Here is a 72,089-nt window from a genome sequence, read left to right on the forward strand (position 1 = left end):
GAAAGACGAAAGGATATCTATCCAAGATGCTCATCGAACCCCATTTAAGATTGATCCAAAAAGAAAAACACCAAGACATATTATCATCAAACTCACCAAAACCAAAGATAAACAGAAAATTTTAAAAGCAGCCAGGGAGAAAAGAAAGGTTTCCTTCAAGGGAGAATCAATAAGAATATGTTCTGACTACTCAGCAGAAACCATGCAGGCAAGAAGGGAATGGGACGACATATACAGAACACTGAAGGAGAAAAACTGCCAGCCAAGGATCATATATCCAGCAAAACTCTCTCTGAAATATGAAGGCGAAATTAAGATATTTACAGACAAACACAAGTTTAGAGAATTTGCAAAAACCAAACCAAAGCTACAAGAAATACTAAAGGATATTGTTTGGTCAGAGAACCAATAATATCAGATATCAGCACAACACAAGGTCACAAAACAGAACGTCCTGATATCAACTCAAATAGGGAAATCACAAAAACAAACAAATTAAGATTAATTAAAAAAAAAAAAATACACATAACAGGGAATCATGGAAGTCAATAGGTAAAAGATCACAATAATCAAAAAGAGGGACTAAATACAGGAGGCATTGAACTGCCATATGGAGAGTGATACAAGGCGATATAGAACAATACAAGTTAGGTTTTTACTTAGAAAAATAGGGGTATATAATGAGGTAACCACAAAAAGGTATAACAACTCTATAACTCAAGACAAAAACCAAGAAAAACGTAACGACTCAACTAACATAAAGTCAAACACTATGAAAATGAGGATCTCACAATTTACTAAGAAAAACGCCTCAGCACAAAAAAGTATGTGGAAAAATGAAATTGTCAACAACACACATAAAAAGGCATCAAAATGACAGCACTAAAAACTTATTTATCTATAATTACCCTGAATGTAAATGGACTAAATGCACCAATAAAGAGACAGAGAGTCACAGACTGGATAAAGAAACACGATCCATCTATATGCTGCCTACAAGAGACACACCTTAGACTTAGAGACTCAAACAAACTAAAACTCAAAGGATGGAAAAAAGTATATCAAGCAAACAATAAGCAAAAAAGAAGAGGAGTAGCAATATTAATTTCTGACAAAATAGACTTTAGACTTAAATCCACCACAAAGGATAAAGAAGGACACTATATAATGATAAAAGGGACAATTGATCAGGAAGACATAACCATATTAAATATTTACGCACCCAATGACAGGGCTGCAAGATACATAAATCAAATTTTAACAGAACTGAAAAGCGAGATAGATACCTCCACAATTATAGTAGGAGACTTCAACACACCACTTTCGGAGAAGGACAGGACATCCAGCAAGAAGCTCAACAGAGACACGGAAGATCTAATTACAACAATCAACCAACTTGACCTCATTGACTTATACAGAACTCTCCACCCAACTGCTGCAAAATATACTTTTTTTTCCAGCGCACATGGAACATTCTCTAGAATAGACCACATATTAGGACATAAAACAAACCTTTGCAGAGTCCAAAACATCGAAATATTACAAAGCATCTTCTCAGATCACAAGGCAATAAAACTAGAGATCAATAACAGAAAAACTAGGGAAAAGAAATCAAATACTTGGAAAATGAACAATACCCTCCTGAAAAAAGACTGGGTTATAGAAGACATCAAGGAGGGAATAAGGAAATTCATAGAAAGCAACGAGAATGAAAATACTTCCTATCAAAACCTCTGGGACACAGCAAAAGCAGTGCTCAGAGGCCAATTTATATCAATAAATGCACACATACAAAAAGAAGAAAGAGCCAAAATCAGAGAACTGTCCCTACAACTTGAACAAATAGAAAGTGAGCAACAAAAGAATCCATCAGGCACCAGAAGAAAACAAATAATAAAAATTAGAGCTGAACTAAATGAATTAGAGAACAGAAAAACAATTGAAAGAATTAACAAAGCCAAAAGCTGGTTCTTTGAAAAAATTAACAAAATTGATAAACCATTGGCTAGACTGACTAAAGAAATACAGGAAAGGAAACAAATAACCCGAATAAGAAATGAGAAGGACCACATCACAACAGAACCAAATGAAATTAAAAGAATCATTTCAGATTATTATGAAAAATTGTACTCTAACAAATTTGAAAACCTAGAAGAAATGGATGAATTCCTGGAAAAACACTACCTACCTAAACTAACACATTCAGAAGTAGAACAACTAAATAGACCCATAACAAAAAAAGAGATTGAAACGGTAATCAAAAAACTCCCAACAAAAAAAAGTCCCGGCCCGGACGGCTTCACTGCAGAGTTCTACCAAATTTTCAGAGAAGAGTTAACACCACTACTACTAAAGGTATTCCAAAGCATAGAAAATGACGGAATACTACCCAACTCATTCTATGAAGCCACCATCTCCCTGATACCAAAACCAGGTAAAGACATTACAAAAAAAGAAAATTATAGACCTATATCCCTCATGAACATTGATGCAAAAATCCTCAACAAAATTCTAGCCAATAGAATCCAAAAACACATCAAAAAAATAATTCACCCTGATCAAGTGGGATTTATACCAGGTATGCAAGGCTGGTTTAATATCAGAAAAACCATTAATGTAATCCATCACATAAATAAAACAAAAGACAAAAACCACATGATCTTATCAATTGATGCAGAAAAGGCATTTGACAAAGTCCAACACCCATTCATGATAAAAACTCTTACCAAAATAGGAATTGAAGGAAAATTCCTCAACATAATAAAGGGCATCTATGCAAAGCCAACAGCCAATGTCACTCTAAATGGAGAGAACCTGAAAGCATTTCCCTTGAGAACGGGAACCAGACAAGGATGTCCTTTATCACCGCTCTTATTCAACATCGTGTTGGAAGTCTTAGCCAGGGCAATCAGGCTAGACAAAGAAATAAAAGGTATCCGGATTGGCAAGGAAGAAGTAAAGTTATCACTATTTGCAGATGACATGATTATATACACAGAAAACCCTAAGGAATCCTCCAGAAAACTACTGAAACTAATAGAAGAGTTTGGCAGAGTCTCAGGTTATAAAATAAACATACAAAAATCACTTGGATTCCTCTACATCAACAAAAAGAACACCGAAGAGGAAATAACCAAATCAATACCATTCACAATAGCCTCCAAGAAGATAAGATACTTAGGAATAAATCTTACCAAGGATGTAAAAGACCTATACAAAGAAAACTACAAAGCTCTACTACAAGAAATTCAAAAGGACATACTTAAGTGGAAAAACATACCTTGCTCATGGATAGGAAGACTTAACATAGTAAAAATGTCTATTCTACCAAAAGCCATCTATACATTTAACGCACTTCCGATCCAAATTCCAATGTCATATTTTAAGGGGATAGAGAAACAAATCACCAATTTCATATGGAACGGAAAGAAGCCCCGGATAAGCAAAGCACTACTGAAAAAGAAGAAGAAAGTGGGAGGCCTCACCTTACCTGACTTCAGAAACTATTATACAGCCACAGTAGTCAAAACAGCCTGGTATTGGTACAACAACAGACACATAGACCAATGGAACAGAATTGAGAACCCAGACATAGATCCATCCACGTATGAGCAGCTGATATTTGACAAAGGACCAGTGTCAATTAACTGGGGAAAAGATAGCCTTTTTAACAAATGGTGCTGGCATAACTGGATATCCATTTGCAAAAAAATGAAACAGGACCCATACCTCACACCATGCACAAAAACTAACTCCAAGTGGATCAAAGACCTAAACATAAAGACTAAAACGATAAAGATCATGGAAGAAAAAATTGGGACAACCCTAGGAGCCCTAATACAAGGTATAAACAGAATACAAAACATTACCAAAAATGATGAAGAGAAACCCGATAACTGGGAGCTCCTAAAAATCAAACACCTATGCTCATCTAAAGACTTCACCAAAAGAGTAAAAAGACCACCTACAGATTGGGAAAGAATTTTCAGCTATGACATCTCCGACCAGCGCCTGATCTCTAAAATCTACATGATTCTGTCAAAACTCAACCACAAAAAGACAAACAACCCAATCAAGAAGTGGGCAAAGGATATGAACACACATTTCACTAAAGAAGATATTCAGGCAGCCAACAGATACATGAGAAAATGCTCTCGATCATTAGCCATTAGAGAAATGCAAATTAAAACTACGATGAGATTCCATCTCACACCAGCAAGGCTGGCATTAATCCAAAAAACACAAAATAATAAATGTTGGAGAGGCTGCGGAGAGATTGGAACTCTCATACACTGCTGGTGGGAATGTAAAATGGTACAACCACTTTGGAAATCTATCTGGCGTTATCTTAAACAGTTAGAAATAGAACTACCATACAACCCAGAAATCCCACTCCTAGGAATATACCCTAGAGATACAAGAGCCTTCATACAAACAGATATATGCACACCCATGTTTATTGCAGCTCTGTTTACAATAGCAAAAAGTTGGAAGCAACCAAGGTGTCCATCAACGGATGAATGGGTAAATAAATTGTGGTATATTCACACAATGGAATACTACGCATCGATAAAGAACAGTGACGAATCTCTGAAACATTTCATAACATGGAGGAACCTGGAAGGCATTATGCTGAGCGAAATTAGTCAGAGGCAAAAGGACAAATATTGTATAAGACCACTATTATAAGATCTTGAGAAATAGTAAACCTGAGAAGAACACATACTTTTGTGGTTACGAGGGGGGGAGGGAGGGAGGGTGGGAGAGGGTTTTTTATTGATTAATCAGTAGATAAGAACTGCTTTAGGTGAAGGGAAAGACAACACTCAATACATGGAAGGTCAGCTCAATTGGACTGGACCAAAAGCAAAGAAGTTTCCGGGATAAAATGAATGCTTCAAAGGTCAGCGGAGCAAGCGCGGGGGTCTGGGGAACATGGTTTGCGGGGACTTCTAAGTCAATTGGCAAAATAATTCTATTATGAAATCATTCTGCATCCCACTTCGAAATGTGGCGTCTGGGGTCTTAAATGCTAACAAGCAGCCATCTAAGATGCAGCAATTGGTCTCAACCCACCTGGAGCAAAGGAAAATGAAGAACACCAAGCCCACATGACAACTAAGAGCCCAAGAGACAGAAAGGGCCACATGAACCAGAGACCTACATCATCCTGAGACCAGAAGAACTAGTTGGTGCCCGGCCACAATCGATGACTGCCCTGACAGGGAGCTCAGCAGAGGACCCCTGAGGGAGCAGGAGATCAGTGGGATGCAGACCCCAAATTCTCATAACAAGACCTAACTTAATGGTCTGACTGAGACTGGAGGAATCCCGGCGGCCATGCTCCCCAGACCTTCAGCTGACACAGGACAGGAACCATCCCCGAAGACAACTCATCAGAAATGAAAGGGACTGGTCAGCGGGTGGGAGAGAGATGCTGATGAAGAGTGAGCTAATTATATCAGGTGGACACTTGAGATTGTGTTGGCAACTCTTGCCTGGAGGGGGGATGGGAGGATAGAGAGAGAGGGAAGCCGGCAAAATTGTCAAGAAAGGAGAGACTGAAAGGGCTGACTCAAGACGGGGAGAGTAAGTGGGAGTAGGGAGTGAGATGTATGTAAACTTATATGTGACAGACTGATTGGATTTGTAAACGTTCACTTGAAGCTTAATAAAAGTTATTATAAAAAAAAAATGTTAAATGTTTTAATTTTGCCTTTTCTCTTTTACATGGTATTTTGGTCCAATATTTTAGTACTACAAAAATGTACATTTTTATTGTTTTTACTAAGATACTTTTTTTAAATTTACACATATATTTAACAATATTTTTGCTCATATTTTTTTCTTTTCTGTTCCGAGTTTTATGTTTTATTTTCTCTTTCTGTAGTATAGTCTAGAATGTTTTGACTGAGTAATGGTGGTTAACTCTATTTGTGTGTATATGTGTGTGTGTGAAAATAATTTTATCTTCCCTTCCATTCTTGAATATAAATTAATCGAACATGAAATTCTGAAATAATAATTTTTTTCATCTTCTTAAAAGCATATATTTGTTATCTCCTCATTTCCATTACCATTATTGAGAAGTCGCCTGTAAGTCTTATTTATAAACAGTTTTTCTTTGGTTGATTTTAAAGATACTCTCTTTGTTTTTATCATTCTGTGTTTTCACTAAGACTGGCATTTGTAGACACATTTTTAGTATTCCACTTCAGGGTGGTTTAGATACATAAATTTAAACATTCCTTTTTCATCAATTATGTAAATTATCAGCCATTATTTATTTACAAACTAACTCTTCCTTATTCTTTATATTTTATTCTGATCTCTATTAGATTTCTATATTTTTCCCAAATAATACACCCACACATATAATGTGCAGCCTAGCATACTTACAAAAAGGTAAAAAATTGTATAACTTGTGTATTTACATTTTCTTCTTTACCTCTGCTTCCATTTTCCACCTCTTTGTTGCCCTGTTCTTCATCTTGTGAAATTTCTTCAAGTCTGTCTCTGTAATCAGTAACCTTTATTTAGCTATTCTAATCTGCCATTTAATTTGTCTAATAAATTTGATGTTTTGAAATTATCATTTTCTAATTTCTCTATATTTTGATTCTTATTAAATTGGTTTACCTTTTTGATAGAATTTTCTCCATTTATAATCTTTTTATTTAATCATTTTGTTCTTTAAGGATTTTAAATATCTTTTTTTCTGTATCTGATAATTCCATTTTGATCTACTTATTCAGGTTCTTTTTTGTTTATTTGGATGTTTATGTTGAATTTTGTTCATGGTGGCTTTTCTTTCTGTTCCATCTTATGTTAGGCAGGGTTTATCTGTGTGATTCTCTGGGAAACGAGGCTGCATTCCATTAGGAATGAACAAACAATGCTTTCTGCCAAGTGTACCTGAGTGCTACCAATCTAGGGAAATTTAAAATTTTTCATTTTGAGATTTTTTTTGAAGTACGTAAAATGAAAATTTAGCAGAAATAAAGGAAAGCAATGATTTCAAGTGCTCCAGGTAATTTTCTTTTTCAACAGTGCCCAAGTCTAGGTAGGTCAGTTCCTTTAATGTTTGTCATTGAAGGCAGGTGCATTTCATAATGGTCCAACTATCCAAGGAGTTTTTTGAGGGTCTCTCTTCCAACTGTCTTCCATACGTAGGCTTATGTCCTTGTGTTTGATCCCCTATGCAGTTTTTAAAATCCAAGATTCTTGGACATACAGATTCACAAGTGTTTTTTTTTAAGCAGCCATATTTTAGTATCAGTTCATTTGTAGTCTATTTTGGGGGCTTGAGGATTTTGCTATATTTTATTATCATTTTTAGTGAGTTTTAGTTTACATTCTCTTTTTTTATGATAACTAGTACATCTATGTATTTTTCTCAATAACTACCTGAAACCCATTTAACTTTTTATAAAAAAACATTAAGTATAATTTTGAGCAGATTTACTCATCTGAATTTTTCTCAAGTACTTGTCAGATATGCAAGAGAAACAGTAGACAAGCCAAAGCATTGACTGTCTTCATTTTCCCATTTCCTGCTTTGCCTAACCAAATTGTAAGGAATTTAGGAAAAATAAAGACATGCACAGGCCAAAGTCTTTTTTTTTTTTTAGTAATTGAAGTAGATAAAACCTTGGTTCTATTTGTGTTGACAAATCTGTATTCTTGTGAATTAGTTATGCTTGGGAAGCTAACTGTGGGTGGCTGGTGCAAATTTCATGTAACATCTAAATCTTTGATTGCTTGGTCTACTTAAATACTAGAAAGCATTTAATAAGTCATTAACTTTGAAGTCAGCTGTGGTCTTTCATTCCTTGAATTTATAGATAAATTCAAATCAAAACCCTAATTCCATGGCCTTAAGAATTCTACACTTTTTCCTAAGATGTCTGCGAATTACTATTGTTATTGTCAGGCATCATCTGTGAATTACTGTGGGGCTCATTTTCTCATCCACCTCTATGACTCTCATTGTTTACACCCACATATTCAGTTTCTTCTTACTTCATGTCGTTCTGCATATGTAATGAGCTGCCTACAGTTTTCTATGCACACCGAGTACATTAACACCAATTCTGGCATAGCAGGTTAAAGTTTATGAACATCGTCATGGATTGAATTTTATCCTTCAAAAAATATGCATATCAATTTGATTAGGACATGATTCCCAGTATTGTGTGGTTGTCCTCCATTTTGTGATTGTAATTTTATGTTAAAAAGGATTAGGATGGGATTGTAACACCCTTACTAAGGTCACTTCATTAATCCAATGTAAAGGGAGTTTCCCTGGGGCGTAGTCTGCACCTCCTTTTATCTTACAAGAGATAAAAGGAAATGGAAGCAAGCGGAGAGTTGGGGACCTCTTACCACCAAGAAAGCAGTGCCAGGAGCAGAGCACGTCCTTTGGACCTTGGGTCCCTGTGCCTGAGAAGCTCCTCGACCAGGGGAAGATTGAGGACAAGGAATCTTCCTTCAGAGCTGACAGAGAGAAAGCTGTCCCCTGGGGCTGACACCCTGAATTTGGGCTTGTAACCTACTAAACTGTGAGAGAATAAATTTCTCTTTGTTAAAGCCATCCACTTGTGGTATTTCTTTTATAGCAGCCTAGAAAACTAAGAAAAACATATGACTCTCTGGCGTTTCTCTTACCCCTTACTATTATCTCATCTTTTGATGCACTATTTTTCTCTTTTACTTTTCTTTTGAGAACAAAATTAATTTTTCTTCTTTCATTCATAGCAGGATCTTGATCCCCTTTGGTAATCCGAGAATACTCCTCTTAATTAGCTTCTCAAAGTAACATTTTTTTTTTATCACTTAATATTCTTTCAAAAAGCATTTTGGAAAAACATACTTTTCTTCACTCTGTTGCAGGAAGATCTGAGGTAAAAGAGAAGGTAGACTGTATATTTACGTGTGTGTAAATAAATGCATTTATCTGGAATTTTCCCGATTGATGTTTCTTTGTTTAGGTCATTTATTTCAAATATATTTAAAACATTCTCAGGATACTTACATTTGTCAGAGAAGTCAAATGGTAGTAAAATTACCATTATTATCATACCCATTCAATTGTTACCTTAAAACTGACAAGATGTCAGAACCATACTTAATTGATTTCAGAGATCACTAACTACAGCCAAAAATACCTCGCTCCATTCAGAATGGACAACACCGGCAAAATATTGCTATTGAACTGCGTGTCTTGAAATACTTCAAAGAGAGTTTAAAATTTACCAGGGTCTGTCCACAATGGTATGTTGATTATTCGGAAGTACAAACTTAACCTAGGAAGTGGGTTTACAGTGGCTGCCCTTTGTATCATTTTACCACAGAACTCTGCAAATTTCAGTTGATTTTTTCATTCATGTTTGCATGTTTGTAATTGATAATGTTTAATGATGCCACAATTGACAGAGGGTAATTAAATCAGTAGTGTTTATTTTTTTTATTCACAGACTAGTGATTGCTGCTTTCTACTTATACTATTTTTTCTCATTTCTATCTTGTTAATTTAGTTTGCATTAAATTATTCTAATAGTCTCAATCCATCCTGGCTTCCAAAATAAAATTTTTACTGAAGAAGAATTTGTTACAAAGGATTAAAAAATGTTATGAAAGTGATGAACATGATTTAAGCCCCTATTTATGTAGATTTCTTAATATAAGTTCTATATTAATCCTTTCCTCTGATCTGCTGGTTTTCAAGTAATCGGATCTTTCCTCATTAGCTAGATGGATAATCCATGCTCCAAGATCTTTCTAGAGTTCACAACTTTGAGCCCTCTGCTACCTAATATTTACCAAAATTGTAGTTTGCTTAATTAATTAACAAGAATTTAGTTTCTACTGCATTCCAGCTGCTTTTTCAGGTGTAGTGGATCCAGATATGAACAAATCATGTTCCTTGATAAGGATGGACTTTACATTAGAGGTAGAAGCCAAATGAATAAATAAATAAAATAAATTTTTATGTCTGCTTTTATAAAAGTCACAGCACGGGATCAAAATAAGAAAAAGTCAATGTTAGTATGTGAAGAGGACTGTTAGTAAAAACTGTATGAGTATATTGTGCTTCAGAAAGAATATATTGGCCTTAGTCAAGAATTTAGGGAGCTGGAAAGGGTGCTGCTGCCAATCTTAAGTAGTAGAACTAGAAATAATGTGGTGAGTCCAAAGGAGAGCTGTCTTAGTTCAATACATGGCCATATTATATGTTGTTGTTAAGTACCCTCGAGTCAGTTCTGACTCATAGGAACCCTATGTACAAGAGAACAAAACACTGTCTATGGCTGCACCATCCAGACAATCGTGGGTATGTTTGAGCCCATGGTTGCAGCCACTGTGTCAATACATCTCATTTGAAGGTCCTCCACTTTTTTGTTGATCCTCCACTTTACCAAGCATGATCTCCTTTTTTGGGGACTAGTCCCTTCTGATAACATGTTCAAAGAACCTGAGATGAAGTCTCCCCGTCCTCACTTCTAAGAAGCATTCTGGCTGTACTTTGAAAACAGATTTGTTTGTTTTTCTGGCAGTCTGTGATATAGTCAATATTCTTTGCCAACACCATAATTCAAAGGCATCAATTCTTCTTTGGTCTTTCTTATTCATTCTCCAGCTTTTGCATACATATAAGGGGATTGAGAGTATCATGGCCAGGGTCAGGTGCACCTTAGCCCTCAAGGAGACATCTTGGCTTTTTAACACTTTAAAGAGGTCTTTTGCAGCAGATTTGCCAAATGCAATACATCACTTGATTTTTTGACTCCTGCTTCCAAGGGCATTGATTGTGGATCCAAGTAAAATGAAATCCTTCACAACTTCAATATTTTCTCTGTTTACTATAACGTTGTTTATTGGTCCAGTTGTGAGGATTTTAGTGTTCTTTATGTTGAACTGTAATCCATACTGAAGATTGTACTGTAGCGTTTGATCTTCATCAATAAGTGCTCCAAGTCCTTTTCACTTCCAGTAAGCAAGGTTGTGTCATCTTCATATCACATGTTGTTAATGAATCTTCCTCCAATTTTGATACTGTATTCTTTGTACAGCCCAGTTTCTTGGATTATTTGCTAAGCATACAGATTGAGTAAGTATGGTGAAAGGATACAGCTCTGAATCACACTTTTTTTGATTTTATACAATGTAGTATCCCTTGTTCTGCTTGAACAATTTCCTCTTGTTTTATGTACAAGTCACACATGAGCACAGTTGAGTGTTCTGGAATTCTCAACCTTTGCAAAGTTATCCATAATTTGTTATGATCCACACAGTCGAATGCCTTTATATAGTCAATAAAATGCGGTAAACATCTTTCTGGTATTCTCTGCTTTCAGCCATGACCCATCTGACTCAGCAGTGATATCACTTGTTCCACGTCTTCTTCCGAATCCAGCTTCATTTTGTGGCAGCTCCCTGCTGCAACCATTTTTGCATTATCTTCAACATAATTTTACTTTCATGTGATATTAATATTGTTTCATAATTTCTGAATTTGGTTGGATCATCTTTCTTTGGGGTGGACAAGTATATGGATCTCTTCCGCTTGGTTAACTAGGTAGCTGTCTTCCAAATTCTTGGCATAGATGAGTGAGCACTTCCAGCGTTGCATATATTTGGTGAAATATCGCAATTGGTATCCTGTCAATTCCTGGAGCCTTGTTTTTCACCAATGCCTTCAATGCAGCCTGGACTTCTTCCTTCAATATCATCAGTTCTTGGTCATATCCTACCTCTTGAAATGTTTGAATGTTGACAAATTCTTTTTGGTACAGTGTGTCTGTATATTCCTTCCATCTTCTTTTGATGCTTCCTGTGTTGATCAACATTTTTCCCATAGAATCCTTCAATATTGCAACTTGAGGTTTGAGTTTTTTCTTCAGTTTTTCCAGCTGGAGAAATGTCGAGTGTGTTCTTCCTTTTTGGTTTTCTTACTCTAGTTCTTTGCACATCTCATTATAATACTTTACTTTGTCTTCTCGAGCTGTCTTTTGAAATCTTCTATTGAGCTCTTTTACTTCATCATTTCTTTCATTTGCTTTAACTACTCTACATTCTAGGGCAAGTTTCAGAGTCTCTACTGACACCATTTTGATCTTTTTCTTTCTTGCATTTTTAATTACCTTTTGATTTCTTCATGTAAGATGTCCTTGATATCATCCTGCATCTCGTATGGTTTTCAGTCATTAGTGTTCAATGCATCAAATTTATTCTTGAGATGGTCTCTAAATTCACATGGAATAACCTCAAGGTTGTACTTTGGGTCTTGTAGACTTGTTTTAATTTTCTTCAGCTTCAACTTGAACTTGCATATATAAGAACAATTCATGATCTGTTCTACAATTGGCCACTGGCCTTGTTCTGACTGATGATGTAAAGCTTCTCTTAGTCTCTTTCCACAAATGTAGTTGATTTGATTCCTGTATATTCTATCTGGTGAGGTCCACATGTATAGTTGCAGTTTTTATTGTTGGAAAAAGGTATTCCCAAAGAATGAGTCACTGGTCTTGCAAAATTCTATCGTGTGTTTACACACAGTTAAAAAAAAAAAAAACTTTGATGGTTATGGGGGAGGGAAAGATTGGGAAGCAGATATCATTAACTAGATAATAGGCAAAGGTTAACTTTGGTGAAAAGGAAGACAACATACAATAGAGGGGAAGCCAGCACAACTTGATCGAGGCAAAGCCATAGAAGCTTCCTAGACACATCTGAACGCCTTGAGGGGCTGAGTTACTGGTAATGAGGGCTGGAGAACATGGCCTTGTGGAACATCTAGGTCAATTGACATAACATAGTTCTTAAATAAAATGTTCTACATCCTACTTTGGTGAGTAACATCTGGGGTCTTAAAAGTTTACGAGCGACCATCTAAAATACATCTATTGGTCCCATCATGTTTGGAGAAAATAAGAATGAAGAAAACCAAAGATGCAAGGAAAATATCAGTTCAAAGGACTAATGGACCACATGAATGACAGCTCCACCAGCCTCAGCCCAGAAGAACTAGATGGCACCCAGCTACTACCATCAACTGCTCTGAAAGGATCACAGTAGTGGGTTTCAGGCTGAGCAGGAGAAAAATGTAGAATAAAATTCAAATTCACACAAAAATACCAGACTTATTGATCTGACAGAGACTGGAGAAACCCCTGAGACTATGGTTCCTAGACACTCTGCTAACTCATAATTGAAGCCACTCCCAAAGTCTACCTTTCAGCCAAAGATTAGACGGGCCTATAAAACAAATAATAGCACATGTGAGGAATGTCCTTCTTAGTTCAATCAAGCACATGAAACCAAATAGGCAACATCTACTCGAAAGCAAACATGAGAAGGCAGGAAGGGACAGGAAGCCTGGAGGAATGGACATGGAGAACCCCTGGTGTAAAGGGAAAGGGGGAGAATGCTGACACATTGTGGGGATTGCAGTCAATGTTCTGAAACAATTTGTGTATAAATTTTTGAATGAGAAACTAATTTGGACTGTAAACTTTCACCTAACACGCAATGAAATTTTAAAAAATGCAAGCATGTTGAAGATATTAATCAGTCAGTGAAATTGAACCCTTGCTCAGGGGTTCATTGAAAGAAACAAATGCCTATTTTACTCCATTGTTAACATTTAAATTGTCTTCTTTATATCCCAGAGATTATTAACTGCTTGGTGTCCTGGGATTAGGAAGCTGATTTCCTGGTTTCTCTAATACGGCACAATAACTTATACGTGTTCAACTCTGCAGTTGGGGCGGGGGGGTGTGGGGAGGGTGGGATGTGATCTTTCTAATATTTTTCCAAAAAGAGCTAGAGAAATAAGTAATCTTGTGTCACACATTCAGTATCCAAAAAAAAAAAAAAAAAAACAAAATCAATGCACGCCTCAAATCTGTCCCATCCCCATGATAATAGCCCCACCTCGCTCTAGAAGACTTTCAGTGCAAAGATGTTCAGTATGTGCTACAGAATTATGAATCCTTCCATTAGAAAGTCAGTAGGTTGTAAAATCTTGTACTTACGAGAACAGAGCTATAGGGAATAGTTTCTCAAGGGGCCAGTTAAATTCATTCTGTCTGATGAATACTGAGCATATTTCTTACTCTAATAAATCATCTTGTAAACCTTTGTTTCTTGTCACGGGGCAATTGTATAAGAAAAAACATTATCATCTATCTGTCTATCTATCTATCTACCTACTTACCTACCTAACTATCTATTTATCTTTCCACAAACACAGAAGATGTGCACTGAAAAATTTAAAAATACAGCAGAGTATTATGATATATATATATATATATTTCTTATCGTGTCAGGCAACTGAACACTGGAGCTCTGTCCTAGGCAAAAAGAGGGTAGATTGAGGAGAAAACATTCTCTCATAAGAAGGAATGCTTTTATTGGCCACGGTGGCTGCTTTTGTCACTTGTCCCCAGGAGAGTTAGAAGCTGGAAGCAGGGTAATCAATACCTTTTGAAAAGCTGAACAGAATATTATAGATAAAACAAACAAAACACAAACCTTATAAAGATATTTCATAAAGAACTAGTTCGTAGTCCTGTAACTGTCACTCTCAACTCTAACTTCATGTTAGAATCAACTAAGAAACATGGAAAAAGTTTACCAGTGCCTCTTGGCCCTTCCTAAAGGTTTTGATTTAAATGCTCTGTGTGTGGTCCAGCAGTGGGTTGGGTGTTGGGTGTGTGGTCTACATTTATTATGAAACCATAAAAAGATTGGGTGATATTTTCCTCACAGTAGGAGAATGAAGTATGGTAATAACAATATTAGAAGCATCCAGGCATTACAACAATACCTTTCTTCTAAACAAACAGATATTCCTGCTTTAGACAAGACAAATTCAGTTTTTAAAACAGAAGGGGAAGATAAAATGAAAGAAACTGAATGTCTTCCTGTTTCGAAATGAAATATGAGAGGGAAATTTAAAAATGAGCAAATATTTGCTTCTGTTACCATGGTTCTGCCATCAATCACACAGATTTCATTGTTTGATTTTATGCAGATTTTTCTTTTGCTTGTGTTTTTAAATTTTGGAAACTAAATGATAAACTTGGGTTATGTCCTGACTTGCATGTATTGATTCAAGTTCTGCCTACTGAAAAAAAGAAAATAAATGAAGAAGTTAGGCCATAGCAAAACTAAGGGAAAAACTTAATTACAAATTTAGTTGTTGAGTAACAAATAATTTGTAGGACAGAAATGCAAGTTGACCTCAATTCAGATTTTACTGTGCACCTGGGTTTGAAAATGCAGTCAGGTTTGAATCACTGCCCTTTAACATCCAACTTAAAAAAAAAAAAAAAAAGCTACAAATAAAAATAGAAATAATTATGTATTAAAAATAAACTCAACAATAATGTGCAAGATTACTAGGAAAAAAAAAAAGCTGCAAGAAATCCATGAGGACGCTTGATAAGAATGAATAACTGGAGGGAGATACTATATTTCTGAATGGTAAGAGCCAATATTTTAAAGACGTCGATTTCTCCCCAAATCAATTAAGAAGTTTAATTTCATTCCAATAAAAACCCAATGAATATATTTTTAGAAGGGTGAGAGATGTCATAAAAGCATTCTATTTTTTTTTTTTTGCTTTTCTATTAACTCAACATATTTAGGGTTTTGCTGAGCACATAATAGAATCTTAATAAATACCTGCTAATTGATATCTTGGAGCCCTGGTGATGAAGTGGTTAAGAGTTCTGGCTGCTAACCACAAGGGTGGCAGTTTGAATCTCCCAGCTGCTCCTTAGAAACCCTATGGGGCAGCTCTGCTCTGTTCTATAGGGTCTTCATGAGTAGGAATTGACTTGACGGCACACAACAACAACTGTACCTTGGTACTTTGGCAAGTAGTCAAGGCCTTTTACTTGGTTTTAAAAGGGATGTGTATTTAAAGGGCAGGGGTGGTTCATTGGTAGAATTGTCACCTTCCATGTGAGAGACTCAGATTCGACCCCTGGTCGATGCACCCCATGCACAGCCACCATCCATCCATCAGTGGAGGCTTGTGTGTTGGCTATGATGCTCAATGAGTTGTAGTGAAGCTTCCAGGCTAGGAAGAAAAGTCTGGCAATCTACTTATGCAAATCAACTGAGGAATGCCCTATGGATCACAACGATCTGATCCCCAAACCATCATGGGGATGGTGTAGGGTTGGGCAGCATATCATTCCATTGTGCATGGGGTCATTATGTATCAGAGGCAGACTTGATGACAGCTAATAACAACAATATGTTTGAATGGAATTCTTAAGTTTAGCATCAAGTACTAAGTTTGGTATCAAATAGTTATAACAGAAAAGTTATACTTGTGTTCCTTTAAGTCCCTTGAAGTGTTTCTTTTTGGGAAAATTCCTCTGAGATTTATCAATTGAAAATTAAACAGATCTTCAGTCTTCCTGTGGTCTTCATCAGACTCAATATTTTACCTTAATAATGCTTAATGTACAAGCAGAATTTTCACCTCACAGGAGTGGAAGAGTCAGTTGTGAAGGGTGCTGTATGGATCACTTATGAGAACCATATCACTCAGTCACTTGGGGATGCAGCTCAACTCTAATTTAGATCCACTGGGAGCCAGTCCTCAATGGAGTCAAACTTACCTGTCAATCAATCCTAGCCCTTGGCCAAAAGCCCCATTTGAGTGTAGCCAGCTGTCAGAAGCTATCGAAAAAGTCAAAAGGGCAAAATATGGCACTTTTTTTTTCATTTTTTTTAACCTTACTTTTTCCAGATTCCTGTTTCTGCTTTTTTTTTCCCCCTTGACTCCATATATTTCCATCCCATGGTTTACTGACTTGTGAAATGTGGCTACATAATGATATTGAGAATAATTTCCGTATATTTACATGGGATAAATCAGTTATTTCCTTCTTATAATCAAAGCTTACACAAGCATTCCCCGATGGGAAAATGAGAGACTGATATCTTCATTTTTTTTTTATGTTCAAAAGGCTTGTTATCTATTAATATGGGTTATGATGTTTTCCTAAATTGTATGAGAAAACTTAAACACACACACACAGAAGATGGAAACACTATAATTTTTAAAAATCATGTGAAACTATGTAAGTATTCACAACTTGATGTCATGCAGAAAAAGAGCCCATTTTCCTTTTTTTTTTTTGTAGATGAAGACGTTGACTAAATAATTACTAAATGCCACTTAATTTTTTACTATCTATGACAATTTTATTATTCATTTGGTTTCTAAATAACAGGAATAACTTTTTGTTAAATATTAAGAATTAATTAAGACAGGGAAATATGTTATATATATATACTTCACTTTAATTATGTATTTACATGGGCCAAAAGAACGTAAAATTTTCTGGTTGACATACATGCAAGTAACTAATTAAGTGCCTGTCTGGACAAGAATTCCAAATCTCCAAATCAACTTTTTAAACCTGTGTTCTGGGTAACACTAGGTGAATGAGGACCCACCATTCTCTTCCCCTTTCTTCCTCCCCAAAGGAAAGAAAAAACAACAAAAGCTGCTTGGCCCATTCCACACAAGCTTGGGCTGGTTTAGGCAAAGTTAATTCTGTCTCTTCATTTCAAGAGGTTTCTTAGTGCTTTTAATTTGACACAGTACATTGCAAATGTACAAGCAACAGAATAGAATATGTAGCATTTCCCAGACTTACTTGTTCACAAAAACTTTTTTGTTTCTAAATACTTGCAGATCTTCTGTAGGGTTCATTTAGGAAATATTCCCCTGAAAGATTAGAGGTTCTTCTTAGAGCCATTAAGATAACATTACTCTTTCAATCATTTCAATTCTATGATGCCATGTTTCTTTTCAAATATTAAGCTAGGTCATTCCTAAATTGCTTCTGGTAATGAGACAGAGGAAATAGACTTTTTCATTCTTAGATGATTATGTAGTATTCTTTCATTGAGAACTAAAACTGCAGTCCTGGGCCTAAGAATTATTATGTGTCTCAAGACCAAAGAGTTATCTAATTTACCCCACAGGTGCATCATAATGTTTTGATTATGTTTCAAACATTCATCCTTTTTGTTAATATAGATCCTCATTACATTTTCAATGGAAGCTTAAAATGATGTTTTGTGAGGAATTAACTATAAAATTCGTAGCTGGATACATGCTACTTTCATTTCTTAATGCTGTTCTAACAAAATGGAACAGAGCTGTCACTGGCTAATTTATTGCCATGTCAAACCACTTAAACTCTCTAGAGAAACTACCGTTTAAGTAAGGCATGTTTGACCAAGAAAGGTTGTCATGTATTAACTGTCACTGTGGGGAGTTGATGTTAAAAGTATAATTGGTTCAGTGGAGGGAGCAGAAAATAAGCTCTACGACTCAGTCAGAAAAGCCGCTCCCAGTCATCTCTGCATGTAAGCATGTTGTCACTTCTAACTAAAAAAGTGCCACCATACACAATTAGCAGAGGGGAGATTCCTACTTTGCAAAACTTCAGGTTTTTTTTTTTTTTTTTCCTACCCTGAGGATAAAAATTCTCCTACTATGCATTCTCTGATTGCCATTTACCTGTTAGAGTGTGAAGATGCACACTCAAAGAGCCTTTTTCTTTTTCTTATCAAAGACAGAATCGGATTTCTTCCTATTGTTTTCTTATTTCTTTTCTCAATTTTTCATGATACAGTATTCCTTCTGGCATTTCATACTTTCTTCTAATGTGGAGAGAGAATGTATGCCATGGGATTTCAAGGTTATTCCTCTACTATATAAGCTTTTTTTTTTTTTTTTTTACTATATAAGCATAAGTATTCTCTAATATTACAGAAGCGAAACCATTTTTAAAGGGAAAGAAAAAAAAGATAAAAAGACAACCTAAATTGCAAGAATAAGAATCCTTCTAGAATTTTTAATCCACAGTTCAAACAAGGTTCTAATTTCTTAATCATGGTTTAGAAAGACTAATGCAACCAACAGTGAAAATTGTTTATCCCCTCCCTCTTTAAATATCTTTTGGGTTTTGTACTCAGCAATTGTTTCAACCAGGGGATAAAATACTTTGTATGATTCTTCACTATGATTACCCAGTGTAGATACTACAAATCACATAGACATTTGCAACCTAAATCTTAGTTCTTTTTAGAAAATGTTTGATTTTTTCCTTGGCAGCACAATTTATTGTTTCTATTGCCTTTCCAACAGTATTGGGTCAGACTATTTCAGCTTTCAGAATAATGACTTAATACCATCTTTAGTCTCTCTCACACACAAAAAATATATAGTGTCTGATGGTTGATTTCTAATTTTGTGCTAGCATGTGTGTGTGTGTAATCATAGAACACAGACTGTATGAAATCAATTCCTTTGAAATATGTTGAGGCTTAACAGTGATGTAGCACACATAAAGCCAATTTTTATAATGATTTAATATCTACTTGTTAATAATGTATAATATCTACTTGGTTGCAGCACACAGCATGCAGTAAGATTATTAGTCTTGTTTTTCAAACATTCTATATTACTAAAAATTCTGATCTACTTTGTATCCGTATTCTGCTAGAGTTGTATACAGATTTTCCACTATGATTTGTGGGTTTGTTAATTTCTCCATCTAACTTCCACAGGTTTTGCTTCATGTATTTCTTTGGCTACGTAGTTAGAAATGAATATAAATTTATTATTTTAATATGTCCCTGTCAGTTTGTTTCCTTTATATTGTTTGCAATCAATGTTTATTTTTATTAATGTCTTCTCCCTAAATTCTGTTTTGTCTAATGTCAATATTGGTAATAACTTTTCATTGTTTAGTGTTTATTATATAAATCTTTAAATACATTTATTATTTAAAGATTCTGTGGCACAGCTGCCATTATATAATTTACAGTTATGTGTCTGTGGCTGACCTTTGTATAATATTCATCTGCATTCTTCTTTTCCTGTAAGACTTGGACTCAGTGGTTTAGCAAATGGAATCACCTTTGGTTATTCATACCTTTCCTTCTTGGTTCGAAAGGGCACCTGCAATATGTCTTAATAACCTCAGAGAAGTCCTTGGGCAGTGTAAATAGTTAAAAGCACTTGACTACTATCTGAAAGGTTGGTAGTTCGTACACACCCAGATATGCCTGGAGATCTACTCCCAAACGTCACAGCCTTGAAAACCCCATGGACTAGTTCTGCTATGCACACGTGGGGTTACTATGAGTTGGAAGTGACTTGACAACAACTAACGACAACAACAACCATGTAGAAGAAAGAATGATTTTTTACCCTTGCCATCCCCCGTCTGATTTTTGTTCCTTACCTGGGACAAGGGAAAACAGCTTTAAAACTGAGGGCTATATACAAAATCATGATGTTATAAATTGTGATATTTGACTTAAAAGTTGATTTACAAAATATTTGTTTAGTAGCTTGATGATTACAATTGAGTGAAAGTGAACTATTTGTTTACACATAGGTGGCATCTCTAACCTGGACTTCCTCATCATTTAAGGCTGCAAATGAAGAGAGTGTTTCAGATACAACTGCTTTATTAACAAACAAGAGATAAACTTCCATTATTACTTATGAGAACTCCTTTCACACATTTTTCCTGTGGAGGTGCAATAAGAAAAATAAATTTAGGGATTGAGATTTGTGTTCCTGTAATATAAGAATTTGACCATTTGATTAACCTTCACGGATTTATAGCTTCATTATAGGTGCATACGTGACACTCTCAAAAGTGGCAACTTTTTTTTTTTTTTGAAATAGTTTCCTTTATTTTTGTAAAGTAAGCACTTCCCAGAGTAGGTGTAAAGTAAGTATGATCCTGGCTAGGTCAGTCATGATACTTCAGTTACTTGGCTGTATTGACTAGAGTATAATTTCAAAAAGTTGGAATAAGTTTCCTTAACCAGAATATTTTAATAAGAAGAGGAGAAGAGGTGTTACTTTTTTCTCAGTAGGTTTGAAGATCTTGGATTTGAAATATCTATGAGGTCAGACTTGTCTTCATAGAAGATAACGGGCTAGAAAGGGACAGGGTGAAACTGTCCAGCATTGGAAAATGGAGAGGAACAGTGTAAAGATTGCTGACGTGGTTAAGTCCTTGATTCCAGTTATTCCAAGCTACAAACCAGCCCATCCTGGAAAAATCAATAAATTCCTTTGGGTAAAAGTAATTTCAGTTATAAATTTTTCATTGGAAGCCAGGAAAGTGCTATATAGCACACTTTCTAATTAGTCACTAGTTTTCCATGCTATAAGATATATATACAATTGACTAAAGTGTAAAACACTATACTGGAGAGTGTTGTCATTTTTTTCCTGTTTATTCTCCCTTCCTTAAAAAAACATGCCGCGTTCACAGCTGGCGGGTCCTGTTCTGTAGCCTAGAACACTGATGCCATGGTCACATGATGCTGTTAGACCCATGTGGATGTCACACCAAAGCTGGTGCCTCTATCAAAAATCAGGGTTTGGAACACAGGGTCTGAATTATGCAGATATAAAAAGAGAAGTAGCTCACTGGAAACCCTATGGGGCAGTTCTACTCTGTCTGATTGGGTCAGTATGAGTCATAATCGACTCAACTGCAATGGATTTGGTTTGGTTTTGGTTTTGAATAAGAGAAGAACTCAGACACCAGCTGAAAGGATAACTGTGACCATAAGAATTAGCACCAAGCTGGTTCCTATGAGGTGGAGGTCAACTATAGCCCGTTGTTCTCCAGGTTCTCCACCATTCCCCCCATGGCACTCTTTGTCTATTGGCTTCAATAATTCATTGGACTAGTCACAGAAAACTCATGCAAACAACATAACTGCAGTAACAACTTTAATCATAGAGGATATAAACAAAGGATATGACCAGAAAGGAAGATATGCAAAGGGCAAGGTTGGGGAGGGGTCCCAGCATGGGGCCTCAGTATCTAAAAGAAGACCTGCTTACATCTGAAAAGGGACCTGTTGGACCCTTCCCCAAACCAATATTTATTCTCATCCATCAGGAAACTTTCAAATAGGAAACTTAATGATGTCACTTTTTAAGTTTTGCTATTGGTCGCTCCTCTCAGCTCTTGGCTGGGGTTCAGTCTTTACGCTCTGCTGCCACCTCTGGGTCTGCTTTCTGTCTCTGCTTCTGATACTGCTGCCACTGCTGCCTCGTCTCCACTGCCACCACATGTCTACTTGGTCTGGAAGAGTTGCAGGGCAGGGCCTTTTGCCCAAAGAGATGTGCTTCCCCCCACGCCCCCCCCCGCCCCGCCACCCCCGGCCCCGCTCCGGCCAATCGGGAAGCCCCATCTGAACCTCTGTGTTCTAGGGCTTTTACAGGCTAGCCCACCCACTCCTAGTTAATTACAAGGTGTACTCCCTAACCAATTATGGTAAAGGTTAGATTGGGCAGGGCCCCCCAGCCAATCCCAGCAAAGGTCAACTCTACCGTGGGTCATAAACCAACCAATCACTTACAAACACTTACGGGGATAGTAAACCAACCAATCGCTTGCAAGATTGCTACTCAACCAATCTTTTTCTTCTTTTTTTTAACATACACTGTTCGGGCTCGTGATTAGGAACTCAGATATGAACTCTCACACGTGGGCACTGTGTCTGTGGATAAAAACACATACAGTAATGCTCACACACATGCCTATGAGTGGAATGGGATGGGGTGGGGTGGCCTTTGTTTACTTATAGGAATAGCTCTCATCGTGGTATTCCAGGTCATCTTCATCATCACCATCCAGCAGCCCGTATTTAAATTTCCGGTAGAGGATGCTATCTTGGCCCATCTGGGCGATGTCATCCCTGCCATCGTCATCGTAGTCCCGGTTCCTGTACTCAATCACCTGATTTCTCTTCACAGCTGGTGCTTTGACGATGGTGGCCCTCATAGGAAGAGAAGCGTCGTTCGGGTCAGCCACCCATTCATACCCAGCCTTTTTTTGTTGGCTGGGCTCGGCTCGGCGATTTCCTCCAGACAAGCACCGCTGCCCTGAGCAGAAGCACCAGCATGATGAAGGAGATGAAAAGCAGAGCTGTGCTGGGGCGCTCAGCTATAGGCTCGATCTCACTTGTTCGAAGAATGCGCTGCTGGATGGTGTCCTGGCAGTCACAGTACTCTTGAATGTTGATGGGATTAGAGGCAGTACAGCAGTGGAGGCAGTGGCGGCAGTGGCTGTCATCCATGTGTAGTAACAGGTTGGCGGGGCACATGGTGCAGTTCTTAGCTCCAGGGCCCCTGCATTCCACACAACTATCGTGGCAGTTTTCACAGTTAAATTTACCTCCCTCTCCCACCCTGTACTTCCCTGTAAAACAGTCCAAAGTGCAGATTCCTTTCACGAGGTGGTAACTCCACACACAGGACAAGCAAATCTATGCTCCTTTTCCTCTGCATTTATTGCACGTCGTATGGCATCTCTCGCAGGCCTGTGTGCTCTGGTCTGCATGGTAACGCTCTGGGCAGGTGCAGTAACAGTCTCCTTTGGAGCGGAGCAGAAAGAAAAATGTATAGCAGGACAGTCTACAGGCTGCGGGCCCCAGTATGCCTTGCAGCTCTTATTGCATCTCTCACACTGGCCAGTGGAGTTTCCCGCATAATACCCTTCCCTGGACTGGGGCAGGCATTCCTTCCCCAGCTGGAACCAGCCGGGTGGGCAGGACTGGCACTGCATGCTGTGCCTTCCCTCACATGTCCTGCAAGAGCTGTGGCAGGGGCACACCGGTGGCTCTCCTCATCAGCACAGTAGCCCTCAGCACGGTCCTCCACACAGGTCATGTTGAGAGGAAGGCTGTCCCTTGGGCAGGTGTAACACTGGCCCTCGGTGGGCACCAGCTGAGACACTTGGTGTGACAGGGCTTGTACCCGTAAGCCTCCTCATCCCACTACTCCACGTGGGTGCACTCCTTGTAAGCCACAGAGCACCCATGGCTGTTCTTCCTCAGCCTTCTTGGCAGGTTGTGCAGGTCCCCAGTGATGTGCAGGACTGGCCTGTCTTATGGCTATCTTTGCAATGGTTAGTTTCTCTTTCAAAGTAAGTCCCTGCTGGACACTTGTCCAAACATTGCCCATCATGCATAACCAAGGATGTGTTGGTGCAGAGGTCACAGTCATCCTCATCAGGGCCACGGCACTACAGGCAGTCTTCATGGCAGGGGACACACTGGCTGGAGTCTTCATAGAAGCCTCGGGGACAGGACTGGTAGCACATGTCACTGTACAGGAAGAAGCCTGTCATGCACTCTTTGCACGTCTCCTTGTGGATGTAGTCCTGGCACATCTCTGGGCACCGCCTGCACACGCCCTTCACAGGCACGTGTCTCTGAGAGCAGGCTTCACACCCATCTGCTCCAGCATGAAATCTTCACAAGAAAAGCAGTGGGTGACTTTTCCTTCACACAGACTGAGCTGCAGCATTCACAGAGACCTGCTTCTGCATAAAAGCCCTCGGGGCACTTGGAGTAGCACCGGCCATCATGGAGGAAGAGAGGATGCTCAGGCTAAGTCCCGAACTCTTTGCAAAGATTGGCTTCGGAGCAAGAGACACAGAGCTCTGTACGGTTCTCACAGCTGCCACTCCTTGCTGAGAGCCATGTGCCTTGGGGGCAGAAGGAGTCAGAGGCCTGAGCCAACAGGTACACACCTTTTGGACACAAAGTACACAGAGCTGCAGACCCATTACAGGTTTTACAAGAAGAATGACAAGTCTGGTGTTTTCTCAAGATGTCTCTTTTGATTTGAACTTTCCACCTTTGTCGTTCTTGCAGCAGGTTCTTCACCAAAGATGGGCTTGCTGTGGGACAGGTTCATTCCAGAATTTGCCTTCTACTTGGGTCTGGGCAGGATGGACACATTTCCCGTGCAGCAGCTGCAGTCTTTCTTGGCAACTCCTGCATTCGTCCTAGCCAAGGCACATGCAGGTTTTGCGGGCTCTGAAGCAGGGCTCACATTCTCCCATTTCTGGATCGCTACAGAAGCCAGGGCCACAATTCTTCACACAATGGCCGCCCAAGAGGAAGAAGGCCTCTTCACACCAGAAGCACTCATTTTGGTCATAGTTGCCACAATTGGGACTGCTCTCTTTGCATTCAAATTCTTCACTGTAAGTTTTTTTTTTTTTTTTTTTTCAGGACAGGTTCTATAACAACGGTGTTTAAACTGAGTGCCGTCTCCTTCTGGGTACTTCCTGAAGTGGTTTCCTGTACTCTGTGTTTACTGATCAGCAATGGGGGTGGGGCAAATCCAAGCGGCGCAGGTGTTGCAGTTCCCAGCAGGCCCAACCACCTCAGCCAGCCAGGAAGCTTGGAGGTGGAGCAGCAGGAAGAGGATAGGGGGTGGGAAAGCGTGTGTGTATCTCTGGTTACTGGGTGCTCCGTCTCCTGCTGAGAGCTCCGTGAACCTGCTTTCCCCTGTTCCCCTCAACCAGTCTCCGACTGGAATCCAAGATGGTGGATCCGTGCTGTGTTAGCTGAAAAGGAACCTCGGCAAATATCTCTTTTCTATCCCAGTCCTCTGTCAGTTTCTTATTCCATTCGGTGTTTAGCTGAGTTCTTAATCTCCTCATTTGACACTTTGGGTTCCAGGAATGATGTTTGTCTCTGTTTTGGTTAGTTTTTCAGGTCTTTGCTATGGAGGCATGATGTGGTGCTTCTGTCTATGGCGCCATGTTGGCTGTAAGTTCGACCAATTATTTTTGAAGAATTACAAACCCAGGGCTAGAAAGGCCGCATAAAGAAACCCGTTGCTCCGCAGAAGGTATTAGAATTTGAAACTGTAGGTTTATGCAGAGTTGGGGTTGTAATGGACACCATCGAAACCCAAAGCCGTCATATCCAAGTCACGAAGGGAAACAAATTAAAAGGCTTGTAATAGATTTTACTTTGCAGAGAAGCCAATGGAGACTAGATGAGAAGCCATGCAGACACAGAAAGTCCTGAGCAACATAAAGAGAAATACAAGATTCTTTAGATCTATGAGACTAGCTGAATTTCTAGCCATCACTACCATTATATTTTTCTGTAAATATCTAATAACCTTTTATCTTGAGGTAAAATGATACTTAACCAAATATGCCCTAAGAAGAAGCTAAGGTTTTAACTATTAACATACTTAGCCATTTGTGGAATGGGTTATTTTGTCCCACCACCTTTCAACACTTGTTATAACCGCTTGGTCTCTCTCTATTCCATGAAACCACCCTCTCCTCATCAGCAAACAATGGCATCTGTACTTGGATAGTTGAATTCTCTCTCTGTCTCACTGTTATTTCTCAATCAAAATTTTCTTATGATGTGCCTGCATCTTACCTGTACTACTGCTATTGTAAAGTGGATTTATGCTGATATGGAGGTAACTTGTACAAAGTTTAAAGTTTTTGTTTCAGAATTTGTGCAATCATGTAACATCCATGACTTTTGCTATACATAATTAGAATATTGCATTAAGATTATTTTCCCCTGCAAGTAACAAAAAGGGTATAAAGTGTGAGTTAAAAAAGTAGAACATTAATTTGTCTTGTCCAAAAGTAAGGAGGAAATTGAGCCAGGGAATGTGGGTGGCTTCTGGAAGCTGAGAATGGTTTCTGGTCAATAGCCAGCAATTGAAAGTGGAGCTCACTTCTACAGCTGCATGGAAATGAATTCTGCTGACAGCTTGAATGAATCTGGAAGCAGATTCTCTCCAAGAACCTTTAGGTAAGAAGTCATACCAGCCAATACCTTGGTTGTGGCCTTATGAGATGCAGAACAGAGAAATTACAGTTCTTCCAAGTTCTTACTCACAGAATTGTGAGGTAATAAAGGGGCATTGTTTTAATCTTCTACGTTTATAATATTTGTTACACAGAAATAGGTAACTAATCCAGAAAGCAAGAGAAAATGGGGGGGTGTGGATGTCTTTGCAGAGCCCTGATGGCACAGTGGTTAAGAGCTTAGCTGCTAACCAAAAGGCAGGCAGTTCGAATCCACTAGCCGCTCCTTGGAAACCCTATGGGGCAGTTCTACTCTGTCCTATATAGGGTCTCTATGAGTCTGAATCAACTTGATGGCAATGGCTTTGTTTGTTTATTTTGGATGTCTTTGGAGTACTCAGTTTATAGTGTCTGCCACAAGACAGTTCTATTTATCTATTCACATTTTTTTTACACATAAAATATGTTTTTACTTAAGTTAATATTATAGAATATCACATCACTATTGTACACAGAAAACTGGTTCATCTTTCTTAACTAGAAGATAACATTAAAAAAAAAGCAAAACAAAAACTAAGTAGTGTTAATAGAATTTATCTGAACACTATTGTCTGACACAACCTCAGGCCAAAGTCCACTTTCTCATTGTTGAAAACCGGGATTAGTTAGTGCTAGTGAGGTGTGTTAGACTTCCCTGCAGGGGCACAAATAATTTGTGTTTGACTGCTAACCAAAAGGTTGGCAGTTTGAATCCATCTAGCAGTACCACAGAAGAAAAGCTTGGTAATCTACATCTGTAACTTTACAGCCAATGACAAGCCTATGGACTGCAGCTCTACTCTGAAGGATATGGGGTTGCCGTAAGTTGGAATCAACTTGACAACAATGGATTGTTGTCTTTCTTTTTTTTTAGACAGGTGTTAATAATATGTTAGAAAAAAACCAAAATGGGTTTTTTCTTGACAAAATCAGAAATAAAAAGACATGAAAAGGAGAATAAGTTTGTCAATAGGAGTCATGACTCAGTGTGATTCAATGCCATGCCTCCATACCACCTAAATGCATCCTCCTTTCTACTAGAGGTAAGGTTACCTCTCTTTGGTAGACTCTAGCTTCCCAGGCTCTGTTCTCCTAAAGTAATCCATACAGCAGCCAGTTCTCTCTGATCTGCTGAATGGAAGGCAAGTTTTGGGAGATGTTTTCTAGAACTATTCCTTTTACATTAATAGTTCAATCCTGGGAAAATTAGTATTTTTTGTTACATTTACAGTTTAATTACTTTAAAGTTTAAATGGCCAAATAAGAAAATACATAGGTAGTTATATATCCAAACAGTGAAAAAATCAAGCAGATATTAATAAGCCAAGAACTTAATGTATATCACATACTCACACATAGAAATTTATGTATTTACAAACAGAGAAGAAACAATGGAAGGAAATGCATCAAAACACTTACAATGGTTTTCTATTGGTGGGAGGATTACCAGTGATGCTAAATTATTTTTAGTACATATATCAGGTTGTCAATAGCGAGCATATATGACTTCCATAATTCTAAAAACAACTAAAATTTATTAATATGTATATGCAGAAATGGCAGTAATGTTTAGAATCAAGACCTAAAATGCCTGCAAAAATTGAGGATAGTGGCAGAAATTTCTAATAATTTGAGAAGCCCGTTGCCCATTGCCATCGAATAGATTCTGACTCATAGCAGCACTGTAGGACGGAGTAGAACTGACCCATAGAGTTTCCAGGGGGCACCTAGTGGATTTGAACTGCCAACCTTTTGGTTAGCAGCCGTAGCACTTAACCACTACACCACCAGGGTTTCCATAATTTGAGAAAGGAAAGTAAAATTAAAGATAAAAATGGGTTTTATTACCTATAACAGAAATTGCCCGTCTGAAAAGATGTTTTGAAATGTGTTTGGGGCACCTCAAATAAGTTCATCAAGGATAGCAATTCATGTTTCAACAGTAGAGTATAAGAAAAAAAAAAACAAAAACTTAGTTATAGGGGACAGAGGGGAATGATCTGCCAAAAAACATAGATATACATTAAAAACATATAAATGTTATGAATAAAATTGTCATAACTTTGATGGTGATATTGAAAGTATTTTTGTATTTAAAAAAATTCCCAATGCTCTTAATTGATTAAATGATTTTCTAATTCATAACTAAAATATGTGGAAAAAAGTTGTTTTCCTTATAAAAAGTTTATCAAAAAGATTTTCTAAAATGGCTGTACTTTGTTATAGTGAAGTTAAAGTTGACAGTGGTAATTTTTGGAGTTCTTATTAATGTTCACATAACCCATTGATTCTGATTGTAAAGGGATATAAGACTTGTATACTACATTTACATGACTAGAAGTGGGGGTAAATGTTAGTTAAACAAGTAAGAGTGATATAAAGCCATTTTTATTTTCATCTATCACTTTTAAAGTGTAAGGTTTCAGCTTTTAAATATAAACCAAATAACTAGATTCAACATACTTGTCTATAAAATAAGTTTATAAATTTTTACTGATTATGTGTTCAAAGGAATTTTTGCACATACTGAATGTGAGAGGAGTTTAAATAAGATAAAGCACAGTGCTGATCTGAGGGTTTAAGAATAATTTTGTTGCACAGATGGGCTATCAAGCTTGGCTTTGTATTGGGTATGAGAAGGAGAGATGCAAATTACAAAGGCTGCACATCCACCTGTTTGCTTTGGAAAGACCTGAGCTAGACTAACACTATTGGTCTCTCGTAAGGCACTCACTCATTTCTGCCCAGGGGAGATTGATGATCCTGGGAGAAGGAAGTGGGTATGTGGGATATAACAATTCCTGGGTTTACTTGGGGTCTGCCTGGCTGAATTTATGTTTTGTACATATGCTCCAAATGAGTATCAGAAGAAACTCTGAAACTTGCTCTTGAACTTCGAGTAGCTAAAGAGAAAGGAAGAAATGAGGAAGTAAAAGAGCCGAACAGATTACAAAGGGCCATTGTGTTTTCAGTCACCTCCTATGGATGTGAAAGCTGGACAATGAATAAGGGCGATCGAAGAAGAATTGACACCTTTGAATCGTGGTGTTGGCAAAGAGTATCGAATATACCATGGATTGCCAAAAGAATGAACAAATCTGTCATGGAAGAAGTAGAACCAGAATGCTCTTTAGCAAGGATGCAAGGATGGCGAGACTATGTCTTACGTACTTTGGACGTGTTATCAGGAGGAATCAGTCCCTGGAGAAGGACATCATGCTTGGTAAATACAGGGTCAGTGAAAAAGAGGAAGACCCTTATGGAAATGGATTGACACAGTGGCTGCGACAGTGGGCTGAAGCGTAACAGTGATTGTGAGGATGGTGCAGGACTGGGCAGTACTTTGTTTTATTGTATGTAGGGTAGCTATGAGTTGGAACCAACTTGATGGCACCTACCAACAATAACAAAATAAGCAAAATAAGTAAAACCCATTACCTTTGAACTGGAAATGTCAGTGTGAACTCATGATTTTTATTTTTGTAGAGTAGAATTTCCTTGATCTGCGCAATATAAAGGTCTAGAAGCAATGAAAACTCAGTTACTATGAGATTCTCTATTACCAAGCGATAATCTCTATTATCATTTCCCAACAAAAATAATAGGAGTTTTTAAGAAATGTCTGAATCCAGGTCTGGGGACAAAAAAGTACAAAATTAACTTATGACATTTTGCTGTTCCTGAAAGAAAAGATTATAGCAAAGACTACTGGAGTCATATGAAAGGACACAAGAGTAACCTGGTAGATTTCGAAAGGTGGGAAAATTTTATTTTAAAAATAATATTTACTACAACATACTACACTTAACAGACCTGTTGCCATCTAGTTAATTTTTACTCCTAGTGACCGTATGCGACAGAGTAGAGCTGTCCCGTAGGGTTTCCAAGGAGCAGCTGGTGGATTTGAGCTGCCAGCCTTTTGCTTAGCAACAAAGCTCTTAACCACTGGGCCATAACATATCAAGCACACATAAAATACATAGAAATCTATAATTCTTAATGATACTTAAATAAATTTTAGGGGGTCACCTTATTATTCATAATAATGACTACAACTACTTATCTTGAAAAGTGCTAAATAAAGAGAAAGAAGGGAGCACTGGTTTTATTCTGTGCAATACAATGGGTTTCTGTCTATATATGATCTTTTAGAACTTGGGTTTATAATTCTGCCCACAACAATTGGCTGGAGCATGATCTTACAAGGGGTTGGTTAGTCCACTATGCAAATAGGGTGTACACAAAATCGCTCAGTAGAATTAAGTAACCTTGTGGGGCCTTGGTTGGTCACTATGCAAATTAAGCAACTGTTGTCTACTGCAGGGATTGGTGGGTTTTGTTATCCTCCTAGACTTACAGGGCCAATACCACAGAGGTTGACTGGGACCTCACTACCATCAAGAAGAGTCTGGAGTAGAGTGTGTCCTTTGGAACCGGGGTCTGTGTGCTTAGAACCTCCTAGACAGAGCAGAGAAAGGGAGCTTAACACTGGAGACTGTGGGAGACTGCAAGAAATGGCGGCAACCACAGCACAGCCTAGCAGCAGAGAAATGGTGGCAGCAGTACAAGTGGTGGTTACCAGGAGACCAGTGCAAGGCAGCCCAAGTGGGCTTGCCAACCCACTGGGCAAGAGAGAAATGAGTGCCTTCCGGCAGGAGGCTTGCTGGCGGAGTAGGGTGCTTCTGGGCACTTATCAACAAAGTTAAAAAGCTGTAACGCTTGCCCAAGCAAGGCAAAGCCAAGAGAAGGCCCACCTGTGGGTAGATACGACCAAGAAGAATATGAGAATCATCTTGGTTGGAAGCTGTCCTGATTGAAGAACTGTATCTGATCTCCTCAGTTGTATCCTGTTACTTCCAAGTTGATCCTGATTCAGAGTTGTACCTGTAACTTCCCTAAAAAACCACATAAAAGTATGGACTATCAGTTCTGTGTGGCCATTGAAATGAATTATCAAATCAAGCAGAGAAGTAGAGAGTGTGGTGGGAAGATCGGCTTGTGTCAGAAGTAGTGAAATGTTTGGAAAGTGGAGCTATGTTTGATCTCTACCTCATCGGAATCAGCTTTATGCTGATGGTGATTCTCATTCCTTCCCCTGAAGTTAGGCAACATCTGACTTTAGGGTACACTCTGTGTTTCAGAGTAAACCATAGGTAATGAGAGAAATTCATCTTTATAGGAAAAAAAAAATCATAGTTAAAAATTCAGGAAGAATGATAGAACTTTAAAAAATTACTATTTTGCAACCTCTAATGAAATGATGGATCTAGACACTGATCAACAATGGATGCTAAAAATATTTGGTGAAAGACTGATGGGAAAATTTATGAAAGAGGAATAAGTCTGTTTATTACTTTTTTATTGCTGCCATAATGAATTGCTACAAATTTAGTAGCTTTAAAAAGCAAAATTTATTATCTCATAGTTCTGTAAGTCAGAAATCCAAGTATAGTGTGGCTCAACTAGTTATTTGCTCTGAGTTTCAAAAGGCAGAAATCAAGTTATCAGCAGAATTGCATTTCTTTCTGTAGGCTCTAGGCATGAACCTTCTTCTAAACGTATTCATGTTATTGGCAATTCAGTTCTATGCTGTGTGGGACTGAGCTTCCCATTTACTTTCTGGCTTTTGACTAGGGGTCATTTACAGCTCTAGAGGTCACCCACATCCCTTGGCTCAGGCTGCCTTCCTCCATCTTCAAAGTCAGCAATGCAAGACCTACTCATTCTCTTATTTCAAATGTCCTGACTTCCCTTCTGCTTCATCTGCCGTATCTCTCTTACTGCAGCCTGAGAAATTCCTCTGCTTTTAAGGGCGCAGTGATTAGATTGGGTTCATCCAGATAATCCAGCATAATCCCCTATTATAATTACATCTGCGAAGTCCCTTAACAGCAGTATCTGGATTAGTGTTTAATAGAATAACCAGGGGAAGGGAATGTTGTGTGAACATCTTTAGAATTCTTGCCACCACTGACGACACTCGAATCCACTAATCAATCTTACAGTTACTAAAAGTGGGACAGCAGGTATCGTATGGCTCCTGATATGTTGCAATGAGAAGTGCATAGCAATGTCACAAAATGGACCCCTTGACTCCTTATCTTCTGGAGAATATCAGTTATGAAGATCTTGCAAATTAGCATAGTCCCTGTTGACACATTCATGGACTCACTGGTCCTTTGCTTCAAGCAACCTCATGGGTTACCAATCAGTCTAAAAGTAATCTTCTTTTGGCTTAGTTTCTTGATCAAGTCCCAATTAACTGACAAATTTGGGTATAATGTAATCTAGAACACTTGCTGAGCAGAGGCTATGTGTGGCTAGTTACATGTATTGGGGTTTGGGGCTGGCGGGTACCCCGAATGACATGTTCTGTACACCCTGAAGCAAGATGAGTGGTAAATGTAGTAGTCAGATTCCAAATAAAGGTATAATGGGTTAGAAATATTTGGAGGCTATCAGCAGTAGACAAACAGAAAGCCCTGGTGCTTAACTGCTAAGTGAAAGGTTGGCAGTTTGAGCCCACCCAGCGACTATACAGATGAAAGACCTAGTGATCTGCTCCTGTAAAGATTAGCGTAGAAAACACTATGGGCTCTACTGTATCACCCGAGGTCATTATGAGTTGAAATCGACTCAGCAGTACCCAACAGCATCAACAGCAGACAAACATTTTAAAAATTCATTATTTAAAAACTGAGGAAAGGAACAAAACAGTAATTAGAATTCTAGGAAAGGTTGTTTTGTTCATTTTTTGTTGCTTGTTTGGTTTAATTTCCACCATTAAAGCATTCCTTTGCTTGTTTGAAGGAGTGACTTGAAGGATATGGAAAAAAGATGAACAATTTTGGAGAAGGGAATCTGTGATCTATTCAAAGTTAGGACAAACTGTAGAAATTTAATTTCATTACCACTTTATTCCTGGTGGTAATGAAAACGACTATTAAATCTATGAGAAACTTTTTGATATAACCAAAAGTACTGATGGTTATATACTTTCGAAGATATATCCCATTAACAGTGCTTTTCTGTTGGAATGAGAGTTGATGTAATAGCATCTATGTTTATTCAACAGGCTAGGGAAAAGGAAGATTATTTCAGTTCACATAACACCCTATTTGTTTGGTTCTTATTCTCTTGGAAACCCTGGTGGTGTAGTGATTAAATGCTATGGCTGTTAACCAAGAGGTCAGCAGTTCGAATCTGCCAGGCGCTTCTTGGAAACTCTATGGGGCAGTTCTACTCTGTCCTATAGGGTTGCTTTGAGCCTGAGTGGACTCGACAGCAGTGGGTTTGGTTTTTGGTTTATTCTCTTAGCTTGATATGATAGTATGTGTTGACTCTTAATAGGAACATGGGCTCTATATTAAAAAAGCTACTGATCATAAAAATAAAAGGTATTTGGAATGCTGTATAAAAATTCAATTTTATATGGCTTTCCATGACCTTGTGTCATAGAGCTGATTTGCTAAAAAAAAGTCCCTACAATTAAAGATAAAATCTAAGACTACAACTTTTTTCCTCTCTGAACTGATCCTGGGAGCCTGGTTTCCAAGAGGTCAAGGAAGTACAAGTCATCAGATTAGCTATGTGCAGATGGGGGCACAGAAGGGACCAGACAGGTGAGAGGAAGCTTGTGACAATCTTTTATAAGGCTCATCACTTTGACTTGTGAAGATGAAAAAGATACCATCTGTGCCATCATTCTTGTTAACCTTCATTCTGAATAGGAAAGATGAGCTAAATACTGAGAATAAGTAAATGAATTCAAAACAACATTTGAATCAGGGTTATGAGAAACTGTCTGTCATGTTTACATGCTTTTTTGCATATTATCTCTACGACTGAAAAGCTGTTTGTTTTGTGGGAAAAGACTAAGCATCAACTCTGATTTAAATTTAAAACTAGTCTATTTTAATCACTAAAACCACATTGTTTATGCTAGTGAGGTAAGTATTAAGTAATATTTAACTATAGTTCTTATTTTTCATGTCTAAGTAATTCTTAATAACAATCAGGGAAACAGTAAGTAATTTTGATTTTTACATGTCATTTAGCAAAAAAAGAAAGGCAGACATTTAATGTTAATTAAGGCTGTAAAGATTTTCACTTGGTTTGACTAAAATTATGAGAGAATAATACTGACTTTTATAACTGCTAGTTTACAGTTGTTTGTTATTTGATTGGTTTTATTTCTCAGACCCTTAAGGCATTCTCATTTATTTCCTTCCTCCTATCAAACCCTGCTCCAGGGAAGAAAACCAACCCCATTCACATCCTTAAGAGTCAATGTGAATATATATTTGCAGTCACAGTAATATCTTGTTTTTGTGAGTGTCTAAGAGAAACTTAGACCATCCGTTTGACCAATCTGTATTCCCTGTGATTTCTATATCTTATATTGAACTAAAGAATTGATGCCTTTGAATTGTGATGTTGGCGAAGAACATTAAATATACCATGGACTTCCAAAAGAATGAACAAATCTGTCTTGGAGGAAATACAGCCAGAATGCTCCTTAGAAGCAAGGGTGGTAAGACTTTGTCTCACATACTTTGGACATGTTATCAAGAAGGATCAGTTGCTAGTGAAGGTCATCAGGCTTGGTAAAGTACAGGGCCAATGAAAAAGAGAAATTACCCTCAACAGGATGGATTCACACAGTGGCTGCAACAGTGGGCTCAAGCATAACAAAATTGCTTGCGAGGACGGTGCAGGACCAGGCAGTGTTTTGTTCTGTTGTGCATAGGGTCACTATGAGTAGAAAACAACTCGACGGCACCTCACAACAACAACAACAACATATTGAACTAAGTATCTGTCATTTGTTTTGTTTCGCATATATCTGCCCAGTTTCCTATCTAGATTGTCTTTCCTCTTCTCTAAAAAAAAAAAATTTTTTTTTATTTTTTAATATATGCAGCATTCTTATTAAATGTATGCTTTTATTTGCTAGCTGATCTAATTATTTTATTCACGAGATCCAAGTCATATTCCCTAGCGCAGCATGCAAGGTTCTTTATAATTTACCAGAAACTAGAGTCCAAAGTCTCATCTTTGATTTCATTTCACAACTATGTGTCAGCTGAAACTATAGTTTTGCATTTTCTTACACACTAGTCCACGGCTCAGGATGTAAACACCTCACCCCTCCCCCTCCGCTGTTCAAAGGTTAACATTTAATATCCAATCCAATTTAGTCCACATCTTCCCATTATTTCCCACAACTCCCCTAGCATCTTCATTTTGCCAGAGCTTAAATATTCTCACATAACTTTCTCAGAAAATGTGAATGGAAGGTAGAATTCCCGATTCCTTGAATGTCTGAAGATATCTAGGTTGTTCGCATAGTTGATTGATTTCAAAATTTAAATAATAGATTTAAATAATTGAAGAGAAAATTTATTAGCATAGAAGTGTGTTTTTCAAATTTACTTAGACATTTAGTGTGATTCCAGTTAAATTCTAAAATTTAGATAGAATTATGTGATTACAAAATGCCCCTTACATCTCATGCACACACACATCTCTCCCAGATTTGATACTATTTTGTTTTTAATTGTAGTAAGTTGGAAATAATTTATTATAAAGAAAGTAACACACTTTATAAAATCATTTACTCATATGCCTATCATCCCCTTCTACACTAAAAAAAAATTGGTAAAATAAACTGTATCCTATAATTTCTTCTGAATATAGAACATTGTTATAAATAAATTATTCAATGGATAAACTTCAGGTAGTAAGAATTAAGGAGTCCCTAGGTGGCAAAAACAGTAAAGCACTAACAAGGCTGGCAGTTTGAATCCACCCAAATGTGCTTTGGAAGAAAGGTCTGGTGGTCTGCTTACAAAACATCACAATCATAAAAACCCTGTGGAGTACACAGTTCTACTGTGTGCACATTGAGTTGCCATGGGTCAGAATCAACTTGATGGCAACTGGTTTTAATAAAAATTAATATTGTTTTTGACATATTAACTCACTATCACTTCATGTTCATAGTCTCTCAGTCCAGATAAATAAGTTAACAGAATGGGGGAAATACCTCCTAAGAGCTAAACTCATAAATTATTAGTTACATCTGAACATTTAGAAAATTCAGTGGTACCTACATCTCAGATTCTGAAAATGGTCATTTTTTTACTCTTTGGAGACTATAGCACTATCATTTCTAAGTATATAATATGTGTGTATTTCCTGAAACCTTGAGACAAAAAGTGTCTATATTATGGGTGTTTTTAAGAAAGTGATTGAAATATATATTACCAAGTCATTATGAAGAATGCAATATAATCTCATATCTTGATGAAGGGAAACTAGGAAAGGTGGGGAGTCCTGGCATTAGAGCACAAATAATAATAAAAAACAGGCAGATACATTCATAGAACAACCACAATTTAAGTGGGGAGAGACTAGACGTAGTGTCAAGATTTAGCAATTTGGTGGTAACTGGTGAAGGGTAAGATAGTACACAATACTGAGGAAGTGAGCACAACTTGACTAAGGCAAGGTCATGGAAGTTCCATAGACACATCCAAACTCTCTGAGGGACCAAATTACTGGGATGAGGCTAGAGACCATGGTCTTGGGAGATATCTAACTCAATTGGCAGAACATAGTTTGTAAAAGAAATATTCTACATCCTACTTTGGCGAGTAGCATATAGGGTCTTAAAAGCTTGTGAGGAGCCATCTAAGATACTCCACTGGTCCCACTCTGTCTGGAGTAAGAGAAAGTGAAGAAAACCATGGACACAAGGGAAAGAGTCCAAAGGCCCAATGGACCACAACTACCACAACCTCCACCAGACTGAGTCCAGCACAACTAGATTGTGCTCAGGTACCACCACCGACTGCTCTGACAGGGGTCACAATACAGGTTCTCAGACAGAGCTGGATAAATATGTAGAATAAAATTCTAACTGACCAAAAAAGACCAGACTTCTGGTCTGTTAGAGACTGGAGAAACCCCTAGAGTATGGTCACTGGATGCCCTTTGAACTCAGTACTGAAGTCACTCCTGAGGTTCACTCCACAAAGATTAGACAGACCCATAAAAGAAAATGAGACTAAGTGGGCACACCAGCCTAGGGGCAAGGACTAGAAGGCAGGAGAGGACAGGAAAGCTGGTAATGGGGATCCGAAGGTCAAGAAGGGGAGAGCATTGACATTTCGTGGGGTTGGCAACCAATATCACAAAACAGTATATATATTAGTTGTTTAATGAGAAACTAATTTGTTCTGTAAACCTTCATCTAAAGTACAATTAAAAAAAAAACAGATTTAGCAATTTCAATTTTTCAATTGGGAAAAATATAGATACGTGACAACGACAATTGTGTAGGCAATTATCTCATTATTTTGTTAATATAAATATGTATATATGCTTTCTATGAACCAAGCAGCAGGGCTAGCACATGAGCAACTAGGTGTTCAAAGTCAGACTGGTGAGAAGTTGAGCAGTTTGCATATGGGCAGCAGTGAACCAGCTGCTGAGGAAGGGTTCAAGGACAGTGTTAGGAAGTGTAGTCTGGAAATGTGGTGCGTGCACAACTATCAAAGCAAGGGAACATACAAACACAGGGAAGTAAATTATTTGAGGTTTCTTGATTTTATTCCTGATTTATAGTGTTATGAGGAGTTAGGAAACAACTTGGAAGGCAGCTTCATACTCTTTTTTTCCCTATGATCACATGCAGGACCAAAGGGAAAATTTAGTGCATTTGGTCATCTGTGTACCTGCTATACTTACCTTATGTCATGGTCTTGGCTGTGATCTTCATTTTTCTCCAGTTTCTGTTCTTAGCCCTTTTAATGTACTTAACTCTGAGTAATATTCTGCCAAAACTTATTCTTATATGCCCAGACATCTGTTTCTATTGTTTTCATTCTGGAATTTTATTCAGAGGTCTATGTAGAGTAAGCCAAATTTAGAGCTTCTAATAATTACCATATGTTTAGGAAAAAATAACAAATAGTAAAAACTAGTCAGAAGTGTTCTATTCATTCAAAATTTACTCTTCAATTCTTAGTAAAATAAATCATAAATATGAGATTTCCCCAAATATTTATAGAGCATTTAATTTGGATATAGTGCGATTTACTCAATGTAATTTTTTAAACCATGCTTCCAACAGCATAAAGCAAATCCATTATACACACATGAATATTAAGGCACATTAAAATTTAATTAATCTGAATATTCTATTTTATAACTATATGGCTCTAATACTCAATATGAAAAAACTCATGGAATTATTAAATGTGTTCATATATATTAAATTGGATTAAAAATTTTCAGCTTCCATTCTTATCTAAATACTCCTTTGCTATATTATGTTACATTCAATAAATTATAGACTACGATCTCATATATCATATGCAAATTTTCACAAATGGGAACATGCTGAGAAGAACACTCAGAAGTTTCTCTTTATCTTTTCTGGTTTGGAATTAAGGTATCTGATAAAATTGTTTAATATCATTAACTGTTGAGCATAACTTATTTAATCAGTTATTTATGTTTTATTCATCGTCTGCTGAAAGAGGATCACAAGAAACATAAAGCGTAGTATAGATCCTTTTAAGGTTTATCTCTTGATGAGACAAGGCAAAACTCAGTATTCGTTAATATAGAGTCTGAATATCAGCAGTTATGCCATGTTGCTTCAGCCTCTTTGCTCTAGATCTTAGAGCGAAAATGCAAATGACTAGTCCAAGGAGAATCAATTTCCAAGCCTAGCTGAAATGGGAGACTCATTATTGAATCAAGTGAGAGTGGAGAAGGAGAAATAGGTGAGACAGAGTAGGACAAGATTTTACAGAGCCTTAAATTTCAATGTGACTTCTAATGACCTGTGGGCAACAAAGAACTGTTAGAATTTTAGTAGGGAATAGCATGAGAAACATATGATTTATCAAGGTTGTTATTGTTGGGTGCCATCAAGTTGATTGAGATTCATGGACAGTCTATATGATAGAGTAGAACTGTCCCATAGGGTTTCCTAGGCTGTAATCTACATGGGAGCCCTGGTGGTGCAGTGGGTAAGAGCTAAGGCAATCTGCGACTGCTAACTTAAAGACTGGCAGTTCAAATCCACCGGCTGCTCCTTGGAAACCCTGTGGAGGAGTTCTGCTCTGTCTTATAGGATCCCTATGAGTTAGAATTGACTCAACAGCAATATGTTTGGGTTGTTTTGTTTGTTTGCAAATGGAAATGTATTTTCTCCCATGAAGCTGCTGGTTGGTTTCAACCACAGACTTTTCCATTAGCAACCAAGCATTTAACCATTGCACTACCAGGGCTCCTTGTAAACCTCATAAAAAAATTTTTTTTTTACAGGGTCTAAAATGATACAAGCTGATTAAAAAATAAGCTCATTTCCTTCCCTGATCATCCTTTCCATTTGATATGGTTATGTTGAGTTGTAGCTCTGTGACTACATTTGCCCCATCCTGCCACCTATTACTCAACTCAAAAGAATATTCCTTTCATTTCAATTTTATTTTAAAAATAGGAGAGGCAGGGCCAAGATGGCGGATCAGTCAGATGCTTCCGGTGGTCTCTCTTACAACAAAAACCCCCAAAAGCAAGTGAATCAATTATATATCATAATCCAGGAGCTGTGAGCATCAAAGGCAAAGGTGAGGAATTGGACTGACTGGCAGAGGGATGGAGAGATGGTTCAGAAGCAGAGAGGAGTTACCAGATCTGACCCAGCGGGAACCAGCACCCTGCAGGCTGGATTGGCTTGCATGCACAGTGAGGCAAGTAGTGGTGTTTGGGACATGTTTTCCGCATTGGGAGAGACTGAGTGACAGTCTACTCAAGCCTCCCGAGTCATTGAAAAGTGGCACTCAACTGGCAAAAGATAAGTACGTGCATCTAATGTACTGCGCAGATTAAAAAAAAAAATCCTGTTTGGGAAGGACCTCTCTCCCACTTACCTGCTACCTCCCCACTCTGCACTGGGTCCTTGTCTGGGCTTCAGTGATTGCTGCTTCTCCTACCCAAAGTGGTCTATAGATAGAATGCAGTCCTGATCCAAATTCCAATGGCATTTTTTAGTGAGATGGAAAAACAAATCACCAACTTCATATGGAAAGGGAAGAAGCCCCAGATAAGTAAAAGATTACTGAAGAAGAAGAACAAAGTGGGACGCCTCACACTACCTGATTTTAGAACGTATTATTCCGCCACAGCCTGATACTGGTACAACAACAGATACATAGACCAACGGAGCAGAATTGAGAATCCAGATTGAAATTCATCCACCTGATAATTGACAAAGGCCCAAACTCCATTAATTGGGGAAAAGACAGTCTCTTTAACGAATGGTGCTGGCATAACTGGATATCCATCTGCAAAAAAATGAAACAAACAATACCTCACACCATGCACAAAAACTAACTCAAAATGAATCAAAGACCTAAATACAAAATCTAAAACAATAAAGATAATGGAAGAAAAAATAGGGACAACGTTAGGAGCCCTAATACATGGCATAAACAATATACAAAACATTATTAACAATGCGCAAACACCAGAAGAGAAACTGGATACCTGGGAGCTCCTAAAAATCAAATACCTGTGCTCATCCAAAGACTTTACCAAAAGAGTAAAAAGACAACTTACAGACTGGGAAAAAAATTTTTGGCTACAACAAATCTGATCAGCGTCTGATCTCTAATATCTACCAAAAAAAAAAAAAAAAAACCCAGTGCCATCGAAGATACTGCAAAACCTCAACAATAAAAAGGCAAATAACCCAATTAAAAAATGGGCAAAGGATATGAACAGGCATTTCACAAAAGAAGATATTCGGGTAGTTAACAGACACATGAGGAAATGCTCACGATCATTAGCCATTAGAGAAATGCAAATCAAAACTGCAGTGAGACACCATCTCACCCCAACAGGGCTAGCATTAATCCAAAAAGCACAAAATAATAAATGTTGGAGAGGTCGTGGAGAGTGGAACACTTATACATTGCTGGTGGGAAAGTAAAATGGTACAACCACTTTGGAAATCAATTTGGCGGTTCCTTAAAAAGCTAGAAATTGAAGTATCATATGATCCAGCAATTCCATTCCTAGAAATATATCCTAGAGAAATAAGAGCCGTCACAGCACAAATATATCACACCAATGTTCATTGCAACACTGTTCACAATAGCAAAAAAATGGAAACAACCTAGGTGCCCATCAATGGATGAGTGGATAAACAAATTGTGGTATTATTCACACAATGGAATATTACACAATGATAAAGAACAATGATGAATCTGTGAAACATCTCATAACATGGATGAGTCTGGAAGGTATTATGTTGAGTAAAATTAAAAAACCCCAAAGCCAAACCTGCTGCTGTTGAGTCAATTCCAACTCATAGTGACCCTATAGGACAGAGTAGAACTGTCCCATAGAATTTCCAAGGAGCACCTGGTGAATTCCAACTGCTGACCTTTTGGTTAGCAGCTGTAGCTCTTAACCACTATACCACCAGGGTTTCCCTGAGTGAAATTACTCAGTCACAAAAGGACAAATATTGTGTGAGACCGCTATTATAAGAACTCAAGAGAAGGTTTAAACACAGAAGAAAACATTCTTTGATAGTTACGAGAGTTGGGAGGGAGGGAGAGCGGTATTCACTGACTAGGTAAAAAAAAAAAAAAAAGGTAGTCGGTAAGAAATATCTTAGGTGAAGGGAAGGACAACACACAATACAGGGAAAGTTAGCACAACTGGACCAAACCAAAAGCTAAGAAGTTCCCTGAATACAACCAAACACTTAAAGGGACAGAGTAACAGGGCTGGGGGTCTGGGGACCATGGTTTCAGGGAACATCTAGGTCAATTGTCATAACAAAGTTTATTAAGAAAATGTTTTGCATTCCATTTTGGTGAGTGGCATCTGGGGTCTTAAAAGCTAGTGAGCAGCCATCTAAAATGCATCAATTGGTTGCAACCCACCTGGAGCAAAGGAGAATGAAAAACACCAAAGACACAAGGAAAATATGAGCCCAAGAGACAGAAAGGGCTACATAAACTGGAGTCTTGATCAGCCTGAGACCAAAAGAACTAGATGGTGCCCAGCTATCACCAATGACAGCCCTGACAGGGAACAGAACAGAGAGTCCCTGACAGCAAGAGAAAGGTGGGGTGCAGACCTCAAATTCTGGTAAAAAGACCAGACTTAATGGTCTGACTGAGACTGGAGAGACCTCAGGCGACATGGCCCCTAGACTTTCTGTTAGCCCAGAACTGAAGCCATTCCTGAAGCCAACTCTTCAGACAAAGATTAGACGGAATCGACTCAACGGCAGTAGGTATAAGACATAAAATGATACTTGTGAAGAGAGTGCTTCTTAGCTGAGGTAGGTATATGAGATTAAATGGGTAGCTCCTGTCTGGAGGTGAGATGAGAAGGCAAAAAGGGACAGGAGCTGTATGAATGGACACAGGAAATCTGAGGTGGAAGGGAGGAGTGTGCTGTTGTGACAGGGAGAGCAGCTAGGGCCACATAACAATGTGTGTATAAATTTTTGTATGAGAGGCTGACTTGAATTGTGAACTTTCATTGAAAGCACAATTAAAAAAAAAGAAAAGGTAAAATTTCAGATTTAAAAGGCAATCCTGAGAGGTTCCGGTTGCTACAAAGGCAGACTCTTATATGATCAGTTAATCTGGCCTTAAGTGATTACCTTGGAGATATCACAGAGAGAGAGCTTTAGAAGGAATGAAAGTCAAGCCAGTTGCTGTTGACTTGATTCTGACTCATGGCGACCCTATGTTTTTCAGTGTAGAACTGTTCCATAGGGTTTTCAATGGCTGTGAGCTTGCGAAAGTAGATGGACAAGGCTTCCTTTTGAGGTGTCTCTGGGTGGGTTCAAACTGCCAACCTTTTTGTTAGTAGATGGGCACCTAATCCCTTGTACCACCCAGGGAGGAATCTAGAAGGGATAAAGGCTACCAAATGATTTAATTAGAGTTTTAAAATACTTAAGCATGTACTTATGTTGGAGACTTAGTGGTGTAGCGGTTAAGAGCTATGGGTGCTAACCAAAAGGTAGGCAATTTGAATCCACCAGCTGCTCCTTGGAAACCCTCTGGGGCAGTTCTTCTCTGTCCCGTAGGGTCGCTATGAGTTGGAATTGACTTGACAGCAATGGGTATAATAACGTCATCTTTTAGAAATGTTTACGATATACATTTGATGTGTCAGGCCAACTGTAAAAGAAGGCTCTTTGCTCTTAGAGAAATTTTATGTGGATCATAAAGTAACATACTTAAAGGACCTAGCACTGTGTCTACTGATTTTAATGATGCAATTCATAAATAATTCGCATTACCACCTGATTTTTTTCTTATTACTTTTATTTTCTGTCAGGTTTCTCCTATTAATTAACTTTTAATTGAAGGAGTCTTATATTTTTATGTATACTTCACACCAGTCAGAGTACTTGTATTTATCCATGCTCCAGGTTAATAACATAATGGTCATATGTGCTCTTTGGATTCTCAAAGCTGTGTTGTCATGACTATCTCTTTGCCATCAAAGACAATTTGGGCTGGACAATTTTCACAACTGGAACCCCTTGAAAAGTCAGCATGACCTGAAGAATGATTTTTAGATATTTGAGTTTTTATAACAAATTATTCTAATGTTCAAAGTCCCTGGGTGAAGCAAACAGTTAAGCCATTCTGCTGCTAACTGCAAAGTTGAAGGCTCAGGTTCACCCAGAGGCACCTGCGAGGAAAGTCCTGGCCGTCTACTTTCAAAAAAGCCTACGTTGAAAACGCTTACGGAGCACACACAGTTCGACTCTGATTTATGTGAAATCTCCGTGTAGTAGAATCTACAGCACCAGAACTATAAATACGATTATGTGGACTGTCTCTGAAATACGCATGTACATGTTTCCTCTGCTTACATCATTGGCTTTTTTTTGGTCTTCTTACTCTTAAAATCATGGAACCTGATTCAAAAAAACTAATTCATAAGAGCATTTGGAATTTTCAAATCCGAAGTCAGAAAAATGCAAATGTTATTTCTCATGATATTACTTTTCCAAAATTACACATCTGCGTAATCAACAGTTCATTTAGCAGTCTACCTAATAATTTGTAACAATAGCTGTGTGCTGTGTTTGAATAAATTTATTACATTTGTACTCCCATATTTCTACAGCTTCTAATTTTAAACCATCTAACTTGCTTTATCATTAGTTTTCCCCTTTTATTCAATAATTCAGCTGTATTTTATTCACAGTGAAAGTGAAGAAAATGAAAATAGATATACTTACTTCTGTATTTTATGTTGCTAATCCTTTTAAAAAAAAATTCACCCAGGGAAGGTTTTGCTGTTTAGGAATTTTAAGGGCTGACTCACATCCACCTCCCTCTTTTTGTTGCTTGAAGTTCCCATTCCAAACTCCATTCACAAACTGCCCAACAACCTGCAAAATGTGTCTCTAGTGACTACAGGTTTCTTTCCTATTTTCTATCTATGGCCGAAGTATTTGTGTGTGGATGGAATTTAGCGTTAGCCCCAACTGACTACAGTAAGTCCCTATGCAGTGTCATTACTCGATGCATGGGGACAGTCAACACAATGGACTATGGAAGGCTCAGAATATAATTTGTTCCGTATTGTTATATGTGTGGCAAAGCAATATGTCGGCCTGGATTGTAAGTACTGTATTATTAGTCATTCCTTTAAAATAGAGTAGAACTAAATTTTGTCTCGTGAAATAATTCCTCCAACACATCTACTCCGACTAGAGGCTCTTTCTAGGCACAACATTAAAGTGGAAATTTATCATGAAGAGCCTACTGTGTTTTTGACTGCTGATTTTCTAAAACACTGTAAGGTCTCATAAGCAAATACAGCCTTAGTATAAACTCGAGCTCAACTTTGTCTGTGGTATCTGCTTTAAAGTATTTGCTCAGGCTCACATTGTCCTCACCCTACTCTGAATTCCTAATTCACTCGGAAGAGGAGAGATATTTTCTGCATTTTCCTGGATTACCACCACATCTCATAAAATAGGGACTAATACCACACCCCATCCCTGTCCTAGGAGTAGGAATAATGATAATTGCAATGATACCTACAGCTGTTTAATATGAATGATATATATCCATATATTTGTATATTAACTAAATGTCCTCAAAATAACCCTAGGGGATATGTACCTTATTACAATGGCACACAGCAAGAACAACAACATAGATAAGGAATCTGGGACAAAAATAGTTTGCCCAAGGTTGTGGGGTAAATAAACTTCAGAGCTGAGATCCAAGCTAAGACATTATGGGTCCAGAGTCCATTTCATAGCCACTATGCCATAGAGTCACTATGAGTAGGAACCCACTCAACCACACATGACAACAACAACATGCTATACGGGGAGCCCTGGTGGCACAGTGTTTTAAGAGCTTGGCTCCTAACGTATGATTGGCAGTTTGAATCTACCAGCCACTCCTTGGAAACCCTATGGGGCAGTTCTACTTGATCCTATAGGATCACTATGAGCCGGAACTGACTCGACAGCAGCAGGTTTTTTTTTTTTTATGCTATACTGAGGAACTGGAGAAAATTTTTCTGCCAGCGACTTCATCAACTTATTCTCTCCTCCCCATAAGAGATTCTTTCTCTGACACTATTTGCATGTGGTCAGAGCACTTGAGTAAGGACTTAGTTCCTTTCTACTAGTATTCTTCAGTTAAGGTGCAAGCAATGGAAATTCACCCTGGCTAATATAAGCAACCACCAACTGTATTATAGTTTGTTGTGCTAAGGTGGCTTGCATGTTGCTATGATTCTGGAGGCTATGCCTCTGGTATTTCAAATACCAGCAAGGTCACCCGTAATGGACACGTTTCAGTGGAGATTCACAGACTAAGACGAGGAAGAAAGGCCTGGCAGCCTACTTCAAAAAATTAGACAATGGAAGCCTTGTGGATCACAACAAAATACTGTATAATGTAGTGCTGGAAGATGAGCCTCATTGGTTGGAAGGCATTACACAATAGTCACAAAGATAGACTAAAACATACCAATTATCATGAAGATGGCACCTGACTGGGCAATGTTTCATTCACATTTTGTATTTTATACATAAGGGTGCAGTATCAGAGCTGACTTGATGGCAACTAACAACATAAGCAAAATAGCAGTGTAAGCAAAATAGTGTTTCACTGGAAAAATATTGTGTACTTCATAGTGTCACCAACAATGCTTGAGAAGCAAGTCAAAGCAAACAAACAGTTAAGAACAAACTCACCTCCCTGGCATCACACTTTACCAAGTGACTTGCTAAGGGGCATTAGGTAGCAAACAAGACGATATCCAAAATGATGTGACAGTGTCAGTTCAACAAGGATATTGTTCTTATCTCTGATGAAAAATTAATTTGATAGCCGGCACTGCTGCCACCATTGCTACTCAATTCTGAACCCTAATCCTGGCACCACTGCCATCATTGCCCCAAAGGAGGGTTTACTAATTCCACAGACACTGCTATCATGGATTTCCCACTGCTTATGCTTCTTTAGTTCTTGATTCAGTGTTTGGGAGTGAGGTATCTGATTATTGGAGACCAGAACTAGTACTTGTGCCTCAGGTTCAAAGGTACCTAGAAAAGCAAATATTTGGGTTTTTTAGGCTTTGTGGTAGGAGGAATTTTCTTCTTCTCATTGAAACTCATATAAGTTATTTCTCAATTACCAAAGGTGGACCTCATCAGATGCTGTGGAACCCCCAAGACATCAAATGTCTCCATGAAGGCAGGCTGGGTTCTATCTCTCTCTCTGCCGTCTTCTCTCTCTCTAACCCTTTGTTCAGCTGAATCTTAAAAAGGCTATAATCTTCCATAAAAAATGTGTGAATTAGAGCTGGAGAAAAAAAATAGGAAGACCAAAATTCATCCTCAGATGAAAGCTAAATTATTCAACCTTGATCTACCGTTAACAAAGCTGATACAAATATACTCATTTAAAGCATGTGCCTATTTCTCAATTTATTCAGAACCTACACAAGATGGAGAAGGAATGATAAGGAGCACACTTCAACATCCAATAGGTTTATTGTCTGCACGATGCAGACTATGGGTGCTGGCATTTAGTTCAGGAATGGAAACACAGAGGCTCTGTCTCATTAGAGTCACTATTCCATACTTTAGTGCTTCACCAGGCAGTGCAGAAACAGGATTTCCTTTCTTTTCCCAAATATGGTCAATTTTATCAGGAAAAGATTCACATAAATAAAATTTACAAAGGACAGAAATATGCAAAATATAATGCCAGTGATTTGTTAAACTATATTCCTTTCTAGAAATTGATGTGCTCACTTCTTTCTCACAGTTCCTTAAGGAACAATTAATGATCAAAGATTGCTGGATGTGACCGACACCATTCGCTGGATAACACAACTTCCATTTGCAACCCAGTTCTCTCTTCATAATTGCAACTATTAGTGATGTTCCTACCAGGGTTGGATTATCCAATAGACAAGGTAAGCACAATGCTTACCTTGCTTACCACATTGAAGATTTTGCTTCTAGGTATGCCTGGCATTTGTCTCTCAACTCCACAGCACCTTCCTATAGAATCGAAGCCTGTTTTTGAATTTACAATCCTTGACAGGGATGGATTACCCAGTAAGCAGGGAGAGCACAGACTGATGTGGTAAAATCCATGTGAAATTGTTCACTACAGGTTGGTTAGTAAGTACGTGCAAGTAAACTCATGCTTAAATTGCCTGTTGACATAATCTGCCCCCGATTCCTACCTGTTCTTGAGTTAGAGATGACCATGTGTCCCAGAACTAAGAAATAAATGGTGACTGAAAGTGTGGGTGCCAGGGACTTCTGAGAAAGCTTTGGCTTTGCTGATAAATGAGACAGTCTAACTGGCGTTGATCCCTCTTTTTTGTTACTGCCTCAAATGCATATGTGTAGCTGAATTCTCATCATTCATTTTAAGTTTGCCCTACAGTGGTGGCTTGCATGTTTCTGTGGTGCTGGAAGCTATGCCACTGGTCTTTCAAATATCAGCAGTGTTACCCATGATGGACAGGTTTCTGTGAAGCTTCTAGACTAAGACAGACTGGGAAGAAGGACCTAGTGATCTACTTCTGAAAAAACTGGCCATTGAAAACCTTATGGATAGCAGTGGAACATTGTCTGATATAGTGCTGGAAGATGAGCCTTTCAGTTGGAAGCCACTTAAAATATGAGCTACTTTCTCAAAAAAAATTTTTTTTTTTTTTTCCTCAAAGTAGAGTCAACTCTAATGATGTGGATAGTAAAGCTTTCAGTACCTTCATTTGCTGATGTGGCACTACACAAAATGAGAAGTACAGCTTCAAACATCCATTAATAAGTTGTCAAAAATGAAATGCTTGAAATGAACTGGTATTGGCCATTTTGAATTGGACTGTCATATGGTCTACCATGCCAGGAATGACAAATTAAAGAGGAACAGAGTCCCACTCACTGTCAAAAAAAAAAAAAAAAAAAAAATTTCAAGACCTATCCTGAAATACAACACTGTTGGTGATAGAACAACAGCCATACAACTACAAGGAAGACCAGTTAATATGACTATTATTCAAATTTACCCACCAGGCACTAATACCAACATTGAAGAAATTGAAGATTTTTACCAACTTTGACAGTCTGAAATTGACTGCACATGCAAACAGGATGCATTGATAATTACTGGTGATTGAAATGTGAAAGTTGGAAACAAGAAGGATCACTAGTTGGAAAATATGGCTTTCGTGATAGAAACCACGCAGGAGATTGCATGATAGATTTTTGCAAGATCATTGACTTATTCATTGCAAGTACCTTTTTTCATCAACATAAATGGTGACTATACATGGAGATGGCGCCAGATGGAATACACAGGAATCAAATCAACTACATCTGTCAAAAGACAAGATGGAGAAGCTCAATATCATCAGTCAGAACAAGGGTGGGGACCAAATGTGGAAGACGCCATCCAGTGCTCATATGCAAGTTCAATTCAAAGCTGAAGAAAATTAAAACAAGTCCACAAAAGCCAAAGTAAGACCTTAGAGACAATTTTAAGAATAGATTTGACACATTGAATACTAATGACCGAAGACCAGATGACATACATCAAGGACATCATACATGAAGCAAGCAAAAGGTAACAAACAAGACAAAAAAAAAAAGACCAAACAGATGTCAGAAAAGACTCTGAAACCTGCTCTTGAATGGAGAGTAGCTAAAGTGAATGGAGGAAATGATGAAGTAAAAGAGCTGAAAGGAAGATTTCAAAGGGTGGCTCAAGAAGACAATGCAAAGTATTGTAATTAAGTTTTCATAGACCTGGAGTCCCCCACATATCTGTCAGTTTGTCGTACTGTGGGGGCTTGCGTGTTGCTGTGATGCTGGAAGGTGTAACACCAGTATTCAGATACCAGCAGGGTCACCCATGAAGGAACGGTTTCAGCTAAGCTTCCAGACTAAGACAGACTAGGAAGAAGGACCCGGCAGCCTAATTCTGAAAAGCATTAGCCAGTGAAAACCTTATGAATAGCATCGGGATATTGTCCGATACAGTGCTGGAAGATGCGTCCCCCAAGTTGGAAGGCACTCAAAAGATGACTGGGAAAGAGCTACCTCCTCAAATTAGAGTCAACCTTTATGACGTGGCTGGAGTAAAGCTTTCAGGACCTTCATTTGCTGATGTGGCATGACTCAAAATGAGAAGAAACAGTTGCAAACATCCATTAATAATTGCAACCTGAGATCTATGAAGTATGAATCTAGGAAATTTGGAAATTGTTAAAAATGAAATGGAACCCATAAACATCGATATCCTAGGCATTAGTGAGCTGAAATGGACTGGTATTGGCCATTTTGAATTGGACAATCATACAGTCTACTATGCTGGGAATGACAACTTGAAGAGGAATGACATTGCATTCATCATCAAAAAGAATATTTCAAGATGTATCCTGAGGTACAACACTGTCAGTGATAGAATAATATCCATATGCCTACAAGGAAGACTAGTTAATATGACTATTATTCAAATTTACACACCAACCACGAGGGCCAAAGATGAAGATATAGAAGATTTTTATCAGCTGCTGCAGTCTGAAATTGATCGAACATGCAATCGAGATACATTGATAATTCCTGGTGATTGGAATGCAAAAGTTGGAAAAAAAGAAGGATCAGTATTTAGAAGATATGGCCTTGATGATAGAAACAATGCCGGAGATCAAATGATAGAATTTTGCAAGACCAATGACTTCTTCATTGCAAATACATTCTTTCATCAACATAAGCAGAGACTATACACATGGACCTCGCCAGATGGAACACACAGGAGTCAAACTGACTACATCTGTGGAAAGAGACAATGGAAAAGCTCAATATCATCAGTCAGAACAAGGCCAGGGGCCGACTGTAGAACAGACCATCAATTGCTCATATGCAAGTGCAAGCTGAAACTGAAGAAAATCAGAGAAGTCCACGAGAGCCAAAATATGACCTTGAGTATATCCCACCTGAATTTAGAGACCATCTCAAGAATAGATTTGACGCATTGAACACTAGTGTCCGCAGACCAGATGAGTTGTGAAATGACATCAAGGACATCATCAATGAAGAAAGCAAGAGGTCACTGAAAAGACAGGAAAGAAAGAAAAGACCAAGATGGATGTTAGAGGAGACTCTGAAACTTGGCAAAGGCATTCAACTGTGTGGATCATAACAAATGATTAACAATATTGTGAAGAATGGGAATTTCAGAACACTTAAGCGTGCTCTTGAGGAACCTATACATAGATGAGGAGGCAGTCGTTCAAACAGAACAAGGGGATACAGAGTAGTTTAAGTCAGGAAGGGTGAGCATCAGGGTTTTATCTTTTCACCATATTTATTCAATCTGTATATTAACAAATAATACGAGAAGCTGGGCTATATGAAGAAGAATGCAGTGCCAGGATTGGAGGAAGACTTATTAACTACTTGAGATATGCCAATGAAACAATCTTGCTTGCTGAAAGTGAAGAGGGCTTAAAGCACTTATTGGTGAAGATCAAAGATTACAGCCTTCAGCATGGATTGTACCTCAACATAGAGAAAACAAAAATCATTTCAACTGGTCTAATAAGCAACATTATGATAAATGGAGAAAATATGGAAGTGGTCAAGGATTTCTTTTACTTGAATCCACAGTGAATGCCCATGGAAGCAGCAAGCAAGAAATCAGACAAGTTACTTATATTGGGCAAATCTACTGTAAAAGACCTCCTTAAAATGTTAAAAGAAAAGATGTCACTTTGAGGGCTAGGTGCCCCTGACCCAAGCCATGGTATTTTCAATGACTTCATATGCATGTGAAATTTGGACAATGAATAAGGAGGACTGAATAAGAATTGATACACTTGAATTATGGTGTTGGTGAAGAATATTGAATACATAATGGATTGCCAGAAGAATGAACAAATCTGTCTTGGAAGAAGTACAGGCAGAATGCTTCTTGGAAGCAAGAATGGTGAGACTTCATCTCGTGTACTTTGGACATGTTATCAGGAGGGACCAGTCCCTGGAGAAGGACATCATGCTTGGTAAAGTAGAGGGTCAGTGAAAGAGAGGAAGACCCTCAATGAGATGGATTGATACAGTGGCTACAATGATGGGCTCAAACATAGCAATGATTGTGAGGATAGCGCAGGACTGGGCAGTGTTTTCGTTCTGTCATGCATAGGGTCACTATGAGTTAGAACTGACTTGATGGCATCTAACAACAACAGCAGCTGAAGTCACCATTTTGTAAACTTGAAATGAAAGTCTAAGAAAGTAAAACCAATATCCTAATGATGATATGCCAATAATGTAGAAACAGAAAGAGGCCAGTTTCTTGAATACATAGCTTAGCAATCAAACACATGACATATACATACATGATACTTTTTAACTTATCAACAGATGTCTTTGTGTTTCAAGTCACTGTGGATCAGATTTTTGTTCACTGTAGCCAAAAGCACTTCCTGATATATTTCTTGAGCATAAAACAGTAAGAAGTATATTAAAATGTTTTATGAGGAGAAGAGATGTTTAAAACAAGCTTTGGGAAACCCAGTGAAATGTTCCTACCCAGCAAGACAGGATGCTTCTTTAGAGACAAAATTATTCCTCTAGCTTTATTTCCAGTGTATTTCTTCAGTAGCCAGTAACTGAATGAACAATGGCTTTTGTCTGTGTAAGCTTATTTACCATGATTTTACGCTGGTCTCCAGTTACATGGACACACTCACATTTCTAATTAGATTGTTAATTTTTTTTCTGGCAGACATTGTGTCTTTTTCTTCAGAGGTTGACATTATTAGTATCTTGATTCTAATTTCATCTTAGTGTTATTGCTTTCAAGGATTGACGTTTGCGACTCATTAGCTGTTGACCTTAGATAAGTTATTCAACTAGTATAATTATATTTATAACTATATGTAAATATAGTTATAATTAGTAAAACTCTTAAGTTCTATTTTGGATATTTGATCTCTGTTGCATATGGTGCAGCTTCTACTGTCGTAGTTTCTCATAGATTTGTTAATTGCCTATGTTATCTTCTCTCCAGTAAGAAGCAATTTAAAGGAGTCTCTATTACAGGAAAAAATAATAATAATTGTAATGAATATTATGGAAATTCATTTATCTAAAAATTTATTTGGAAGCCAGTGTGAGTGAAAAGACACATCACAGAATTTTAGTTCTTCCTTCCACTGCCCTGAATTTATCCCAGACTTATGCATACAGACATGCAGCTAACTTTAATACTTTTTTCTTTTTCAAAGAGAGAGAAATTTGTAATGCATTTTTGTAGAATATTATCTGCAATAAATGGCACTTAAAACATAAGGTTACTGGTAATTGGATTGTGAATGATCACATTATTTAGGCTATTCAGTGCAAAGCATGACTCCTACATCTTAGATGTTTAGAAGGAACTAACATGCTGCTTAAGAAATTGTTATCTAAATCTAGGATGAAAAATACCTTTCGATTTCTATCTCTAATATTGTTCTTTTGGTCAGTGTAGAATTTGCAGGGTATTTATTTAGACTTTCAGCCTGCTTTCCTTTCTTGGTGGTGAAATAAATAGCTAGGTTTTCCTCTCTTTAACATTTTACATATTCAGTACTAAATTATTTAAATTCAGTTTTAATGCTTGATAATTTAAGCAGACAAATTAGGCTATTCAGAATTAAATCTGATTACATGATCATTGAAAGGTATTATCATATGCAGCTTGGCACAACCCATAAAATAATTCTTCATAAAGGAACTGAAACTTTAATTACATGTATGTATCATTTCACATTATGATCTAAATTATTATGCTTTCCTTCACATACAATTCTAATTTTGTTTCAGTCTCATTTAATGGTCTCCACATTCATTTTTTAATGGTCCCCAATTTTAAATTTGACCCTTTGTAATATTTGAATATTAATGTGTTATATAAGGCATGCGTTTATTTTTACCCACCTTATTTTTTTTTTATTCTCGAAAGATATTTAGTATTACCATAATCTTCTTTCACATTGAAACTGAATAATAATCAGATACCAGATGTCGTGTTTGGAGACTCTAATAAAGATGGACTCCATTTTTGATATTTGATTCCTGATAGCTTTCAGGTACCACCATTCCCCTTCACACTCATCTTGGCAAGCTGAAAAGAAAGAGAAGTTCAACCACAAAAGCCCCGGTCCATGTGTGGGGAACTCTTACCCCAATCTCATCCCCTAATCATCATAAGGAAACCCTGGTGGTGTAGTGGTTAAGTGCTATGACTGCTAACCAAAGGATCTGCAGTTTGAATCCACCAGGTGCTCCCTGGAAACTCTATGGAGCAGTTCTACTCTGTCCTGTAGGGTCGCTATGAGTCAGAATCGACTCGATGGCACTGGATTTGTTTTTAATCATCATAAAAAAGAAACCAGTCTCTTTCCAGATCATCACGGAAGCCACACTGCTCTGTCCCAAAAGACTCATTATGTGACTAATAAAACTTTTCACACCCTTCTGGGTTGTGTGTGGTGTCATTAGGCTCAACATTCCAACCAAATGCTGGGTGGGGTGTTCCACCTCTGTGAATTGGTCACAATAATTGGTGCTGTGAGCAGGATATATAGGCACCACCACGGTGGTCTTTGTTTTCTTACTTTGGTTTGCTAACTGGCTCTGCTGCCTGCTGGTGAACTGTCTTTGCTGAGTCCTACCGAGCCTCTGTTACCGATTTCACCAGCCAAATCTAGAAATTTAAATAACTGGCGCTTAAAGGCAGGAATAGAGGTTTGATGCCCTTCTTAAAATGGCCTTCAGTCTGTTTCTGCTCAGGTGCCTGTGTGTCTCAGGTTGAATCCTGTGTCTTGATTCCAATATAACCTGTGGCTGACACTAGGCTCAGGGTTAAGTCTTACCCTGTGACTGTTAGTTATGTGCCTTAAATAGTAATTGACTCCCATCCTATACAAAACTCAGAGGAAAAACTGAGACTTTTAGCAGTATTTGGGTCTTCCGGGTGTTGCATGTGTAAAGGAAGAACAGTTACCACGTGGCATGCTGAGGCCACACCTGAAAGTAAGTGGCTTATTGGACCCTACAAAATGCTTCTGATGTTGCTGCTGCCTGTTTCTGTCACCAAAAAAGATCATGACCCTCAGAGCTAAAGGGAAAGTTACCCATGGCACCTCCCTGTGACAATAGTTTAAGCTCTGGGTCCTTAAACCCTGTAAAGCAACCATTGCCATGGCGGAGGCCCCGAACTCTGATGATAGCCTCATTTGTGCTCCTCATTCCTGAGACTCCTTTACTACATAGCTTTATCAACTTCCTTCTTATATCTCCTGAAGTCTCTGCCTCAACTGTGATGGCCATAAGCTGCCCATGGACTTCTGATGCAAGGAACTCTCCCCCTTGGACCTCATTACACACCTGATCATGATGCCTTGGGTCATGAAAGTAGCACATGCTAGTTTGGCAAATCCATTGAGGCCTCTCTGTTAAATTGAAAAAGATACCTACAGGATAGACCCAAACCTGAGTCCCTGCCGTACTCACCTATATGGGAGTGACCTCCACAGTCCTCAGTCTGTTGTCAAACACCATGGTGCTATTAGGGTTCACTCCTCTCCTAGACCCCTTGGATAAGTAGGGAACATCTTGAGATCAACTAAGTGAATAGGAAACGGGTTTTGTATACTTTATGGATGGCAGCATCACCATCATGTGAGATGGGGCGTGATGTAGAGCTATTGTTTTTCATCTCCTAACCTGGATGTCCCTGATCAATGATGGAATCCATGGTCTAGCAAATTAACCAAACTTTGGACATCACCTTAGCCCTGTATGCTCTGGTCAACAGTCAGCCTCATCTGTACATTTTCACAGTCTCATGTGGGCCATTGCCTGTGTTCTGGCTCTTGTCTAGCCAATGGCAGTAACAACAATTCCTTATCCAAGGTTCCCCCCATTGAGATAAAGAACCCTAGGAAGCTCTTTTCTCACATACTCGAAATATGACTCAAGATCATACATGGCTCTACACATACTAAAGACACTATATAAAGCCTCATCCAGACACTCCTCATTTCCTCCAAACTTCAGACATTATTGATAGTATTCAAGGCATTCATTAACTTCTCAAAATACACAATATTGTGCTCTTGAACAAGGCATTCTTGGACAGTATCCTTTACCATCTTTATCAGCATCAGGCTATGGGCCTCATAGAGTGCCATAATGGTTTATATAAAAAAGTTCAAATTCAAATAAAGGAAACATACTGCACTGAGTAGATTTTGGTCATTGAAAAACAAGGGTGAATTGTAATAAAGAACTTGACTATGTTTTTGATATTTGACAGCTGACAGCTTTTAAGCCCCACCACTCTTACTTCACCTTTTGCCCAATATCTGGGCAATCTGATAAGTAACCCTGAGTGCTCTATCCTTTGGCAGCAGTGAGAAGTTGAAAACATGCAAGGCCCAGCCAGCACATGGGAACACTTGTTCCAGCCCTATCACCTGCTGTTGTTAGGTGCTGTTGAGTCAGCTCTGACACATAGCAATCCCATGTATAGCAGAACGAAACGTTGCCAGGTCCTGCCCCATCCTCACAATAGTAGACATGTTTGAGTCCATTATCGCAGCCACTGGGTCAATCCATCTTATTGAGAGTTTTCTTCTTTTTGTCTGACTCTACCCTGCTTGATGTCCCCCTCCAGGGATTGGTCCTTCCTGATAACAACTCCAAAGTAGACAAGATGAAGTCTTGCCATCCTCCTGTGCAAGGAGCATTCTGGCTATGCTTCCTCCAGGACAGATTTGTTTGTACTTCTGGCAGTCCTTTTTTTTTTTTTGCCAACACCACCATTTAAATGTGTCAGTTATTCCTTGGTGTTCCTTTTTCATTGTCCAGCTCTCGCATGCATTCAGGGCAATTGAAAATACTATGGCTTGGGTCAGATGTGCCTTAGTCATCAAAGTGTCATTGTTGCTTTTTAAGATTTTAAAGAGATCTTTTTCAGCACATTTGCCCAGTGCAATATATTGTTTGATTTATTAACTGCTGCTTCCATGGGCACTGATTGTTGAACCAAGAAGAATGAAATCATTGGCAACATTAATATTTTCTCAGTTTATCATAATGCTACCAATTAGTGCAGTTCTGAGGATTTTTGGTTTCTTTATATCGAGGTGTAACCCACACTGAAGGCTGTAGTCTTTGATCTTCATCAGTAAGTGCTTCAATTTATCTATACTTTAGACAAGCAAAGTTGTGTTATCTGGATATCACAGGTTGTTAATGAACCTTCCTCCAATACTGATGCCACAATCTTCTTCATATAAAAAAAAAAATAGTCAAGCTTCTTTTATTATTTGCTCAGCATGTATGTTGAAAAAGTATAGTGAAGGGATACGGCCCTGCGTCATAGCTTTTCTGAGTTTAAACCATGCAGTATCCCCTTTTTCTGTCCAGACAACTGCCTCCTGATCTATTTATAGGTTCTGCATGAGCACAATTTACTGTTCTGCAATTCCTGTTTTTTTTTGCAATGTAATCCATAATTTGCTATAATCCACACAATCGAATGCCTTCGTGTAGACAATAAAACACACATAAACATCTTTCTGGCATTCTCTTCTTTCAGCCAAGACCCATCTGACACTGGCAGTGATATCCCTCATTTCATGTCCTCTTTAGAATTGGCTTGAATTTCTCAAAGGTCCCTGGCAATATATGGGACAGTCACTTTTTAATTATCTTCAGCAAAATTTCACTTGCATGTGATATTGCTCAATAATTTCCATGTTCTATTTGATCACTTTTCTTTGGAATGGGCACTGTAAAAAATAGTGTGGTAAAGGCATCTGACATCCTCTAACTTTGCGAGGAGGAGACAAATTTATCATCAGCATCAGCTCAAAGCTGTTTCATATGAGTTGGAGGTCAGACATACCTTCTCTCTCCAATCTTTTTACCAATTCTGGCACAGCGCTCTCTAGTCCTCTGCTCAGTTTGATAATTCATTGCATTGTCCACACAGAACTCACAGACCATACTCACAGTTATGGGGTTTATTAGGGAAGTAACAGGTTGTATTCAGGATCAGGAACAACTCAGGATACAGTTCTTTGATCAGGAAAGCCTCTTCTCAGCCTTGCCTTCAGGCAGGCTTCTCCCTGGCCCTCGGCCCAACCTCTGCCCTGCTCAGAGAAGGGTTACAAAGCTCTTTAGCTCAACCAATAAGCACCCTACTCTGCCAAGAAGCCTTGTGCCCGATGGCACTCAGTTCTCTCACTCCATGGGCCGGGAAGCCCACTGTGCCATCTTGTGCTAATCTCTTGGTTCTGTTGCCACCATTTGTCTTTGCCACTTCTCAACATCTTGTGCTGTCTCTGGCATTACAGCTCTATCTCCTATGTCTAGGAAGTTCTCAGTGCATGGACCCTGGGTCCAAAGGATGCACTCTGCTCCAGTCTCTTCCTCTTGGTGGCAGCGAGACCCGCCCCCCCATCTGCCTCTGGGATGGCTCATTTTAAACCTACTGAGATGATAAAACTGACCAATCTCCTCGTTAGGGTTCCGTATAACTTATTTGCAGGCCCCACCCTCATAGAGTGCTATGTACCTTATTTGCATTATTAGCAAGCTGTCCAATCTGCTTCGTGGGCCACAAGCACTCATTTGCATAGACCCACCCAATCATTTGGTGGGAGTTACAAGCCATGGTGAGAAAGGCCATATAACGCTAATCCATTACACCACAGGGCAAATATGGAGCTCTTCCAGTCAGTTGACCAGATAGTTGTCATCCAAATTTCTTGTCATATATGAGAGAATGCTGTTAGCATTGCATTCAATTGTTGAAATATCTCAACTGATATTCCATCAATTCCTAGAACCTTGTTTTTCCCCAATGCTTTAAGTGCAGCTTGGACATCTTCCTTTAGTACTATTGATTCTTAATCGTACGCTATCTCCTGAAATGGTTGAACGTCGACCAGTTCTTTTTAGCAGAATGACTTTGTATTCTTTCCAGCTTCTTTTTATACTTCCTGCATCGTTTTTTTTTAATCCATACAATCCCTCAATACTGAAACTCACTTAAATTTTCCTCCAATTTTTTCAGCTTGAGAAATGTTGAACTTGTTCTTCTCTTTTAGCTTTCTATCTCTAGGTCTTTGCACATTTTATTATAATATTTTCCTGTCTTTTTAATGCCTTTTGCTTTCTTCATGTACGATGCCCTTGACGTAATCCCACAACTCTTCTCATCTTCAGTCATTAGTGTTCAGAGTGTCAAATCTATACTTGAGATGATCCCTAAATTCAGGTGGGATATATTTAAGGCTATACTTCGGCTCTTATGGACTTATTTTAATTTTCTTCAATTTCGACTTGAACTTGGATGAGCAATTGTTGGTCTGTTCCACAGTTGGCCCCTGGCCTTGTCCTGAGTGATGATATTGAGCTTCTTCATTGTCTCTTTTCACAGATGTAATTGATTTGATTCTTGCATATTCCAATGGCGAGGTCCACCACTAACCACCATAAAAGCCAAGCACATCTCGTTTCCTGCTCCCTCAAGCCATTTTCGAAGTAGTTTGGGGGGTCCTCCATCTCTCCCAGAAAAGCCTTATTATATGAATATCAACACTTTTTATACTCTCTTGGTGCATGTGTAGCATTATCAGTCTTTAAGTGCTCAGCTGTTAACCAAAGGTCAACGCTTCCAACCCACCCAGTGGCTCAAAGGAAGAAAAGACTTGGCAGTCTGCTCCCATAAAGATTACAGACTAGGAAACCCTGTGGGGCAGTTGTACGTACAGAGTAGCTATGAGTTGGAATTGATTCAGTGGCCTGTAACAGCATGTGTCCATGGAAACATTGCCCCATCTAATTTTTTTTTCTTTCTATTAGAGAGTACAGATTAAAGAGAAAAAAAAAAAAATCAGGTCCTTCAAAATATCCCATGCAAAAACCATGTCTTGAAGCATCTTAACAATTTAGGGAGATTCCCACCTTGCAGATAAGCAGTGGTTGCTGTTATAGATAAGAATGGTTTTACCCAATGTGATAGAGTAAGACATTGAAAAACAACAACAAAATAGCATTGTTGGTCTTTTGTAGAATCGCTATGTATATGTGTGTATATACGCACACATACACATATATATACACATATATATGGTTGGAATATATATATGCTTGCAATATATAATATGTGTACACATATGTATATATACACATATACATATATGTATATATACATACATATATATATATACACATATTTGGAATAGCAGAAACAGTTTGAATGTGTCCAGTTCTACATTGTTAAAGTGGTTGATTTTTATTTTTGGCTTAGTTTCTAAGTACATTGTAAAGAAATTTGGAAGCATTGAATTTCATGTTCCCTATTTTTTTTTTATTACAGTAGTGATTACAAATATGGTGCTTACACATCAATGACTTCTATTAATAAATTTTTGACCCTTTAAAATTAGCATGTAATTTGCATGTCTATCTTCAGAATTGTTTTCATAACACCAGTTAATCACTAATCAACTAGTACCTATAAGAGCTTGACAGCTAAAAGGAATAGGAAAAAAAATAAGTAAAATTAAATTTATTTTTAACAATGGAGAAAATGCAGTGAAGCCTGTGAGGTTAAAATCATGTTTTAGCATGTTTAGGATGCGTTGATTTATGGATTAGTGTGTGAATAATGCCTCTTACACAAGGAGTCTGAAAGTACAGCAATCAAAATCATTTTGTAGTTATAATACCTTCTCCTAAATATTTTCAGAAATATCTGGTTGATTCATTGTGTCCCAAAAGACAGTCCTGCTAGTGGCAATACTAATCTCAGATAAAGTAGACTTTAAAACAAAATCCACCATAAAAGACAAAAAGGGCACTATATCATGAATAAAGGGATGATCCATCACGAAGACACAACCATAAAAAAAAAATCTACATACTCAATGACAGGGCTCCAAAATACATAAAACAAACTCTTAGCAGCACTGAAAAGAGAAATTGACAGTTCCACAATAATAGTAGGAGACTTCAACACACCACTCTCAACAAAGGACAGAATATCTGGAAGGAAACTTGACGAAGATATAGAAGATGTAATGACAAAATCAGATAAATTGACCTCATAGATATGCATAGAACACTCCACCCAATAGCTGCAGAGTACACATTCTTTTCCGATGCACAGAATAAACCACGTCTTAGGCCACAGAGCAACCCTTAATAAAATCCAAAGCAAAGTATCTTCTTTGACCATAATGCCATCAAAGTAGAAATTCACAAGAGGAAGAGAAAGGAAAAAAAATCAATTACATGGAAACTGAGTAACACTCTGCTTAAAAACCACCGAGTAATAGAAGAAATCAGAGATGGAATAAAAAAATTCCTACAATCAAACAAGAATGAAAAAAAAAAAATCTACCAAAACTTTTGGAACACAGCAAAGGCACTCCTCAGGGGTCAATTTATAGCAACAGATATACACATCAAAAAAGAAGAAAGGGACAAAATCAAAATATTAGCTACATAACCCAAACAAATAGAAAGAAAACAGCAAAAGAAGCCTACAGCCACCAGAAGAAAGGAAATAATAAAGATCAGAGCAGAAAAAAATGAAACAGAATAGAAAAACAATAGAATCAAAATCAAAAGTTTGTTCTTTGAAAGGATCAACAAAATTGACAAACCACTGGCCATGCTGAAAAAAGAAAAACAGACGAGGATGCAAATAACCCAAATAAGAAATGAAATGGGGGACATTACAACAGACCCAAGTGCGATAAAAAGAATCATAACTGAGTATTATGAAAAACTATACTCCAACAAATGTGAAAATCTAGAAGAAATGGACAAATTTCTAGAAACACACTACCTGCCCAAACTAACACAAAATGATGTAGACAATCTGAACAGACCCATAACAAGAGAAGAGACTGAAAAGGTAATAAAAAAAAATTCCCAACAACAACAAAAAAAGCCGTGGCCCAAATGGCTTTACTGGAGAATTCTACCAAATTTACATCAGTACTACTCAAACTATTTCAGAACATAGAAAAGGAAGCAGTACTTCCAAATCCACTCTATGAAGCCAGCATAACCCTGATACCAAATCCAGACAAAGACACCACAAAAAAAAGAACATTACAGACCAATATCTCTCATGAATATAGGTGGGAAAATTCTCAACAAAATTCTAGCAAATAGAATTCAACATTATATCAAAAAAAAAAAAAACACCACGATGAAGTAGGATTCACACCAGGTATGCAAGGATGGTTCAACATTAGAAAATCAATCAATGTAATTCACCACATTAGTAAAATAAAAGAATCACATGGTCATCTCAATGGATGCAGAAAAGGCATTCGACAAAGTTCAACACCTCTTCCTGATAAATACTATCAGCAAAATAGGTATAGAAGGGAAATTCCTCAACATAATAAAGGGCATCTATACAAAACCAACAACCAACATCATTCTTAATGAAGAGAGGCTAAAACATTCCCCTTCAGAACAGGAACAAGACAAGGATGCCCTTTATCACCACTCCTATGTAACATTGTGCTGGAATTCCTAGCTAGAGAAATAAGGCAAGAAAAAGAAATAAAGGTCATCCAAATGGATAATGAAGAAGTTAAGCTGTCCCTATGTGAGGATGATATGGTACTATACTTAAAAAACCCAAAAGACTTCACCAGAAAAATACTAGAGCATATAGAAAGATTCAGCAGAGTAGCAGCATACATGATCAACATACAAAAATCAGTTGGATTCCTATACTGCAATAAAGAGAACGGTGAAAAGAAAATCAGGAAAACAATGCCATTTATAGTAGCCCCTAAGAAAATAAAATACTTAGAAATAAATCTAACCAGGGATATAAAAGACCTATACAAAGAAAACTACAAAACACTACTGCAAGAAACCAAAAGAGATCAACATAAATGGAAAAACATACCATAGTCATGGATAGGTAAACTCAACATTGTGAAAATGACAATTCTACCCAAAGCAATTTACAAGTACAATGCAATCTCGATCCAAATACTAATAACATTCTTTAAAGAGATGGTAAAACTAATCACTAACCTTATATGGAAAGGGAAGAAGCCCTGGATAACTAAAGCACTACTGAAGAAGTACTCACAATACCTCACCTGAGAACCTACAGTACAGCTATGGTAGTCAGAACAGCCTGGTCCTGGTACCAGGACAGATACATTAACCAAAGGAACAGAACTGAGACCCAGATGTAAAAATACATCCACCTAAGCTCACCTGATCTTCAACAAGGGCCGAAAATTCATCAAATGGGGAAAAGACAATCTGTAACAAACTGTGCTGGCAAAACTGGATGTCCATTTACAAAAAAGTACCCATACCTCACGCCATACACAAAAACTAATTCTAAATGAATCAAAGATCTAAATATAAATCCCAAAACTGTAAAGATCATAGAATAAACAATAGGATCAATGCTAGAGGCCCTAATACATAGCATTAACGGAATACAAGTCATAGCTAAAAACACACAAACTCCTGAAGATAAGCTGGATAACTGGATCTTCTAAAATTAAACATTTATGTTTGTCAAAAGACTTCACCGAAAGAGCAAAAAGAGAATCTACAGACTGGGAAAAAAATCTTTGGCTATGACAAATCCAACAAAGGTCTAATCTCTAAAATCTGCAGGAAAATCCAACACCTCTACAACAAAAAGACAAATAATACAATTAAAAAATGGGCAAAGGAAATGAACAAACACTTCACCAAAGAAGACATTCAAGCAACTGACAGCCACATGAGGAAATGCTCTCTATCACTAGCCATTAGAGAAATGCAAATCAAAACCGCAATGAGATACAATCTCACTCTAGCATTACTGGCACAAATCAAAAAAACGGAAAATAAAAATGTTGGAGAGGCTGTGGGGAGATTGGAACTCTTATGCATTGCTGGTGGGAATGTAAAATGATACAACTGTTTTGGAAAACGATATGGCACTTTCTTAGAAAGCTAGAAATAGAAATACCATATGATCCAGCAATCCCACTCCTAGGAATATATCCTAGAGAAGTAAGAGTCATCATATGAATAGACATATGCACACCCATGTTCATTGCAGCATTGTTTGCAATAGTAAAAAGATGGAAACAACCTAGATGCCCATCAACAAATGAATGGATAAGCAAACTATGATTCATACACACAATGGAGTAGTATGCAATAAAGAACAATGATGAATCTGTGAACCATCTCACAACGTGGATGAATCTGGAGGGCATCACGTTGAGTGAAATAAGTCAATTACAAAAAGACAAAAATTGTATGAGACCACTACCACAAAAATTCATGACAAGGCTTATAAACACAAGGAAACAGTCTTTGATGGTTACTAGGGTGGGGAGGGGTGGGGATGGAAAAACACTAATAGATAATAGATAGGTGGTAACTTTGGTGAGGGGCAAGAGAGTACACAATACTGGCGAAGCCAGAACAACTTGTACAAGACAAGGTAATGAAAGCTTCATAGACTCATCCAAACTCCCCGAGGCGCCAAGTTACTTGGCTGAGGGCTGTGGGCAACATGGTCTCAGGGAACATCTAGCTCAAATAGCATAACATAGTTTATAAAGAAAATGTTCTACATTCTAGTTTGGTGAGTAGCATCTGGGGTCTTAAAAGCCTGTGAGTGGCCATCTAAGACACTCCACTTGTCTCACCCCTTCAGGATCAAGGGAGAATGAAGAAAACTAAAGATACAAGGGAAAGATTAGTCCAAATAACCAATGGACTACAACTACCACGGCCTCTACCAGACCGAGTCCAGTACAGCTAAATGGTGTCCAGCTACCACCACTGACTGCTCTCACAGGGATTACAATAAAGGGTCCTGGACAGAGTTGGAGAAAAATGTAGAATAAAAGTCTAACACACACACACACACACACACAGAGACCAGACTTACTGGCCTGGCAGAGACTGGAGAAACCCCGCGAGTATGGCCCCTCACACCCTTTTACCTCAGTAATGTAGTCACTCCCTTCAGTCAAAGATTAGACAAGCCCTTAAATGAAGAGAGCAAAGGGCCATACCAGCCAAGGACCAGAAGGCAGGGGTGAAAAGAAAGATGATAATAGGAACCCAGGGTCGAGAAGGGAGAGTGTTGACTTGTGTGGGGTTGTTAACCAAGGTCATAAAACAATATGTGTACTGTTTCCTTTTTTTGGTTATTTTTATTGTGCTTTAAGTGAAAGTTTACAAATCAAGTCAATCTCTCATACAAAAATTCATATATAACTTGCTATGTACTCCTAGTTGCTCTCCCCCTAATGAGAGAGCACACTCTTTCTCTCCACCCTGTATTCCCCATGTACATTCAGCCAGCTTCTGTTCCCCTCTGCCCTCTTATCTCCTCTCCAGACAGGAGCTGCCCACATAGTCTCACTCCTCACCAGTATCATTTTCTGTCTTATAGTCCAGTCCAATCTCTGTCTGAAGAGTTGGCTTTGGGAATGGTTCTAGTCTTGGGCTAACAGAAAGTTTGGGGACCCTGACCTCCGGGGTCCTTCTAATCTCAGACCATTAAGTCTGGTCTTTTTATGAGAATTTGAGGTCTGCATTGCCACTACTCTCCTGCTCCATCAGGGCTTCTCTGTTGTGTTCCTTGTCAGGACAGTCATCCGTTGTAGCCAGGTACCATCTAGTTCTTCTGGTCTCAGGCTGATGTAGTCTTTGATTTATGTGGCCCTTTCTGTCTCTCGGGCTCATATTTACTTCGTGTCTTTGGTGTTCTTCATACTCCTTTGCTCCATGTGGGCTGAGACCAATCAATGAATCTTAGATGGCCGCTTGCCAGTGTTTAAGACCCCAGATGCCACTCACCAAAGTGGGATGCAGAATGTTTTTTAAATAGATTTTATTATGCCTACTGACCCAGATGTCCCCTGAAACCATGGCCCCCAGCCCCCTGCCCCTGCTACTCTGGCCTTTGAAGCATTCGGTTTATTCAGGAAACTTCTTAGCTTTTGGTTTAGTCCAGTTGTGCTGACCTCTCCTGTATTGTGTGTTTTCTTTCCCTTCACCTAAAAAAGTTCTTATCTACTATCTAATTAGTGAATACCCCTTTCCCTCCCTGTCTCCCCACCCTCGTAACCATCAAAGAAGGTTTTCTTCTGTGTTTAAACTATTTCTTGAGTTCTTATAATAGTGGTCTTATACAAGATTTGTCCTTTTGCAGCTGACTAATTTCACTCAATGTAATGCCTTCCAGATTCTTCCATGTTATGAAATGTTTCACGGATGCATCATTGTTCTTTATCAACGTGTAGTGTTCCATTGTGTGAATATACTATAATTTATTTATCCAATTGTCCTTTGATGGGCACCTTGTTTGCTTCCATCTTTTTGCTATTGTAAACACTGCTACAATGAACATGGGTGTGCATATATCTATTTGTGTAAAGGCTCTTTTTTTTTTATAGGATATATTCCAAAGAGTGGGATTGCTGGATCGTATGGTAATGCTATTTCTAGCTTTTTAAGGAAGGGCCAAGTCAATTTCCAAAGTGGTTGTACCACTTTACATTCCCACCATCAGTGTGTAAGTGTTCCAGTGTCTCCATAACCTCTCCAACATTTATTATTTTGGGATATTTGGATTAATGCCAGCCTTGTCGGAGTGAGGTGGTATCTCATTGTAGTTTCGATTTGCATTTCTCTAGAGGCTAATGATCGTGAGCATTTCCTCATGTATCTGTTAGCCACCTGAATGTCTTGTCTGGTGAAGTGCCTGTTCATATCCTTTGCCCATTTTTTAATTGGGTTATTTTTCTTTTTGTTGTTGAGGTTTTGCAGTATCATGCAGATTTTAGAGATCAGACACTGATACGAAATGCCCTAGCTAAAAACTTTTTCCCAGTGTGTAGGTAATCTTTTTACTCTTGGTGAAGTCATTGGATGAGCACAGCTGTTTGATTTTTAGGAGCTCCCAATTATCGGGATTCTCTTCTGGTGTTTCTGCACTGTTAGTAATATTTTGTGTACTGTTAATGCCATGTATTAGGGCTCCTAGCATTTTCTCTATTTTTTCTTCCATGATCTTTATCATTTTAGATTTTATATTTAGGTATTTGATTCATTTTGAGTTAGTTTATGTGCATGGTGTGAGGTATGGGTCTTTTTTCATTTTTTCTCAGATGGATATCCAGTTATGCCAGCACAACTTCATAGAGACTGTTTTTTCTCCATTTAACTGACTTTGGGCCTTTGTCAAATAACAGCTGCTCATATGTGGATGGATTTATGCCTGGATCCTCAATTCTGTTCCATTGGTTTATGTATCTGTTGTTGTACCAGTACCGGGCTGTTTTGACTACCATGGCAGTATAATATGTTCTAAAATCAGGTGGAGTGAGGCCTCCCACTTTGTTTTTGTTTTTCAGTAATGCTTTACTTATCTGGGGCTTCTTTCCCTTCCATATGAAGTTGGTAATTTGTTTCTCCATCTCATTAAAAAATGTCATTGGAATTTGGATTGGAATTGCCTTGTATCTCTAAATCGCTTTTGGTAGAATAGACATTTTTACAATGTTGAGTTTTCCTATCCATGAGCAAGGTATGTTTTTCCACTTATGTAAGCCTCTTTTGGTTTCTTGTAGTAGTGTCTTGTAGTTTTCTTTGTATAGGTCTTTTATGTCTCTGGTAAGATTTATTCCTAAGTATTTTATCTTTTGGGGTTACTGTCAATGGTATTGATTTGGTGATTCCCTCTTCAACGTTCTCTTTGTTGGTGTAGAGGAATTGAACTGATTTGTGTATGTTTTCTTGTATCCTGATACTCTGCTGGACTCTTCTATTAGTTTCAGTAGTTTTCTTGAGGATTCTTTTGGATTTTCTGTGCGTAAGATCATGTCATCTGCAAACAGAGATACTTTTACTTCTTCCTTACCAATCTGGATGCCCTTTTTTTCTTTATCTACCCTAATTGGATAATGTTAAATAAAAGTGGTGATAAAGGGCATCCCTGTCTGGCTTCTCATCTCAAGGGGAATGCTTTCAGACTCTCTCCATTTAGGATGATGTTGGCTGTTGGCTTTGTATACATTCCCTTTATTATGTTGAGGAATTGTTCTTCTATTTCTATTTTACTAAGAGTTTTTATCATGAATGAGTGCTGGACTTTGTCAAATGCCTTTTCTGCATCAGTTCATAAGATCATGTGGTTTTTGTCTCTTGTTTTATTTGTATGATGAATTACATTGATTGTTTTTCTAACATTGAACCTTCCCTGCATACCTGGTATGAATCCCACTTAGTCAAGGTGATTATTTTTTGATATGTTGTTGAATTCTATTGGCTGTTGGCTAGAATTTTCTTGAGGATTTTTGCGTATAAGTTCATGAGGGATATAGGGCTGTAATTTCTTTTTTTGTGATGTCTTTACCTGGTTTTGGTATCAAGGATAAGCTGGCTTCATAGAATGAGTTTGGGAGTATTCCATCCTTTTCTATGCTCTGAAATACCTTTAGTAGTTGTGGTGTTAACTCTTCTCTGAACCTTTGGTAGAACTCTCCAGTGAAGCCATCAGGGCCAAGGCTTTTGTGTTGTTGTTGTGAGTTTTTTAATTACCTTTTCAATCTCTTCTTTTTTTTATGGGTTTATTTAGTTTTTCTACTTCTGTTTGTGTTAGTTTCATCAGATAATGTGTTTCCAGAAATTCATCCATTTCTTCTAGGTTTTCAAATTTGTTAGAGTACAATTTTTCATAGTCATCTGATATGATTCTTTTAACTTCAGTTGGTTCTGTTGTGATACCGCTCATCTTATTTCTTATTGGAGTTATTTGCTTCCTCTTCCAGTATTTCTTTTGTCATTTTGGCCAATGGTTTATCAATTTTGTTAATTTTTTCAGAGAATCAGCTTTTGGTCTTGTTACTCTTTCAGTTGTTTTTCTGTTCTCTCTTTCATTTAATTCTGCTCTAATTTTTATTATTTGCTTTCTTCTGGTGCCTGTGGCTTTCTTTTGTTGCTCTCTTTCTATTTGTTCAAGTTTGTAGGGTTATTTCTTTGATTTTGGCCCTTTCTTCTTTTTTGATGTGTGCATTTATTGCTATAAATTGACCTCTGAGCACTGCTTTAGCTGTGTCTCAAAAGTTCTGATAGGAAGTGTTTTCATTCTCATTGGATTCTGTGAAATTCTTTATTCCATCCTTAATTTCTTCTGTAACTCAGTCATTTTTGAGCAGGGTGTACTTTTTAATGAGAAACTAGTTTGTTCAATAAACCTTCATCTAAAGTCCAATAAAAAGAAATTTCCCTCTCCCTCAAAAAAGACAATCCTGCTGGGTTTTGTCCCACCATGATGGAACAGGAAGTCAGATGTTTCCTTTGAATTGAGTTTATCCCATAGAGTAGATTGCTCTGGAATGAGCCCTCTCACCAAACAGTCACTGAACTTCTTGTGCTACAGCCAATTTTTATACAGCTAAAACTTGGACAAACTTCAGACGTTTGCTAGCTGCAGCACTGTTGCTCATTGTCTGATGTTCTTGAACATTCATGTTTCAGATGAAACTGCCACAAATTATGCAAGATAAAGTGCTTGGGCAGGCTTTCAGTTCAAGCCATTCTAACAAACCTTGAGTGTGAAATGATTCCCAGACCACAGAGTCCTCAAGATCTGAAATAATACAATGTCTTCCCCCACTGTAAGATGACATTCTGTCATGTTTCACCCCATGACCAAATGGACTTAAATTCCTAATATTAAAAACAAACTCTGGATTTACTCACACTGTCACATTCTCAGGGTAAAATCTTCCCACCAGGTGGATTAGATGAGTCTTTGACCCAGAACCATCATCTCTTCTACTTAGTGCAATAATGGCCCTGCTGATTTATCTCTTTCTACTCCCAGTGTGATCTGTTTTCTTAATTTCATGGGCATATTATCTTTCCTAGGAGTCCATGGGTGGTGCAAACGGTTAAGCACTTGAGTACTAATTGAAAAGTTGGTGGTTCAAACCCACTCATAGACATCTTAGAAGAAAGTTCTGGAGATCTGCTTCTGAAAAGTCACAGCCTTGAAAACCAAATGAAGCAGTTCTATTCTGCACATATGGGTTATCCGTGAGTCAATTGACTTGAGGGCAACTTTATTTTTTAAATTATTCTTCCTACCATAATCCTTCTGCAAGAAATTTAATAGCTTTAAATCTCTGGAAAAGATTCCTACTTGAGGATATATCCCTTGTAATCAGATAGATCTCTTGTGGTCTTATCAAATTTATCCATACAATTATCCAAGATTTCAGTGTCCTTTAATCAAAAGTTTGTCAGTATAAAAAAAAGGGCAGTTGATATACTAATGAACAGGCATTTAAATATCAGTAATTCAACTTTATTTCACTTTCCAACCATATTGTAGGATATTTCAAAAATAGTCAATCAAAGATATTGTTTATACATTGGAGATAATAGCATAGATTTTTTTCCCTTTTGAAAACATCTTTTTATTGTTCAATTGTCATTTACTGAGTATATAGAAAAACACAAATATTTGAATTTTCCTCACTTTTTGTGTATATATTTTCTAGGAAGCTAGGTTGCTGGCAAAATTGTTAGGCATTGCTACTTATATTTACCTTCAAATTGTCTAGATTCCAAGTTAGGAAGTAAATTAATTCCCATCAATCCAATATTATAGTCTGTTTGATACTTAAGAACAAAGAATTTGCCTTGTTTGGTGACGAGAGATTTATCAAAAAGTCTACATCACCTACACTATGAAGGAAGTCAATATTCTCTTCAATGAAAAATATACTCTTAAATTCGTTTTTCTCCCACTTTTTGTAGCATCGTCTGACTTTAACTATCTGTATTACTTACATATGTGGTATTTAATAGAATGCTTTAGAAGATGTTATGAGTGAAATTATTTTAGCTATAATGTTTTTTCTTGCTATTTCCCGTTGCCAAAAAGAGACAAACATGACCACTTAATCAAATATAGAATTTTAAAGGATTAGAAAGAGTATCTTGAAGATTATTACATCATTGTTCATCGATTGTCATTGTCAATAGATTGTTGTTGTTTGTTGCTGTTGAGTTGATTCCAACTCATGGATTATAAACTAATATATTTTTAGTACCTTGGCAATTTAACATTATTACTGACCGCTACACCCATAGTGAGCATTGTTATTAGATGGCTGTTTAACTTTTCCTGCATACAGCGAGACAAATTAGTTGATCAGAAGCAAATACTTGCTTCATAAAATATTTTCAAATATGTTGGTGCTTCTTTATTAAATTACCCATGTCTAATGTTTTTTAATGTCTATTCCATATTTAAGTTATTTCCTCTTTCTTGGGGAAAGGATTTTATTTTTGTTGTTATGGAATAAGGTCTTATACATTCTGACTTATCTTCTTAGTAACATTTTGAGTATTATGAGTATTACTGTATATGTAAGTGTATATATGTATATGCTTGTATCTTTTCCTTTTACCTATGAAAGAGTAAATCTATATCTAATGAATGTTTATATTCTGAGTAAAAATAAAATAGTGTCTCTCAAGTTTTTCTAGTTATAATTTTCTCCTGATGGTGTTTTATTATTAAAATCTTATTTTTTGTATCTTTATTCATGCTGTGTCTATTGCATGCATTGTCCTTTCCCTTTGTGGAAATTCAGTTTCAAGACCTGTTGTTATATTAGCTCCTATAAAATTTTCCCCAAGACTTGTCATTTGAAATTAATTATCCCTTAACCTTA

The 72,089-nt window shown here is 37.9% G+C and overlaps 1 pseudogene; it reads right to left on the reverse strand.

The window, feature by feature from the left end:
• Positions 1–22,661: 22,661 nt before the first annotated feature.
• LOC126076448 (proprotein convertase subtilisin/kexin type 5-like) lies at positions 22,662–55,734 on the reverse strand (annotated as a pseudogene).
• Between the last annotated feature and the right edge of the window lie 16,355 nt (positions 55,735–72,089).

This window comes from Elephas maximus, chromosome 4, assembly GCF_024166365.1.
Source record: "Elephas maximus indicus isolate mEleMax1 chromosome 4, mEleMax1 primary haplotype, whole genome shotgun sequence".
Lineage (NCBI taxonomy): Eukaryota > Metazoa > Chordata > Mammalia > Proboscidea > Elephantidae > Elephas > Elephas maximus.